A 71,454-nucleotide genomic window follows, 5' to 3' on the forward strand; every position below is an offset into this window, starting at 1 on the left:
GTCCTATGGACAGAGTCTCTCACCTCAGCTGTAGATCTCTGCAGTTCATCCAGAGTGATCATGGGCCTCTTGGCTGCATCTCTGATCAGTCTTCTCCTTGTATGAGCTGAAAGTTTAGAGGGACGGCCAGGTCTTGGTAGATTTGCAGTGGTCTGATACCCCTTCCATTTCAATATTATCGCTTGCACAGTGGTCCTTGGGATGTTTAAAGCTTGGGAAATCTTTTTGTATCCAAATCCGGCTTTAAACTTCTTCACAACAGTATCTCGGACCTGCCTGGTGTGTTCCTTGTTCTTCATGATGCTCTCTGCGCTTTCAGTTTTTGATTTGTTAAAAAAGTTTGAAATATCCAATAAATGTCGTTCCACTTCATGATTGTGTCCGACTTGTTGTTGATTCTTCACAAACAAAATAAAGTTTTATATCTTTATGTTTGAAGCCTGAAATGTGGCAAAAGGTCGCAAAGTTCAAGGGGGCCGAATACTTTCGCAAGGCACTGTACATATACATATGAGATGAGTAATGTAGGGTATGTAAACATTATATTAAGTAGCACTGTTTAAAGTGGCTAGTGATATATTTTACATCAATTTCCATCAATTCCCATTATTAAAGTGGCTGGAGTTGAGTCAGTGTGTTGGCAGCAGCCACTCAATGTTAGTGGTGGCTGTTTAACAGTCTGATGGCCTTGAGATAGAAGCTGTTTTTCAGTCTCTCGGTTCCAGCCTTGATGCACCTGTACTGACCTCGCCTTCTGGATGATAGCGGGGTGAACAGGCAGTGGCTCGGGTTGTTGTTGTCCTTTTTATTTCACCTTTATTTAACCAGGTAGGCTAGTTGAGAACAAGTTCTCATTTGCAACTGCGACCTGGCCAAGATAAAGCATAGCAGCGTGAACAGACAACACAGAGTTACACATGGAGTAATCAATTAACAAGCCAATAACACAGTAGAAAAATAAGAGAGTCTATATACATTGTGTCCAAAAGGCATGAGGAGGTAAGCGAATAATTACAATTTTGCAGATTAACACAGGAGTGATAAATGATCAGATGGTCATGTACAGGTAGAGATATTGGTGTGCAAAAGAGCAGAAAAGTAAATAAATATAAATAGTATGGGGATGAGGTAAGTAAAATTGGGTGGGCAATTTACCGATAGACTATGTACAGCTGCAGCGATCGGTTAGCTGCTCAGATAGCAGATGTTTGAAGTTGGTGAGGGAGATAAAAGTTTCCAACTTCAGCGATTTTTGCAATTCGTTCCAGTCACAGGCAGCAGAGAACTGGAACGAATGGCGGTCAAATGAGGTGTTGGCTTTAGGGATGATCAGTGAGATACACCTGCTGGAGCGCGTGCTACGTGACCAGTAAACTGAGATAAGGCGGAGCTTTACCTAGCATGGACTTGTAGATGACCTGGAGCCAGTGGGTCTGGCGACGAATATGTAGCGAGGGCCAGCCGACTAGAGCATACAGGTCGCAGTGGTGGGTGGTATAAGGTGCTTTAGTAACAAAACGTATGGCACTGTGATAAACTGCATCCAGTTTGCTGAGTAGAGTGTTGGAAGCTATTTTGTAGATGACATCGCCGAAGTCGAGGATCGGTAGGATAGTCAGTTTTACTATGGTAAGTTTGGCGGCGTGAGTGAAGGAGGCTTTGTTGTGGAATAGAAAGCCGACTCTAGATTTGATTGTAGATTGTAGATGTTTGATATGAGTCTGGAAGGAGAGTTTACAGTCTAGCCAGACACCTACAGTAGGTACTTATAGATGTCCACATATTCTAGGTCGGAACCATCTAGGGTGATGATGCTAGTCGGGCGTGCGGGTGCTGGCAGCGAACGGTTGAAAAGCATGCATTTGATTTTACTAGCGTTTAAGAGCAGTTAGAGGCCACGGAAGGAGTGTTGTATGGCATTGAAGCTCGTTTGGAGGTTAGATAGCACAGTGTCCAAGGACGGGCTGGAAGTATACAGAATGGTGTCGTCTGCGTAGAGGTGGATCAGGGAATTGCCCGCAGCAAGAGCAACATCATTGACATATACAGAAAAAAGAGTCGGCCCGAGAATTGAACCCTGTGGCACCCCCCATAGAGACTGCCAGAGGACCGGACATCATGCCCTCCGATTTGACACACTGAACTCTGTCTGCAAAGTAGTTGGTGAACCAGGCATGGCAGTCATCAGAAAAACCGAGGCTACTGAGTCTGCCAATAAGAATATGGTGATCGACAGAGTTGAAAGCCTTGGCAAGGTTGATCAAATCAAATCAAATCAAATGTATTTATATAGCCCTTCGTACATCAGCTGATATCTCAAAGTGCTGTACAGAAACCCAGCATAAAACCCCAAACAGCAAGCAATGCAGGTGTAGAAGCATGGTGGCTAGGAAAAACTCCCTAGAAAGGCCAAAACCTAGGAAGAAACCTAGAGAGGAACCAGGCTATGTGGGCTGGCCAGTCCTCTTCTGGCTGTGCCGGGTGGAGATTATAACAGAACATGGCCAAGATGTTCAAATGTTCATAAATGACCAGCATGGTCGAATAATAATAAGGCAGAACAGTTGAAACTGGAGCAGCAGCACGGTCAGGTGGACTGGGGACAGCAAGGAGTCATCATGTCAGGTAGTCCTGGGACATGATCCTAGGGCTCAGGTCCTCCGAGAGAGAGAAAGAAAGAGAGAAGGAGAGAATTAGAGAACGCACACTTAGATTCACACAGGACACCGAATAGGACAGGAGAAGTACTCCAGATATAACAAACTGACCCTAGCCCCCCCGACACATAAACTACTGCAGCATAAATACTGGAGGCTGAGACAGGAGGGGTCAGGAGACACTGTGGCCCCATCCGAGGACACCCCCGGACAGGGCCAAACAGGAAGGATATAACCCCACCCACTTTGCCAAAGCACAGCCCCCACACCACTAGAGGGATATCTTCAACCACCAACTTACCATCCTGAGACAAGGCTGAGTATAGCCCACAAAGACCTCCGCCAAGGCACAACCCAAGGGGGGGGGGGGCCCAGTAAGTCAGTGACTCAGCCCCCGTAATAGGGTTAGAGGCAGAGAATCCCAGTGGAAAGAGGGGAACCGGCCAGGCAGAGACAGCAAGGGCGGTTCGTTGCTACAGAGCCTTTCCGTTCACCTTCCCACTCCTGGGCCAGACTACACTCAATCATATGACCAATGAAGAGATGAGTCTTCAGTAAAGACTTAAAGGTTGAGACCGAGTTTGCGTCTCTGACATGGGTAGGCAGACCGTTCTATAAAAATTGAGCTCTATAGGAGAAAGCCCTGCCTCCAGCTGTTTGCTTAGAAATTCTAGGGACAATTAGGAGGCCTGCGTCTTGTGACCGTAGCGTACGTGTAGGTATGTACGGCAGGACCAAATCAGAGAGATAGGTAGGAGCAAGCCCATGTAATGCTTTGTAGGTTAGCAGTAAAACCTTGAAATCAGCCCTTGCTTTGACAGAAAGCCAGTGTAGAGAGGCTAGCACTGGAGTAATATGATAATTTTTTTTGGTTCTAGTCAGGATTCTAGCAGCCGTATTTAGCACTAACTGAAGTTTATTTAGTGCTTTATCCGGGTAGCCGGAAAGTAGAGCATTGCAGTAGTCTAACCTAGAAGTGACAAAAGCTTGGATTCATTTTTCTGCATCATTTTTGGACAGAAAGTTTCTGATTTTTGCAATGTTACGTAGATGGAAAAAAGCTGTCCTTGAAATGGTCTTGATATGTTCTTCAAAAGAGAGATCAGGGTCCAGAGTAACGCAGAGGTCCTTCACAGTTTTATTTGAGACAACTGTACAACCATTAAGATTAATTGTCAGATTCAACAGAAGATCTCTTTGTTTCTTGGGACCTAGAACAAGCATCTCTGTTTTGTCCGAGTTTAAAAGTAGAAAGTTTGCAGCCATCCACTTCCCTATGTCTGAAACACATGCTTCTAGCAAGGGCAATTTTGGGGCTTCACCATGTTTCATTGAAATGTACAGCTGTGTGTCATCCGCATAGCAGTGAAAGTTAACATTATGTTTTCGAATAACATCCCCAAGAGGTAAAATATATAGTGAAAACAATAGTGGTCCTAAAACGGAACATCGAAATGTACAGTTGATTTGTCAGAGCACAAACCATTCACAGAGACAAACTGATATGATGAAGATGGCTGCACAGTACTGTCTTTTATCGATAGCAGTTATGATATCGTTTAGTACCTTGAGCGTGGCTGAGGTGCACCCGTGACCGGCTTGGAAACCAGATTGCACAGCGGAGAAGGCACGGTGAGATTCGAGATGGTCAGTGACCTGTTTGTTGACTTGGCTTTCGAAGACCTCAGATAGGCAAGGCAGGATAGATATAGGTCTGTAACAGTTTGGGTCCAGGGTGTCTCCCCCTTTGAAGAGGGGGATGACTGCGGCAGCTTTCCAATCCTTGGGGATCTCAGACGATATGAAAGAGAGTTTGAACAGGCTGGTAGTAGGGGTTGCGACAATGGCGGCGGATAGTTTCAGAAATAGAGGGTCCAGATTGTCAAGCCCAGCTGATTTGTACGGGTCCAGGTTTTGAAGCTCTTTCAGAACATCTGCTATCTGGATTTGGTTAAAGGAGAACCTGGAGAGTCTTGGGCGAGTAGCTGCGGGGGGGGGGGGGGGGGGGGGGGGGGGGGGGTTGGGGGCGGAGCTGTTGGCCGAGGTTGGAGTAGCCAGGAGGAAGGCATGGCCAGCTGTTGAGAAATGCTTGTTGAAGTTTTCGATAATCATGGATTTATCGGTGGTGACCATGTTACCTAGCCTCAGTGCAGTGGGCAGCTGGGAGGAGATGCTCTTGTTCTCCATGGACTTCACAGTGTCCCAGAACATTTTGGAGTTAGAGCTACAGGATGCACATTTCTGCCTGAAGAAGCTGGCCTTTGCTTTCCTGACTGACTGCGTGTATTGGTTCCTGACTTCCCTGAACAGTTGCATATCGCGGGGACTATTCGATGCTATTGCAGTCCGCCACAGGATGTTTTTGTGCTGGTCGAGGGCAGTCAGGTCTGGGGTGAACCAAGGGCTGTATCTGTTCTTAGTTCTGCATTTTTTGAACAGAGCATGCTTATCTAAAATGGTGAGGAAGTTACTTTTAAAGAATGACCAGGCATCCTCAACTGACGGGATGAGGTCAATGTCCTTCCAGGATACCCGGGCCAGGTCGATTAGAAAGGCCTGCTCACAGAAGTGTTTTAGGGAGCGTTTGACAGTGATGAGGGGTGGTCGTTTGACTGCGGATCCGTAGCGGATACAGGCAATGAGGCAGTGATCGCTGAGATCCTGGTTGAAGACAGCGGAGGTGTAATTGGAGGGCCAGTGGTCAGGATGACGTCTACGAGGGTGCCCTTGTTTACAGATTTAGGGTTGTACCTGGTGGGTTCCTTGATGATTTGTGTGAGATTGAGGGCATCTAGCTTAGATTGTAGGACTGCTGGGGTGTTAAGCATATCCCAGTTTAGGTCACCTAACAAAACATACTCTGAAGCTAGATGGGGGGCAATCAATTCACAAATGGTGTCCAGGGCACAGCTGGGAGCTGAGGGGGGTCGGTAGCAGGCGGCAACAGTGAGAGTCTTATTTCTGGAGAGAGTAATTTTTAAAATTAGCAGTTCGAACTGTTTGGGTATGGACCTGGAAAGTATGACATTACTTTGCAGGCTCTCTCTGCAGTAGACTGCAACTCCTCCCCCTTTGGCAGTTCTATCTTGACGGAAAATGTTATAGTTGGGTATGGAAATCTCAGAATTTTTGTGGCCTTCCTGAGCCAGGATTCAGACACGGCAAGGACATCAGGGTTAGCAGAGTGTGCTAAAGCAGTGAGTAAAACAAACTTAGGGAGGAGGCTTCTGATGTTGACATGCATGAAACCAAGGCTTTTTCGATCACAGAAGTCAACAAATGAGGGTGCCTGGGGACATGCAGGGCCTGGGTTTACCTCCACATCACCCGCGGAACAGAGGAGGAGTAGTATGAGGGTGCGGCTAAAGGCTATCAAAACTGGTTGCCTAGAGCGTTGGGGACAAAGAATAAAAGGAGCAGATTTCTGGGCATGGTAGAATATATTCAGGGCATAATGCGCAGAAAGGGGTATGGTTGGGTGCGGGTACAGCGGAGGTAAGCCCAGGCACTGGGTGATGATAAGAGAGGTTGTATCTCTGGACATGCTGGTTGTAATGGGTGAGGTCACCGCATGTGTGGGAGGTGGGACAATGGAGGTATCAGGGGTATGAAGAGTGGAACTATGGGCTCCATTGTAAACTAAAACAATGATAACTAACCTGAACAACAGTATACAAGGCATATTGACATTTGAGAGAGACATACAGCGAGGCATAGAGTAATCACAGGTGTTGATTGGGAGAGCTAGCTAAACCAGTAGGTGAGACAACAACAGCTAATCAGCTAGCACAACAACAGCAGGTAAAATGGCGTTGACTAGGCAGAGAGGGTCGGATTAACTACACACAGAGCCTGAGTGCGGCTGGGGCCGACAGATAAATCATAAACAAACAGAATGGAGTACCGTGATTAATGGAGATTGATAGTAAATATGGGTCCAGTGAGTGGATGGCCTGGCTGGGGAAGCGGCGATTCAGACAGTGATAACAAGCTAACAGTTAGTAGGCCGGGGCTAAACAAGCTAGCAGTTAGCAGGCCGAATTAGCAAGCAAGCAGATAGCAAGGGCTAGAAAGTTAGCCTTTGGGGGACGTCGCGATGGGGGTTAAGTCTGTTTATGCCTCTTCATGCGGTGACATCGATAGACCGGTCGTGGGTCCGGATATTGTAGCCCAGGAGTATGCTTCGGTGGTAGCACAGGAGCTCTGGCCGGGCTAGCTTCAAGTTAAGTGGATGGAAACGCTAGCCAGGAGTAGTCATCCGGGGTTGAGTTTAGCTAGTTAGCTAGTTGTGAAGATCCAGATGAAAAAGTTCCGTTTGCGGTGGGAATCCGGGGATAAAAATAATAGGTCCGTTATGCTCTGGTTAGAGTCGCGTTGTTCGAACTGGCGAGAGCTTTCCGAGCTAAAGGTTAGCCAATGACCGCTAGCAATGGTTTGCTGACTGATAGCTGGTAGTTAGCTGGCTAGCTTCAGTTGAGGGGTTCCGGATCCGAAGTAAATATAAATACTTTAGAAAAAAAAGCAGATCCACGCTACATTGGGTGAGGCGGGTTGCAGGAGAGTATTTAGATGTTGAGGTTTATAAAAATGTTTTAAAAGATATGCGAAGAAAAATCTGAAAAAAACCCTGAATATATACAAGGGACACGACACGACACGACGTCTGACTGCTACGCCATCTTGGATCATCTTTATGGCCTTCCTGTGACATCGGGTGGTGTAGGTGTCCTGGAGGCCAGGTAGTTTGCCCTTGGTGATGCGTTGTGCAGACCTCACTACCCTCTGGAGAGCCTTACGGTTGTGGGCGGAGCAGTTCCCGTACCAGGCGGTGATACAGCCCGACAGGATGCTCTCGATTGTGCATCTGTAGAAGTTTGTGAGTGCTTTTGGTGACAAGCCAAATTTCTTCAGCCTCCTGAGGTTGAAGAGGCGCTGCTGTGCCTTCTCCACAACGCTGAGAGTGTGGGTGGACCAATTCAGTTTTTCCGTGATGTGTACGCCGAGGAACTTAAAACTTACTACCCTCTCCACTACTGTTCCATCGATGAGGATAGGGGGGTGCTCCCTCTGCTGTTTCCTGAAGTCCACAATCATCTCCTTTGTTTTGTTGACGTTGAGTGTGAGGTTATTTTCCTGACACCACACTCCGAGGGCCCTCACCTCCTCCCTGTAGGCCGTTTTGTCGTTGTTGGTAATCAAGTCTACCACTGTAGTGTCGTCCGCAAACTTGATGATTGAGTTGGAGGCGTGCATGGCCACGTAGTCGTGGGTGAACAGGGAGTACAGGAGAGGGCTCAGAACGCACCCTTGTGGGGCCCCAGTGTTGAGGATCAGCGGGGTGGAGATGTTGTTACCTACCCTCACCACCTGGGGGCGGCCCGTCAGGAAGTCCAGTACCCAGGTGCACAGGGCGGGGTCGAGACCCAGGGTCTCGAGCTTGATGACGAGTTTGGAGGGTACTATGGTGTTAAATGCTGAGCTGTATTTGATGAACAGCATTCTCACATAGGTATTCCTCTTGTCCAGATGGGTTAGTGCAGTGTGGTTGCGATTGCGTCGTCTGTGGACCTATTTGGGCGGTTAGCAAATTGGAGTGGGTTTAGGGTGTCAGGTAGGGTGGAGGTGATATGGTCCTTGACTAGTCTCTCAAAGCACTTCATGATGACGAAAGTGAGTGCTACGGGGCGGTAGTCGTTTAGCTCAGTTACCTTAGCTTTCTTGGGAACAGGGACAATGGTGGCCCTCTTGAAGCATGTGGGAACAGCAGACTGTAAGGATTGATTGAATATGTCCGTAAACCCACCAGCCAGCTGGTCTGCGCATGCTCTGAGGACGCGGCTGGGGATGCCGTCTGGGCCTGGAGCCTTGCGAGGGTTAACACGTTTAAATGTTTTACTCACGTCAGCTGCAGTGAAGGAGAGTCCGCAGGTTTCGTTGCGGGCCGTGTCTCTGGCACTGTATTGTCCTCAAAGCGGGCAAAAAAGCTATTTAGTCTGTCTGGGATCAAGACATCCTGGTCCGCGACGGGGCTCTTTTTCTTTTTGTAATCCGTGATTGACTGTAGACCCTGCCACATACCTCTTGTGTCTGAGTCGTTGAATTGCGACTCTACTTTGTCTCTATACTGATGCTTAGCTTGTTTGATTACTTTGCGGAGGGAATAGCTACACTGTCTGTATTCGGTCATGGTTCCGCTTCCTTCGCTTTCATTTTCACGTGAATGCTGCCATCAATCCACAGTTTCTGGTTTGGGAATGTTTTAACCGTTGCTATGGGTACGACATCGTCAATGCACTTTTTAATGAACTCGCTCACCGAATCAGCGTATTCGTCAATGTTGTTGTTGGAAGGAATGCGGAACATATCCCAATCCACGTGATCGAAGCAGTCTTGAAGCGTGGAATCAGATTGGTCGGACCAGCGTTGAACAGACCTGAGCGCGGGAGCTTCTTGTTTTAGTTTCTGTCTGTAGGCAGGGAGCAACAAAATGGAGTCGTGGTCAGCTTTTCCAAAAGGAGGGCCGGGGAGGGCCTTATATGCGTCGCGGAAGTTAGAATATCAAATCCAGGGTTTTACCAGCCCTGGTTGCGCAATCGATATGCTCATACAATTTAGGGAGTCTTGTTTTCAGATTAGCCTTGTTAAAATCCCCAGCTACAATGAATGCAGCCTCAGGATATGTGGTTTCCAGTTTGCATAGAGTCAAATAAAATTTGTTCAGGGCCATCGATGTGTCTGCTTGGGGGGGAATATATACGGCTGTGATTATAATCGAAGAGAATTCTCTTGGTAGATAATGCGGTTGACATTCGATTGTGAGGAATTCTAAGTCAGGTGAACAGAAGGACTTGAGTTCCTGTATGTTGTTATGATCACACCACATCTCGTTAATCATAAGGCATACACCCCCGCCCCTCTTCCAACCAGAAAGATGCTTGTTTCTGTCGGCGCGATGCGTGAAGAAACCAGCTGGCTGCCCCGACTCCGTTAGCGTCTCTCGAGTGAGCCATGTTTCCGTGACGCAAAGAACGTTACAGTATCTGATGTCTCTCTGGAATGCTACCCTTTCTCGGATTTCATCAACCTTGTTGTCAAGAGACTGGACATTGGCGAGTAGTATGCTAGGGAGTGGTGCACGATGTGCCCGTCTCTGGAGCATGACCAGAAGACCGCTTCATTTGCCTCTTTTACGACATCGTTGTTTTGGGTTGCCGGCTGGGATCTGATCTGTTGTCCTGGGTGGAAGGCAGAACACAGGATCCGCTTTGCGAAAGTCATATTCCTGGTCGTAATGATGGCGAGTTGACGTTGCTCTTATATTCAGTAGTTCCTCCCGCCTGTATGTAATGAAACCTAAGATTACCTGGGGTACCAATGTAAGAAATAACACGTAAAAAAAAAAAACATTATAGTTTCCTAGGAACGCGAAGCGAGGCGGCCATCTCTGTCGGCGCCGGAAGATCTAAAAACCGATCTAAAAAGCTGGGTGATATCAGACCAAGTGGCACAACTGGAGCAGAGTGAGAGGGGTCAAAGATAAGATGTAGCTTCAGGATGCTCTGGACATACGGTATATTGTAAGCTGGGTGGTTCCAGCCCAGAATGCTGATTGGCTGACCGACGTGGTATATCAGACCTTATACCATGAGTATGACAAAACATTTATGTTTACTGCTCAAATTACTTTGGTAATCAGTTTATAATAGCAATAAGGCCCGAGGGGGTGTGGTATATAGCCAATGCAAGGGCAGTTGTCTGGTACTCCGTATTGCGTTATGCTAAGAACAGCACTTAGATGTGGTGTATTGGCCATATACCACACCCCCTTGGGCCTTACTGATTAATTATACCCTGTAGTTCTCAGTATCAACTCTCTAATGCCTGACGTAATGAGACGTGGTGAGACAAGAAGTAGCATGCATAGTCACAGGGTGTGTCCCAATAATATCTCCTTCCTCCTGAAGTGTCCACTCGTTCACTTACTTACTTAGGCCTTTGTATTCTTTGAGGTAAACAGGCCATCAATGAATCGCCTCCATCCCTTTTGGTCTTGTGCTTTCTGTTCCAGGCGTTGCCATGTCAGACCCTTTGCCTTCATCACCTGCCCTGTGCTGTCTCCAGGTGGGTCTTCCTCTTTGTGTTTGCCATGTGGGTTCCATGTTAGGGCCTGCTTTGTGACTGATTTATTGTTTGTTCTGAGTGTGTGATCTGTATGTGTCGTTCACTACTTCCAACAAAATGCAAACACAGTGGATTGGAGTAAGTATGGAATAGAGTTGTGTTTCCATGTTTCTCATAACAGTAATTTTCTGTTAAGTCAGTGAAGGGAAGTGAACTAGTGCACGCTTTGGGAGGAAGGAGAGATAATTGGGATGTGGCCACAGTTTTGATACCTGAGAACTAGAGGCAGTTGTGTCACCTTGTAGCTAGATTCTCAGTCCAATGCAATGTGGCAGACTGACAACAAGACTGAATATCATTGACTGCATGATACTATATTTACAAATCAATAGAAGATAAAAATTAAACAATCATTTACCGAAGTTTTCCTGTATTTGAACAGTTGATAAGATTTTCGGGAAATGAGGTTGAAGTTTGCTCTTGCAGATACTTATGTGTTATTTGGCCCAGGTCCAACAAATGTGTTTGTACAGAGGGCAGGAATAGTCCCAGTTAAAATGTATTTCTAATTTCCACACTCAACATGTAATTCCTAATAAGTCCTTTACTTTGGTCACATGACCTCACCCTTTATAAACAAGTCCTTGGAACTACCCAACTCCACAGACTCTTGCAGGTCCAGATGAAGACAATGATGAAGAAGACGAAGAAGACGATGCTTCCTCTCCAGCTGATTGTGATCATTTGTCTGTCTTATGGACAGGCAGATGATTCCACCAACAAGCAATCCATCTCTGATTACAGCCGTGACCCTTTCATTACCCTTTTCTCTGGCCTGTCTGCCGAGGTGGGGAACCTGAGGAGGGAGGTTGAGGACTTGAGAAAGTCATGCAACTGTAAGTCTCTTGGATTTGTATATATTGTTTTCTTAATATAATAGTAACTAGATGCACCAGATATAAATGATATACATGCACAGAAAATGAACAATGACAGAACAATGGCCAATAATTCATTATCTGATATGACTGAATAAGTTGATTTGAATTTAAAGGGGAAGATAGATATTTAAAAAAATCATGTTAAATGGTTACTCAACTTGAAAGTTGTCTATCAATGGGCCAAGATAAACCTTGATACGGTTAGGTTAGGGATAGGGTTAGGTTTAGAATAAGGGCAAAGGTTAAGTTTAGAGTTAGGGTTAGGTTTAGAATAAGGGTAAAGGTAAAGTTTAGGGTTAGGGTTAGGTTTAGAATAAGGGTAAAGGTTAAGTTTAAGGTTAGGTTTAGAATAAGGGTAAAGGTTAGGGTTAGGGTAGGGGTTAAGGTTAGAGCTAGGGTTAGGGTTAGCAGATAGTTTGTTGAAATGCTACTGATAGTTCTGTTAAGCATGGACTATCCAAATAAAGTGTAACTCTTTAGCCACTGCTAGTTCAACATGTCTGTGGGTGATGGGCGCAAAAAAATGTCAATGTCAAATCTACTGAAATCAACTAATTTATTTGTTTTGTTATACTCAGCTGTAGATGTGGCCTTCTCAGCTGCCCTGCGACCTAGTATCCAGGACAATGAGGGCTACGGCAACACCGGGCCCTTCCAGGCAGACACCAACCTGGTCCACAGTCACATCATCACCAACGTTGGCAACGCGTTCAGCCCCCGGACAGGTCAGCCATTGAAATATTATTACGATTTACATAGACAACTCCCACTGCATCCAAATTTTTCCATATAATTCTTGCTTTGTCTGGCTGAAACATTCCCAGATAACATATTGGCTTTATAAGAACTACATATCAATGGGTAACAAATCATGTATAACTGTATTTCATGCTCTATAAGGATTCATAAAGATACACTACTAATAAAGCGGGACCTTTAGAGTAGGATAACTTGTCGTTATAAATAGTTTAATAATGCTTTATAAATCAGAAATTCTCATGAAGTTCCTTGTCGACACATACAGGAGCATTCACAGCACCAGTACATGGAGTCTACTACTTCACTTTCACCTCCTATGCCTGGAAAAAGGAGGCCAGCATCGGTGTGGCCCTTTACAAGAACCAAGAGCAGGTAGCTCTGGTCTATGAGTTTCAGGACAAGGGGGACAATGAAGACTTTGCGTCCAACGGGGCCACCCTGCAGCTGGCCAAAGGAGACATCGTTTACCTGGTCCTACCGTCTAGTTTCCAGGTGACCAGTAATGCTTTCAAAAACCTTAGCACCTTCAGTGGCTTCCTTCTCTTCCAGGTTGAAGGAGAAAACGTCTGAGAGACTGAGGGGGTCAGGGTGTAGGTTGGGAGGGTTCTCCACTTAACTTCCACACATTATAATCTCTTTTGCTGTCATTTACATGTGTGTGAGGCAATAAAAGCAATGTTAAAAACAGCAATCGTTTCTTTCGTGAATTAATGGTTTGCAGCAATTACTTTTGTATTTCTCCCTTTGATCATGTTATCAATTTAGATTAATTTAATTTAGATTAGATTAAACCGGGATATGGCAGCAGGTGATTTAAATATATTTGTAGTAAATCAGATTAAGATTAGGAACCCGGATCCACCTTAAGCCCTTGTGACACTAATGATCTCCAATACACTTGGAGATGTCTCTGTCCATATATCATGGACTATACTTTTATTAGTATTCTTGAAACAGTTACAACCAAATATTGCACATCAAACTATATTTTATAACAGCAACTTTACATTGTACAAAGAAAATAGAAAGTTGCTGTCATTGGGGTGAGACTCGTGGGTTCTTGCTGACGGAGGACAGGGCGGTATCAGCTTCAGAGCCCACTGGTTCTGAGGCCCAAGGGTTCAGACCACACAGCAAGAAAGGAACAGCACAGTCCCGGAACTGGAGAGAGACAGATACACAACACACTCATGGACGCAGAGATGGAAAAAGTACCGTATTGTCATACTTGAGTAAAAGTAAAAAGTACCGTATTGTCATACTTGAGTAAAAGTAAAAAGTACCGTATTGTCATACTTGAGTAAAAGTAAAAAGTACCGTATTGTCATACTTGAGTAAAAGTAAAAAGTACCGTATTGTCATACTTGAGTAAAAGTAAAAAGTACCGTATTGTCATACTTGAGTAAAAGTAAAAAGTACCGTATTGTCATACTTGAGTAAAAGTAAAAAGTACCGTATTGTCATACTTGAGTAAAAGTAAAAAGTACCGTATTGTCATACTTGAGTAAAAGTAAAAAGTACCTTAATAGAAAATGACTCAAGTAAAAGTGAAAGTCACCCAGTAAAAAACATATTTGGTTTTGAATATACTTAAGTATCAAAAGTAAAGTATAAATAATTTTAAAATCCTTATATTAAGCAAACCAGGCACCACTATTTACTTGTTTTTATAATTATTTTTACAAATGGAGCATGTGTGTTTAGTAAATCCACCAGATCAGAGGCAGTAGGGATGACCAGGGATGTTTTCTTAATAAATGCATTAATTGGACCATTTTCCTGTCCTGCTAAGCATTCAAAATGTAATGAGTACTTTTGGGTGTCATGGAAAATGTATGGAGTAAAAAGTACAAGTAAAAGTGAAGTAAAAGTAAAAGTAGTCAAAATGTTAAAAAAAATAGTCAAATAAAGTACAGATACCCCAAAAACCTACTTAAGTAGTACTTTAAAGTATTTCTACTTAAGTACTTTACACCACTGAATGTACCACACTAGCTATATAATACTCTCAGAAAACACAGTAACAACATGTACTACACTAGCTAGATAATACTCTCAAAAAACACATTAACAACATGGACTACACCAGCTAGATAACACTCTCAGAAAATACAGTAACAACATGGACTCCACCAGCTAGATAATACTCATTATTAAACAGTACATAACAAAATGCATATTCCATCTTTCAAATGATGATTCTATGATGTATCTCAGATTTTTTATAGAGTACACAATCATACCTATGCTCATGAATATGAAGACCACAGTGTTGTGTGTTTGTATGTACAGTTGAAGTCGGAAGTTTACATACACCTTAGCCAAATACATTTAAACTCAGTTTTTCAGTTTTGACATTTAATCCTAGTAAAAATTCTCTGTCTTAAGTCAGTTAGTGTTACGCTCGTTGATGGAAGGATCGGACCAAGGTGCAGCGTGGTAGGCGTACATTTTAATTTATTAAATGAACACCGAAAAAACAACAAATATGAATAGGGCTAAACAGCACAGTACCAAAACAAGATCCCACAAACAACAGGTGGAAAAAGGCTGCCTAAGTATGATCCCCAATCAGAGACAACGATAGACAGCTGCCTCTGATTGGGAACTATACCCGGCCAACAAAGAAATAGAACAAGATATACTGGACTGTGGAGGCGCACTGGAGGTCTGGAGCATAGAGGTGGCACAAATCGTCCTGGACAAAAGACCACCTTCGCACGGCATGTGCGGGGAGCTGGCACAGGACGCACTGGGCTGTGAAGGCGCACCGGACATACAGCGCGTAGAGCCGGCGCAGGATATCCTGGACCAAGGAGGTGCACTGGAGACCAGGCACGCTGAGCCGGCACCACCCGTCCTGGACAGATGCCCACTTTCACACGGCAAGTGCGGGGAGCTGGCACAGCACGCACTGGGCTGTGGATGAGCACTGGAGACACAGTGCATATCACCGCAAAACATGGTGCCTGACCGGTCACACGCTCCCCACGGTGAGTACGGGGAGTTGGCTCTGGTTTAAACCCTGGCTCCGCCAACCACCCCACTCAAATACTTTGACTTTGTTGTCCTTAAGCCATTTTGCCATAACTTTGGAAGTATGCTTGGGGTCATTGTTCATTTGGGAGACCCATTTGCAACCAAGCTTTAACTTCCTGACAGATGTCTTGAGATGTTATATATCCACATCACTTTGTGAAATGCACCAGTCCCTCCTTCAGCAATGCACCCCCGCAACATGATGCTGCCACCCCGGTGTCTCACGGTTGGGATGGTATTCTTCGACTTGCAAGCCTCCCCCTTATTCCTCCAAACATAATAACATGGTAATTGTGGCCAAACAGTTCTATTTTTGTTTAATCAGACCAAGGACATTTCTCCAAAAAGTACGATCTTTGTCCTCATGTGCAGTTGCAAACCGTAGTCTGGCATTTTTTAAGGAGGTTTTGGAGCAGTGGCTTCCTCCTTGCTGAGCGGCCTTTCAGGTTCTGTCGATATAGGACTCATTTAACTGTGGATATAGATACTTTTGTACCTGTTTCCTCCAGCATCTTCACAAGGTCTTTTGCTGTTGTTCTGGGATTGATTTGCACTTTTCGCACCAAAGTACGTTCATCTCTAGGAGACAGAACGCATCTCCTTCCTGAGCGGTATGATGGCTGCATGTGCACATGGTGTTTATACTTGCATACTATTGTTTGTATAGATGAACGTGGTACCTTCAGGCGTTTTGAAATTGCTCCCAAGGATGAACCAGAATTGTGGAGGTCTACATTTTTTTTTCCGGGGTCTTGGCTGATATCTTTTGATTTTCCCATGATGTCAAGCAAAGAGGCACTGAGTTTGAAGGTAGACATTGAAATACATCCACAGGTACACCTTCAATTGACTCAGATGATGTCAATTAGCCTATCAGAAGCTTCTAAAGCCATGACATAATTTTCTGGATTTTTCCAAGCTATTTAAAGGCACAGTCAACTTAGTGTATGTAAACTTCTGACACACTGGAATTGTGATACAGTGAATTATAAGTGAAATAATCTGTCTGTAAACAATTGCTGGATAAATTACTTGTGTCATGCACAAAGTAGATGTCCTAACCGACTTGCTAAACTATAGTTTGTTAACAAGATATTTGTGGAGTGGTTGAAAAACGAGTTTTAATTACTCCAACCTAAGTGTATGTAAACTTCCGACTTCAACTGTATGTGTGTCTGTGCTTGTTATACACAACTCTCAGCCTAGCGGTTACGAGTGTTGGGCCTATAACCAAGAGGTTGCTGGTTCAAATCCCAGAGCCGGTAAGGTGGGCAAAACATTTTTTTTTTTGCCCTTGAACAAGCCAATGAAACAACAACTGCTCCCTGGGCGCTGACATGGATGTCCATAGGCAGCCTCCCTGATTCAGAGGGGTTGGTTTAAATACGAAAGACACTTTTCGGTTGAATCCATTCAGTTGTGCAACTGACTAGGTCTCCTCTTTCCTTGTGTACTGTATGTGTTGTCCCTCACCTGTCTGTTCATGAACACGTATATGATGGGGTTGTAGACAGTGCTACTCTTGGCCAGGTACATGGGAACCGTGGCAATGAGAGGGTTGATGTGGAGGCTGGGGTCAAGGATCACAGAGAGGGCGAAGGCCGCGTAGGGCAACCAGCTGAGCAGGAAGGCCATCACCATGACTACCACCATACGCACAACCTGTATCTCCACGCGGGTGGTGCTGTTGCCCTCCAACACCTTCAGCTTGGACACCTGGGACAAACACACACATGAGTACACACACACACACACACACACACACACACACACACACACACACACACACACACACACACACACACACACACACACACACACACACACACACACACACAAACACACACACACACACACACACACGTATAAACACACACACACACACCACCTGGTGCAGTGTGAAGAGGATGCGAGCGTAGGAGACCATGATGATGGAGAAAGGAATGGCAAAGCAGAGCAGGAAGTAAAGGATGATGTAAGACATGTTTCCTGGTTCCCTGCTGTACCAGTTTGGGGAGCAGGAGGTCCTAACCCCCTCCAGTTCAAAGCTGCCCCAGCCAAACAGAGGTGGGGTGTTCCATAAAAACGACCACACCCAGGACAGGACCACCCCTCCGACTGCGTGCCTATGTTACAGTACGAATACATTACAGTTAACTTCATTACACATGTATCCTTACTTCTACACAACTGCTATCTTTCCCTCTGTACATGCACAGTTACGAGAGTTAAATGGAATACTTGACCTGGTCTGGAACATGACCGCCCCCATTGGTCGACACACCACCACATAACGGTCCACAGCTATCACGGCCACTGAACACAGACCTGCAATACCTGGGAAGGACAACATCAAACATGTACACTACATGTACATGCAATAACCCAGCAAACACATCTATTCAACTGACATCAATAGGCCTAGTAGATTTGACAAATCTAACTCTCTCTGCATAGTCAGACACATCCATTTACTACCCCTAAGCTGTTGTATTGAATTTAATTGAATTTATTTGGGTGAAAACATATACAACTAGATGCACAATGTATTCCCAGAGGATAGGATTTAAAAGTATTTATTAAAACACTTGTTTCCAAAGTGGTCCTCGATGGTAACTCACCAAAGAAAGCCACAGCGAAACCCTCCAGCACGCAGCCTAGCCGCCCCATGCTGAAGTAGCCCATAGCGTTGGTGACCATCGTGGGCAGTCCCCCGAACAGAGCACAGCCCAGGTCAGCCACTGCCAGGTTGACTAGGGCGTAGTTCAAAGGCTGGCGCAGCTTTCGGTGTCTCATCGTCACCATGATGACCAGGACGTTCATACAGACTCCGGACACCGAGAACACACCAATGATCACCGCCAGGATGGTGAAGCCCGTCCTGGAGAGCAGCGCTTCACTGACCGAGCCCGGGGAGGAGGAGATGTTTCCATGGAGATTGGGGAGAAGCTGTTGGTGGTCCATTCTGTTCTTTTTGGGGCAGTGGAGTTGAGTGGTGAGCACTACCCACCTGGCCAGACACCTGTGTTATGATATATAAGAAACACACTGGAAGGGCGTAGAGTCAGCTTTTAGTCCGATGGTATTCCTAATCTATAAAAGCACAAAAGCAGTCCAGTATCTGATCTATAATAGATAAAGCAGTCCAGTATCTGATCTATAATAGATAAAGCAGTCCAGTATCTGATCTATAATAGATAAAGCAGTCCAATAGCAGATCTATAATAGATAAAGCAGTCCAGTATCTGATCTATAATAGATAAAGCAGTCCAGTATCTGATCTATAATAGATAAAGCAGTCCAATAGCAGATCTATAATAGATAAAGCAGTCCAATAGCAGATCTATAATAGATAAAGCAGTCCAGTATCTGATCTATAATAGATAAAACAGTCTAGTATCTGATCTATAATATATAAAGCAGTCCAATAGCAGATCTATAATAGATAAAGCAGTCCAGTATCTGATCTATAATAGATAAAGCAGTCCAATAGCTGATCTATAATAGATACAACAGTCCAGTATCTGATCTATAATAGATAAAGCAGTCCAATAGCAGATCTATAATAGATAAAGCAGTCCAGTATCTGATCTATAATAGATACAACAGTCCAATAGCAGATCTATAATAGATAAAACAGTCTAGTATCTGATCTATAATAGATAAAGCAGTCCAATAGCAGATCTATAATAGATAAAGCAGTCCAGTATCTGATCTATAATAGATAAAGCAGTCCAGTATCTGATCTATAATAGATAAAGCAGTCCAGTAGCTGATCTATAATAGATAAAGCAGTCCAATAGCAGATCTATAATAGATAAAGCAGTCCAGTATCTGATCTATAATAGATACAACAGTCCAATAGCAGATCTATAATAGATAAAACAGTCTAGTATCTGATCTATAATAGATAAAGCAGTCCAATAGCAGATCTATAATAGATAAAGCAGTCCAGTATCTGATCTATAATAGATAAAGCAGTCCAGTAGCTGATCTATAATAGATAAAGCAGTCCAATAGCAGATCTATAATAGATAAAGCAGTCCAGTAGCAGATCTATAATAGATAAAGCAGTCCAATAGCAGATCTATAATAGATAAAGCAGTCCAGTAGCTGATCTATAATAGATAAAGCAGTCCAATAGCAGATCTATAATAGATAAAGCAGTCCAATAGCAGATCTATAATAGATACAACAGTCCAATAGCAGATCTATAATAGATAAAGCAGTCCAATAGCAGATCTATAATAGATAAAGCAGTCCAATAGCAGATCTATAATAGATAAAGCAGTCCAATAGCAGATCTATAATAGATACAACAGTCCAATAGCAGATCTATAATAGATAAAACAGTCCAGTATCTGATCTATAATAGATAAAGCAGTCCAATAGCAGATCTATAATAGATAAAGCAGTCCAGTATCTGATCTATAATAGATAAAACAGTCTAGTATCTGATCTATAATAGATAAAGCAGTCCAATAGCAGATCTATAATAGATAAAGCAGTCCAGTATCTGATCTATAATATATAAAACAGTCCAGTAGCTGATCTATAATAGATAAAGCAGTCCAGTAGCAGATCAATAATAGATCCAGCAGTCTAATCGAGGCCCTATAGCTGTGTAGTGTAGTAGCCTGGTAATGGCTCTACAGATTCAGAGACTCAGAATCTGGACCACTCTGTCCTTATAAAGCTACTCAGTAGAGAGAGGCTGTAGATTATAAGAGATAAAACCAACTAAATCCCTAGATCCGGATTGAGGGGTCAATAATTCAAGGGGGCTCAATTCCTGAGGGATCTTTGATTGCACTTTCCTTGATAGCTTTGCTGCATGATCCACTGCTAACTAGAGGAGTTGGAGAGGGTCTGCTGTTCCCAGGGACCACCTGTCAGTCAAACTGGCTTTGTGTAACACACTGTCCTTATGTGACATAAGAGGAACTTTAGATAACAATGGGACGTTGGGATTGACTAGATATCCTGGGGTAATCTACAGTCCTTTCTACTGACTGAACAATGTTATGTCATGGGTGAGTGAGGTTTTATCAAGGGCTTTATGATGTCACAGTAACTGAAACAATGATAGATTATAGACTTTTCCTAATGTTAACCTGTGGTTCCCAGAAAGAGGCAAAAGGGTTGTAGGAATTGAGTCTGTCTGTCTGTCTGTCTGTCTGTCTGTCTGTCTGTCTGTCTGTCTGTCTGTCTGTCTGTCTGTCTGTCTGTCTGTCTGTCTGTCTGTCTGTCTGTCTGTCTGTCTGTCTGTCTGTCTGTCTGCCTGCCTGCCTGCCTGCCTGTCTGTCTGTTGTCGTGGAAATTTCCTCTATTTACCAAATCATGAGAGCAAACCACAACACAAGTCAGAGTTAGTTATCAAAGTCCATCTTTAATTATATGAGCTCTATCACAACCCTGTGACTCTCAGATCAATTCACTGTCTATCAATGAATTCTCTGAGAGCCCCCTCTACATTGCAACTGAGATCCTTTAATAGCAAAGATCCACCCCCCCCCCCCCCCCCCCCCCCCCCCCCCCCCCCTAGACGGCATGACAAACCACAGGTCTTAGGAACTTACACAAAGAAAATACTTTACTTCAGAGAGGAGTATCCCCTAGCCAGACAGAGTTGGCTATAAATTATCGTTCAGTTTGGTCTCCTAAACAAAGCTCTTATTTCGTCCTTGGTACAAAATGGTACCAAGACATTACCCCCACCCTATGATATATATCAAATTGTCATTTAGATACAACCAATTCTAAATACAACCAATCCTGGACAAACTCACGGAGAGGAGAGTGAGGCTATAGGTCAACAAAAGAGGGAGCATAGAATGATTCCAGACACTGCCATCCTCCTCTCCCAGATGGGAAAAGTAGGGAGTGACCGGCACACAGACACAGTGGAGCAAAAGATATGTTTACACATGATGACACCTTGACCTCTCACCTTGACCTCTCCCCTCTCTGCGGCCCAAACTTAGTCCTGACAGAGAACAGATAACTGCCAATGGCCACCACTATAGTACAACAAAATACATTCTTATGAGAAATAACTCATAAGCATATGATGAATATAAAACATCTTACCTATGTTACCAACCAATTATGATTATTCCCCAACACTGTCTGTCTGTCTGTCTGTCTGTCTGTCTGTCTGTCTGTCTGTCTGTCTGTCTGTCTGTCTGTCTGTCTGTCTGTCTGTCTGTGTACAGCTGACCTTTAACCCCATAATCCTAACACAGATGGAAGCAGCTCCAGGTAATTCAAACATGTTTATTGGTTGAAAATGTGTTGCACTCTACAGACATACATTAACGGTGTCATTGTCTACAAGCTAGCTAACAGAGGCATGGTCCAAGGCCACAACACTATACGCCAAATGCCATTCAAGCAGCCCAAGTTTATTGGGATACATACTGCAGGGGTTAAAACAACCAGACAAAATGTGAATGTGGTAAAAAATAAAACCAACAAAGAACAGATTACATATTCATTCTATATTAGTAACAGGTGAGTCAGACAATGATAATCTCCATCACAGTGTGTCCTCCCTCTGTGAGAATCTTAATGAAGGACATCAAGGGGTGTTACTGACTCATTTACATCCTGTTAGTCCCTGATTCAGACAGAGACAGTATCCACTGATCCAGACACCTTCCCTGGTAGCACTCTCAGAGGGTGGAGAAAACAGAGATTCCTGATATATGGAAAGACTCTCTCAGTGAAAGTGTGTGTGAATGTGTGTAGATGTGTGTTATTGACAGGGTCAGAGAATGACAGCTTTCCTCCTTCCCAGTCTAGCTGCACTCTGATCCTCTGGGGATTCTGTCTCACTATGAGGGGAGCGAGTGGCTTATTTGGTGCATGTGTGTTATAATCACCACCACCAAACAACACACCCCAGGATCTATGCCAATAACCATTGTATCCCTTCCTCTGGACAGACTCTGTGATCACACCCAGGTCCCAGCCTTTATTCTTCCTAACATCAATGTCCCAGCTGTGTGTTCCTGAGTTAAAACCCTTAGAGCCCAGGACCATTCTATGGCTATCAAACCTCTCTGGGTTGTCAGGAAGCTGCTGTTTCTCATCACTGTATCTCACACTGGTCAGATCATCAGACAGGATGAGATCTGGGTGGGCAGTGTTGAGTTCCAGAGTAACTGGAGCTGGAGAGAGAGAACACATACACACTGGATTAATTCAAATGTAGGGGGAATATATTACTGCATATGATATATAATGCTATGTGTTGTATGTTTTGTGTTACATACACCACCGTTCAGAAGATCGGGGTCATTTAGAAATGTCCTTGTTTTTGTAAAGAAACGCACATTTCGTTTACCATTAAAATAAAATATATTGATCAGAAATACAGTGTAGACATTGTTAATGTTGTAAATGACTATTGTAGCAAGAAACAGCTGATGGAAGATCTACATAGGCGTACAGAGACCCATTGTCAGCAACCATCACTCCTGTGTTCCAATGGTTTATCATTTTTAAAGGCTAATTGATCATTTGAAAACCCTTTTGCAATTATATTAGCACAGCTGAAAACTGTTGTGCTAATTAAAGGAAAGCCGTATCTCAGACTGGCCAATAAAAAGAAAAGAGTAAGATGGGCAAAAGAACACAGACACTGGACAGAGGAAATCTGCCTTGAAGGCCAGCATCCCGGAGTTGCCTCTTCACTGTTGATGTTGTTTCTCAAACTAGACACTCTAATGTACTTGTCCTCTTGCTCAGTTGTGCACCGAGGTCTCCCACTCCTCTTTCTATTCTGGTTAGAGACAGTTGGCGCCAGAAGAAATGGCAGCAGTTTTACGGGGGTCCAATCAATTGTGCTATTATGTGGGTTTTTTTGCGTTATTTGTAACTTATTTTGTACGTAATGTTTCTGCCACCATATTTTACAGCAAAAAGGAGCTTCTGGATATCAGGACAGCGATCACTCACCTCGGATCAGACTAAGATTTTTTCTACAACAAAGACGACGCACAAGATATTCTCCAAACACCCCACAGGACCGACATCCCGGTTATTTGCAAGAGTAAGCGACGCAGGTACATAAGACAAAGAGCCGGATGCCTGGTCAGGCCCTGGCGAAGGCGACTGGGAAAGCTGCCGTTACCGTCAATACTACTCGCCAACGTGCAATCATTGGACAATAAATTAGACGAAGTACGATCACGAATATCCTACCAACGGGACATCAAAAACTGTAATATCCTATGTTTCATGGAATCGTGGCTGAATGGCGACATGGGTATTCAGCTAGCGGGATATACGCTGCACCGGCAAGATAGAACAGCACACTCTGGTAAGCCGGGGTGGGGGTGAGAATATTTGTAAACAACAGCTGGTGCACAAAATCTAAGGAAGTCTCTAGATTTTGCTCGCCTGAAGTAGAGTATATTGTGATAAATTGCAGGCCACACTACTTGCCTAGAGAGTTTTCAGCTATACTTTTCGTGGCTGTTTATTTACCACCACAGCCAGATGCTGGCACTAAGACCACACTCAGTCAGCTGTATAAGGAAATAAGCAAACAGGAAACCACTCACCCAGAGGTGGCGCTCCTAGTGGCCGAAGACCTTAACCTCTCTCGGGTAGGGGGCAGTATTTTCACGTCCGGATGAAAAGCGTGCCCAAAGTAAACTGCCTGTTACTCAGGCCCAAGCTAGGATATGCATATAATTGGTAGATTTGGATAAAAAACACTCTAAAGTTTCTAAAACTGTTAAAATTAGGTCTGTGAGTATAACAGAATTGATATGGAAGAAGAAACCCCGAGGACAAACCATCCCAAAAAAACAATATTTCAGTCTACCACTGTTTTCAATGGCTGTCACTTTTATTAGAAGGCGAAATCCTCCCAGATTGCAGTTCCTAGGGCTTCCACTAGATGTCAGTCTTTAGAAAGAGTTTCATGCTGGTTTTTGGAAAAATTAGCCAGAAATTGAAGTTTTTCTAGGTGGCTCCCATTTTGGCTGTAGTGTTTCCAAGCGCATGGAAGAGAGCGTGTTCTTTTGTATTTTTCTACGGTAAAGACAATAACGATTCTCCGTCTTAAATTTGAACGTTTATTTACGTATTAGGGTATCTAAGGTTTGATTATAAATGTTGTTTAACTTGTTTGGAAAAGTTTATTAGTAACGTTTGGGATTCATTTTGTATGCATTTTGATGGAGGGAAACTGGGTGGATTATTGACTGAAGCGCGCCAGCTAAACTGAGTTTTTATGGATATAAAGAAGGACATTATCGAACAAAAGGACTATTTGTGATGTATCTGGGACCTTTTGGAGTGCCAACAGAAGAACATCAAAGGTAAGGCATTTATTAAATCGCTATTTCTGACTTTCTGCCTGGTTGAAATATGTTTTTCATGCTTTTGTATGCGGGGCGCTGTCCTCAGATAATCGCATGGTGTGCTTTCGCCGTAAAGCCTTTTTGAAGTCTGACACAGCGGCTGGATTAACAAGAAGTTAAGCTCTATTTTGATGTATTACACTTGTGATTTTATGAAAGTTAAATATTTATAATTCTGTAGTTTGAATTTCGGACACATTTCACTGGATAAGTGAAATAAGAAGTTAATGCAGGGAAACTTAAATCAGTTCTACCAAATCTCCATCAACATGTTAAATGTGCAACCAGAGGGAAAACATTTCTAGATCACCTGTACTCCACACACAGAGACGCGTACAAAGCTCTCCCTCCATTTGATAAATCCGACCCCAACTCTGTCCTCCTGATTCCTGCTTACAAGCTAAAATTAAAGCAGGAAGCACCAGTGACTCGGTCTATAAAAAAGTGGTCAGATGAAGCAGATGCTAAACTACAGGACTGTTTTGCTATCACAGACTGGAACATGTTCCGTGATTCTTCCGATGGCATTGAGAAGTACACCACATCAGTCACTGGCTTTATCAATAAGTGCATCAAGGATGTCGTCCCCACAGTGACAATACGTACATACCCCAACCAGAAGCCATGAATTACAGGCAACATTCGCACTGAGCTAAAGGGCAGAGCTGCCGCTTTCAAGGTGCGGGACTCTAATCCGGACACTTACAAGAAATCCAGCTATGCCCTGCGACAAACCATCAAACAGGCAAAGCGTCAATACAGGGCTAAGATTGAATCATACTACACCGGCTCCGATGCTCGTCTCATGTGGCCGTGCTTGCAAACTATTACAGACTACAAAGGGAAGCACAGCTGCCAGCTGCCCAGTGACACGAGCCTACCAGAATAGCTAAATCACTTCGAGGCAAGCAACACTGAGGCATGCATGAGAGCATCAGCTGTTCCGGACGACTGTGTGATCACGCTCTCCGTAGCCGATGTGAGTAAGACCTTTATAAACAGGTCAACATACACAAGGCTGCGGGGCCAGATGGATTACCAGGACGTGTGATCCGGCCATGTGCTGACCAACTGACAAGTGTCTTCACTGACATTTTCAACATGTCCCTGATTGAGCCTGTAATACCAACATGTTTCAAGCAGACCACCATAGTCCCTGTGCCCAAGAACACTAAGGCAACCTGCCTAAATCACTACAGACCTGTAGCACTCACGTCCGTAGCCATGAAGTGCTTTGAAAGGTTGGTAATGGCTCACATCAACACCATCATCCCAGAAACCCTAGACTCACTCCAATTTGCATACCGCCCAAACAGATCCACAGATGATGCAATCTCTATTGCACTCCACACTGCCCTTTTCCACCTGGACAAAAGGAACACTTATGTGAGAATGCTATTCATTGACTACAGCTCAGCGTTCAACACCATAGTACCCTCAAAGCTCACCACTAAGGATCCTGGGACAAAACACCTCCCTCTGCACCTTGATCCTGGACTTCCTGACGGGCCGCCCCCAGGTGGTAAGGGTAGGTAGTAACACATCTGCCACGCTGATCCTCAACACTGGAGCTCCTCAGGGGTGCATGCTCAGCCTGTACTCCCTGTTCACCCTCGACTGCATGGCTAGGCACGACTCCAACACCATCATTAAGTTTGCAGATGACACAACAGTGGTAGGCCTGATCACAGACAACGACAAGACAGCCTATAGGGAGGAGGTCAGAGACCTGGCCGGGTGGTACCAGAATAACAACCTATCCCTCAACGTAGCCAAGACTAAGGAGATGATTGTGGACTACAGGAAAAGGAGGACCGAGCATGCCCCCATTCAGGTTGAGAGCTTCAAGTTCCTCTGTGTCCACATCAACAACAAACTAGAATGGTCCAAACACACCAAGACAGTCGTGAAGAGGGCACAACAAAGCCTATCCCCCTCAGGAAACTAAAAAGATTTGGCATAGGTCCTGAGATCCTCAAAAGGTTCTACAGCTGCACCATCAAGAGCATCCTGACTGGTTGCATCACTGCCTGGTATGGCAATTGCTCGGCCGCAAGGCACTACAGAGGGTAGTGCGTATGGCCCAGTACATCACTGGGGCTAAGCTGCCTGCCATCCAGGACTTCTACACTAGGCGGTGTCAGAGGAAGGCCCTAAAAATTGTCAAAGACCCCAGCCACCCCAGTCATTGACTATTCTCTCTACTACCGCATGGCAAGCGGTACCGGAGTGCCAAGTCTAGGACAAAAAGGCTTCTCAACAGTTTCTACCCCCAAGCCATAAGACTCCTGAACAGGTAATCAAATGGCTACCCAGACTATTTGCATTGTGTGCCTCCCCCCAACCCCCGCCAACCCCTCTTTTACGCTACTGCTACTCTCTGTTCATCATATATGCATAGTCACTTTAACCATATCTACATGTACATACTACCTCAATCAGCCTGACTAACCGGTGTCTGTATGTAGCCTCGCTACTTTTATAGTCTCGCTACTGTAGATAGCATGTCTTTTTACTGTTGTTTTATTTCTTTACTTACCTATTGTTCACCTAACACCTTTTTTGCTCTATTGGTTAGAGCCTGTAAGTAAGCACTGTAAGGTATGCACTTGTTGTATTCGGTGCCCCTGACAAAAACTTTGATTTGATTTGAGTAGTACACACTATTGTACGAGATCTTCAGTTTCTTGGCAATTTCTCGCATGGCATAGCCTTAATTTCTCAGAACAAGAATAGACTTACGAGTTTCAGAATGAAGTTCTTTGTTTCTGGCCATTTTGAGCCTTTAATCGAACCCACAAATGCTGATGCTCCAGATACTCAACTAGTCTAAAGAAGGACAACTTTATTGCTTCTTTAGCGCAATAGTGTTCAGCTGTGCTAACATGTTTGCAAAATGGTTTTCTAATGATCAATTAGCCTTTTAAAATTATAAACTTGGAATAGCTAACACAACGTGCCATTGGAACACAGGAGTGATGGTTGCTGATAATGGGCCTCAGTACGACTATGTAGATATTCCATTAAAAGTCTGCCGTTTCCAGCTACAATAGTATTTTACAACATTAACAATGTCTACACTGTATTTCTGATCAATTTGATGTTATTTTAATGGGCAAAATATTTTGCTTATCTTTCAAAAACAAGTACATTTCTAAGTGACCCCAAACTTTTGAATGGTAGTGTAAGTGCACATGATAAACATTTCGCTAGAGTCGCAATAACATCCGCTAACCATGTGTATGTGACCAATAACATTTGATTTGATTACTTATTGGAAGATCCTCTGTAAACGTACAAAATAAATGTACAGTATGTAAGTAATTCTAAATATCATTCACTGTCTATTTTTTCAGTATTGGAGAGTAATAGTGGTGGTCCAATATACAGTGTGTACAAAACATTAATAACACCTTCCTAATATTTTCTGCAATCAGAACAGGCTCAATTCGTCAGGAAAGGACTGAAGCATTCCACAGGGATACTAGCCCATCCAATCCAATCCTGACTCCAATACTTCAAACAGTTCTTTCAAGATGGCTGGATGTCCTTTGGGTGGTGGCTCATACTTGATACTCACAGGAAACGGTTGAGCATGAAATCCCCATCCGTGTTGCAGCAGATCAAAAACCGGTGTGCCTGGCACCAACTACCACACCAAGTTCAAAGGCAATTCAATGTTTTGTCTTGCCTATTCACCCTCTGAATGGCACAAAAAACGTTTCAACTGTCTCAAGGATTTAAAATCTTTCTTAAACTTGTCTCCTCCCCTTTACCTACACTGATTGAAGTGGATTTACCAACTGACATCAATAACGAATCATGGCTTCACCAAGTCAGTCTAAATCATTGAAAGAGCTGGTGTTCTTAATGTTTTGTCCACTCAGTGTTTAATACCCATTATATCTCAAATACCTACTCACTGTAGTGAACTACTCCCTGCATCTTCTCCCAGACTCTGAACTGCAGGTTTCCCAGGTGCTTTGCCACATCGATCAGCGCTCCTGAAACCCTCTCTGGATCTGGCAGTGTACACTGGGCTCTGGAAGAACATTCAGGAGTCAGTGTTGCTGTGGGGTTTGATACAGAACCACAGAGAAGAGAGAGACAAAATAAAGTCCCATTACCTTTTCACTGTATCCTTGTAGTTCTGTTGGGAAACAAAATAACACGTTAATAGATGCATTGATCTTAGAAAATCAATTACTACAATATTTATTTAATAATTGATACGGCAGTTGATTTATCAGAGGTAGATTAGTCCTTACCTGCAGGAATGAGATGTCCTCAGCTCCCAGCTCTTCTTCTATGGTTCTGATTGTGTCTGAAAGTGATGATATCTCTCTGCTCATCTTCTCAATCTTCTTCTTCATCATCTGACTCTTCTGCTCCTCTTCCTCCTTCAGTTCAGCTATCCTGGCTCTCTCTTCATGATATAGAAACTGATGAAACTTCTTAAACTCCATCTTAATCAGCCTCTCTGTGTGCTGGGCCTGGTTCTGGAGACAGTAGAAAGGAATGTCAAAGAAATCATCAATATCCATAATTCCACAGGGTTATTCTAAATCTTCACAGTATCATTGTATCTCAGCTTCACTCTGTATTCTTACCATGATGTGGTTGGCTGTTTGATCACAGCTCAGTTTAACTTCTCTGAAGACCTTCATCTTCTCCTGTAAGGGCTCCAGTGCAGTCTTGAGTTCCTCCTGGAATGAAACAGCATTATAAAGAGGTGCTGTGTGTAAAAGGAGTGGATTGGCACACAGATCTTAATTCACAATGACTGTATGCACATACAAAAACACAATTAGGTGGGAGCTTATATTCTAACATATACAAGTGTGTATTAATACACATGTGAATTGGAAGGGTGGTTTCTGTATATCCCAACTCCACCTGAGACACCCTTGGAGAGGATGGTTAAGGTCTGCTATTATCAACAGCGACCCGTGGGTCGCTACCTGCTACCCACATACTGTAAGTCAAATCAAATCCAACTTTCTTTGCACCAAATACAACAAGTGTAGACTTAGCATGAAATGCTAACTTAACTGACAAGCCCTTAACCAACAGTGCCGTTCAAGAAGAGTTAAGAAAATATTTACCAAGTAGACTAAAATAAAAAGTAATAATAAAAGTAACACAATAAGGATAACAATAACAAGGCTATATACAGGTGGTACTGGTACAGAGTCAATGTGGAGGCTATATACAGGGGGTACTGGTACAGAGTCAATGTGGAGACTATATACAGGTAGTACTGGTACAGAGTCAATGTGGAGGCTATATACAGGTGGTACTGGTACAGAGTCAATGTGGAGGCTATATACAGGTAGTACTGGTACAGAGTCAATGTGGAGGCTATATACAGGTGGTACTGGTACAGAGTCAATGTGGAGGCTATATACAGGTAGTACTGGTACAGAGTCAATGTGGAGGCTATATACAGGTAGTACTGGTACAGAGTCAATGTGGAGGCTATATACAGGTGGTACTGGTACAGAGTCAATGTGGAGGCTATATACAGGTAGTACTGGTACAGAGTCAATGTGGAGGCTATATACAGGTAGTACTGCTACAGAGTCAATGTGGAGGCTATATACAGGGGGTACTGGTACAGAGTCAATGTGGAGGCTATATACAGGTAGTACTGGTACAGAGTCAATGTGGAGGCTATATACAGGGGGTACTGGTACAGAGTCAATGTGGAGGCTATATACAGGTGGTACTGGTACAGAGTCAATGTGGAGGCTATATACAGGGGGTACTGGTACAGAGTCAATGTGGAGGCTATATACAGGTAGTACTGGTACAGAGTCAATGTGGAGGCTATATACAGGGGGTACCGGTACAGAGTCAATGTGGAGGCTATATACAGGGGGTACTGGTACAGAGTCAATGTGGAGGCTATATACAGGGGGTACCGGTACAGAGTCAATGTGGAGGCTATATACAGGGGGTACCGGTACAGAGTCAATGTGGAGGCTATATACAGGGGGTACCAGTACAGAGTCAATGTGGAGGCTATATACAGGGGGTACCGGTACAGAGTCAGTGTGGAGGCTATATACAGGGGGCACTGGTACCGAGTCAATGTGGAGGCTATATACAGGGGGCACCAGTACAGAGTCAATGTGGAGGCTATATACAGGGGGTACCGGTACAGAGTCAGTGTGGAGGCTATATACAGGGGGCACTGGTACCGAGTCAATGTGGAGGCTATATACAGGGGGCACTGGTACCGAGTCAATGTGGAGGCTATATACAGGGGGCACCGGTACAGAGTCAATGTGGAGGCTATATACAGGGGGTACCGGTACAGAGTCAGTGTGGAGGCTATATACAGGGGGCACTGGTACCGAGTCAATGTGGAGGCTATATACAGGGGGTACCGGTACAGAGTCAGTGTGGAGGCTATATACAGGGGGCACTGGTACCGAGTCAATGTGGAGGCTATATACAGGGGGCACCGGTACAGAGTCAATGTGGAGGCTATTTACAGGGGGCACCGGTACAGAGTCAATGTGGAGGCTATATACAGGGGGCACTGGTACCGAGTCAATGTGGAGGCTATATACAGGGGGCACCGGTACAGAGTCAATGTGGAGGCTATATACAGGGGGCACTGGTACCGAGTCAATGTGGAGGCTATATACAGGGGGCACCGGTACAGAGTCAATGTGGAGGCTATATACAGGGGGCACTGGTACCGAGTCAATGTGGAGGCTATATACAGGGGGCACCGGTACAGAGTCAATGTGGAGGCTATATACAGGGGGCACTGGTACCGAGTCAATGTTGAGTCTATATACAGGGGGCACTGGTACCGAGTCAATGTGGAGGCTATTTACAGGGGGTACCGGTACAGAGTCAATGTGGAGGCTATATACAGGGGGCACCGGTACAGAGTCAATGTGGAGGCTATATACAGGGGGCACCGGTACAGAGTCAATGTGGAGGCTATATACAGGGGGCACCGGTACAGAGTCAATGTGGAGGCTATATACAGGGGGCACCGGTACAGAGTCAATGTGGAGGCTATATACAGGGGGCACCGGTACAGAGTCAATGTGGAGGCTATATACAGGGGGCACCGGTACAGAGTCAATGTGGAGGCTATATACAGGGGGCACCGGTACAGAGTCAATGTGGAGGCTATATACAGGGGGCACCGGTACAGAGTCAATGTGGAGGCTATATACAGGGGGCACCGGTACAGAGTCAATGTGGAGGCTATATACAGGGGGCACCGGTACAGAGTCAATGTGGAAGCTATATACAGGGGGCACCGGTACAGAGTCAATGTGGAAGCTATATACAGGGGGCACCGGTACAGAGTCAATGTGGAGGCTATATACAGGGGGCACCGGTACAGAGTCAATGTGGAGGCTATATACAGGGGGCACTGGTACCGAGTCAATGTGGAGGCTATTTACAGGGGGTACCGGTACAGAGTCAATGTGGAGGCTATTTACAGGGGGTACCGGTACAGAGTCAATGTGGAGGCTATTTACAGGGGGTACCGGTACAGAGTCAATGTGGAGGCTATTTACAGGGGGTACCGGTACGAAGTCAGTGTGGAAGCTATATACAGGGGGCACCGGTACGAAGTCAGTGTGGAAGCTATATACAGGGGGCACTGGTACCGAGTCAATGTGGAGGCTATTTACAGGGGGTACCGGTACGAAGTCAGTGTGGAAGCTATATACAGGGGGCACCGGTACGAAGTCAGTGTGGAAGCTATATACAGGGGGCACCGGTACCGAGTCAATGTGGAGGCTATATACAGGGGGCACCGGTACGAAGTCAGTGTGGAAGCTATATACAGGGGGCACCGGTACCGAGTCAATGTGGAGGCTATTTACAGGGGGTACCGGTACGAAGTCAGTGTGGAAGCTATATACAGGGGGCACCGGTACGAAGTCAGTGTGGAAGCTATATACAGGTGGCACCGGTACAGAGTCAATGTGGAGGCTATTTACAGGGGGTACCGGTACGAAGTCAGTGTGGAAGCTATATACAGGGGGCACCGGTACGAAGTCAGTGTGGAAGCTATATACAGGGGGCACCGGTACCGAGTCAATGTGGAGGCTATATACAGGGGGCACCGGTACGAAGTCAGTGTGGAAGCTATATACAGGGGGCACCGGTACAGAGTCAATGTGGAGGCTATATACAGGGGGCACCGGTACAGAGTCAATGTGGAGGCTATTTACAGGGGGTACCGGTACGAAGTCAGTGTGGAAGCTATATACAGGGGGCACCGGTACGAAGTCAGTGTGGAAGCTATATACAGGGGGCACCGGTACCGAGTCAATGTGGAGGCTATATACAGGGGGCACCGGTACGAAGTCAGTGTGGAAGCTATATACAGGGGGCACCGGTACCGAGTCAGTGTGGAAGCTATATACAGGGGGCACCGGTACGAAGTCAGTGTGGAAGCTATATACAGGGGGCACCGGTACCGAGTCAGTGTGGAAGCTATATACAGGGGGCACCGGTACCGAGTCAGTGTGGAAGCTATATACAGGGAGCACCGGTACCGAGTCAATGTGGAAGCTATATACAGGGGGCACCGGTACCGAGTCAATGTGGAAGCTATATACAGGGGGCACCGGTACGGAGTCAATGTGGAAGCTATATACAGGGAGCACCGGTACCAACTGTGTTAATTGTAGTGATTAATACATCTCCTACCTTATGATCCAGTACAGCTTCATCTATTGGGCAGCAGTCATGGCTTTTATGCTTTTTGGAAGTTTGGCACACAAAACAGATGGGCTGTTTATCCTCCAGACAGAACAGCTTGAGTTTCTCACTGTGCAGACTGCAGAGCACCTCAGGCCCTGCTGAAGCTCTCTGACTTCTATCGTGTAAGTAGGCCTCACACAGGTTCTTTAAAACCAGGTTACAGGGGGGGAATTCCATTGATGATTTCTTTCTGCAGACTGGACATTCCCAAGATGTCTTCTGTTTCCAGTATTCCTCCAGACAGGCTTTACAGAAGCTGTGGCTACACAACAGGACCACAGGATCCTTGAAGATGTCACAGCATACTGGACAGGAGAAATCAACCTCGGAGAGAGAAGCTTTAGAGGCCATTTCTCACTGCTTATCTCTGTTATGAAGGTTTACTTTCACTTCTGACTTCTGAACTCTTTTGACTAAGGTTCACTTTTGAAAACTCATCTGAACTTAGAAATCTCTGTTTTCCTGACGGTGTTCCTTAGTCTTCAATTGTTGTTTTGATTCTTGGTTGTTTACAAAGAATTCTAAATAGCTGAATGTTACAGCGCTGTTCTGTTGTGAGCTTTTCTCCTTCCTGTTAAGCAGGAGTAGGGTGGAGCTCTCTGCTGAGTTGTCTTTATATCAGTTTGAGTCTGTGCAGGACACTTCCGCTAGATGTCAGTGTTTGGTTAAATATAACTGGATTTTATTGCTTCAAAAGGCCAGGTTCATGAAATTTACCAAATAAACTGATCTAAGGTTTCTCCTCATCTGACTTGACTGTTAGCTGAATTCTGACTATCTATGTCTCTGGTCAATTCAGCACCATAGACAGCAACTGTATGGAAATGCAAAGCAGTCAACTTCAGCAGCTGAAACTCCTACATTGGACTGGAGTTTACATTCAGTCTGCCAAGAGCAAGATGGTGACTCCACACAACAAACCAACTCCCCAAACAAGAGCCTGGAGTTGTGTTTGTGAATGTGTGCTTGTGTATGTACGTGTGTGTGCATGTATGTGTACACAGTATTTGTGTGCAGCTGATCTTAATATAACCCCATGATCCAAACACAGATGGAAGACCCTCAATAATTCATCATGTTTATTGGGTGAAAATGTGTTACTTTCCATAGACATACAACATATGTGTTGGTGTAACAGGCTAGTTATCTGAGTCACGGTCCAAGAACACAACACTGTACAGCAAATGTTTTTCAGGGAGCCCAAGTTGACTGGGATACCTGCCAGTGTTAACATAACCAGTGACAACATCTACATGTGGTAAAAAGAAAACCCAACAACCAACAGGTGACATTTATATTCTATAACAGTGATGACTACCACTGTTTGACCAATCTCTGTTAACACACAACTAAAATGTTGGGAAACTTGGTCAGATGTTAGAGATTACTGTCTGACAGGTGAGAGTGTTAGATAAATAGTATTAATATTGATTATTGTATAGTAACAGTGATTATTGTAATATTAATAATGGTTATTGGAATATTAATAATGGTTATTGTAATATTAATAGTGATTATTGTAATATTAATAGTGGTTATTGTAATATGAATAATGGTTATTGTAATATTAGTAGTGATTATTGTAATATGAATAGTGATTATTGTAATATGAATAATGGTTATTCTAATATTAATAGTGATTATCGTAATATTAATAGTGATTATAGTAATATGAATAATGATTATTGTAATATTAACAGTGATTATTGTGATAGAGTATTATAATAGTGACGATTTTCTGACAGGTGCAAGTGTTTCAGCAGGAGTGTTCTTAATGGAGGAAGATCCAGACAGACTCTGGGGTCACACCCAGGCACCAGAATGTATTCTCCCCAACATCAATGTCCCAGCTGTGTGCTCCTGAGTTAATGGACGAAGGTCCCCTCTACTACATCACAGTGTGTCCTCCCTCTGTGAGAATCTTAATGAAGGACATCAGTGAGTGTTACTGACTCATTTACATCCTGTTAGTCCCTGATTCAGACAGACAGTATCCACCGATACAGACACCTTCCCTGGTAAAACCCTGTGAGGGAGGGGACAAAAGCCAGTGCAGATGAATGGAAGGACTCTCTCAGTGAAAGTGTGTGTGAATGTGTGTAGATGTGTGTTATTGACAGGGTCAGAGAATGACAGCTTTCTTCCTTCCCAGTCTAGCTGCACTCTGATCCTCTGGGGATTCTGTCTCACTGTGAGGGGAGTGAATGGCTTATTTGGATCATGTGTTATATAATCACCACTATAAAACAACACACCCCAGGATCCATCCCAATATCCACTGTCTCCCTTCCTCTGGACAGACTCTGTGATCACACCCAGGTACCAGTACATATTCTCCCCAACATCAATGTCCCAGCTGTGTGTTCCTGAGTTAAAACCCTCAAAACCCAGGACAGTTTCTTCCTCATCAAACCTCTCTGGGTTGTCAGGAAGCTGCTGTTCCTCATCACTGTATCTCACACTGGTCAGATCATCAGACAGGATGAGATGTGGGTGGGAAGTGTTGGGGTCCAGAGTCACTGGAGCTGGACAGAGAGAACACAAACACACTACGTTAATTAAAATGAAGGGGGAATACATTACTGTATATGATATATAATGCTATGTGTTGTATGTTTTGTGCTATATTGTAACGTTCGTCGTTGGGAGAAAGAGAGGAGGACCAAGGTGTAGCGTGGTAAGTATTCATTATGCCTTTTACGAATACTCCCCCAAAAAATAAACACGATAAACGAAACAGTGCTGAACGGTGAACTAAAACACAGAACAGAAAATAAGCACCCACAACTCAAACGTGAAACCAGGCTGCCTAAGTATGGTTCTCAATCGTGGACAACGATTGACAGCTGCCTCTGATTGAGAACCATACCAGGCCAAACACAGAAATCCCAAATCATACAAAAAAGAACATAGACAACCCACCCAACTCACGCCCTTACCATTCTTAAACAAAGACATAACAAAAGAACTAAGGTCAGAACGTGACATATATACTGTTGAAGGTGGAAGTTAACAAACACTTAGGTTGGAGTCATTAAAACTTGTTTTTCAACCACTCCACAAATGTATTCTTAACAAACTATAGTTTTGGCAAGTCGGTTAGGACATCTACTTTGTGCATGACACAAGTAATTTTTCCAACAATAGTTTACAGACAGATTATTTCACTTATAATTCACTGTATCACAATTCCAGTGGGTCAGAAGTTTACATACACTAAGTTGACTGTGCCTTTAAACAGCTTGGAACATTCCAGAAAATGTCATGGCTTTATAATCTTCTGCTCGGCTAATTGACATCATTTGAGTCAATTGGAGGTGTACCTGTGGATGTATTTCAAGGCCTACCTTCAAAATCAGTGCCTCTTTGCTGGAAATCATGGGGAAATCAAAAGAAATCAGCCAAGACCTCAGAAAAAAATTTGTAGACCTCCACAAGTCTGGTTCATCCTTGGGAGCAATTGCCAAACGCCTGAAGGTACCACGTTCATCTGAACAAACAATAGTACACAAGTATAAACACCATGGGACCACGCAGCCGTCATACCTCTCAGGAAGGAGACAAGTTCTGTCTCCTAGAGATGAAAGTACTTTGGTGTGAATAGTGCAAATCAATCCCAGAACAACAGCAAAGGACCATGTGAAGATGCTGGAGGAAACAGGCACAAAAGTATCTATATCCAGAGTAAAACAAGTCCTATATCAAATCAAAGTTTATTTGTCACGTGCACCGAATACAACAGGTGTTGTAGACCTTACAGTGAAATGCTTACTTACAGGCTCTAACCAATAGTGCGGAGATAAAAATAAGTGTATATATGTGTTTGTGTGCGTGTGTGCGTGTGTGTGTGTGTGTGTGTGTGTGTGTGTGTGTGTGTGTGTGTGTGTGTGTGTGTGTGTGTGTGTGTGTGTGTGTGTGTGTGAGTGTGTGTGTGTGTGTGTGTGTGTGTAGGTAAGTAAAGAATTAAAACAACAGTAAAAAGACATTTGAAAATAAGAGTAGCAAGGGTATATACAGACACCGGTTAGTCAGGCTTATTGAGGTGGTATGTACATGTGGGTATGGTTAAAGTGACTATGCATATATGATGAACAGAGAGTAGCAGTAACGTAAAAAGAGGGGTTGGCGGGTGGTGGGACACAATGCAGACATAACCTGAAAGGTCGCTCAGCTAGGAAGAAGCCACTGCTCCAAAACCACCATAAAAAAGCCAGACTACGGTTTGCAACTGCACATGGGGACAAAGATCGTACTTTTTGGAGAAATGTCCTCCGGTCTGATGAAACAAGACCAGAATTGTTTGGCCATAATGACCATCGTTAAGTTTGGAGGAAAAATAGGGAGGCTTGCAAGCCGAAGAACACCATCCCAACTGTAAAGCACGGGGGTGGCAGCATCATGTTGTGGGGGTGCTTTGCTGCAGGAGGGACTGGTGCACTTCACAAAATAGATGGCATCATGAGGTAGGAAAATTATGTAGATATATTGAAGCAACATCTCAAGACATCAGTCAGGAAGTTAAAGCTTGGTCGCAAACGGGTCTTCCAAATGGACAATGACCCCAAGCATACTTCCAAAGTTGTGGCAAAATGGCTTAAGGACAACAAAGTCAAGGTATTGGAGTGGCCATCACAAAGCTCTGACCTCAATCCCATAGAAAAATTGTGGGCAGAACTAAAAAAAGTGTGTGCAAGAAAGGAGGCCTATACAAACTGGCTATTCCACCTCGCCGCACTGGCCTGGCTACGGGGAGCATTCCTTCTGACAGTTACACCAGCTCTGTCAGGAGGAATGGGCCAAAATTCACCCACCTTATTGTGGGAAGCTTGTGGAAGGCTACCCGAAACATTTGACCCAAGTTAAACAATTTAAAGGCAATGTTACCATATATCAATTGAGTGCATGTAAACTTCTGACCCACTGGGAATGTGATGAAAGAAATAAAAGCTGAAAGAATTAATTATCTCTACTATTATTCTGACATTTCACATTCTTAATATAAAGTGGTGACCCTAACTGACCTAAGACAGGGAATTTTTACTAGGTTTAAATGTCAGGAATTGTGAAAAACTGAGTATAAATGCATTTGGCTAAGGTGTATATAAACTTCTGACTTCAACTGTATGTGCACATTACTTATTGGAAGATCCTCTGAAAACGTACAAAGTTTTTTTTATGTAGGTTGTGCTGCCATCCTGCTAGAAGGTAACAGATTATTTTATGATTTCAATGGATTTAAATGGATACAACGGTTTAAATGGATTTTCATTGTGTTCCATTGTGTTTTTCGCCCCCTAGTGGAGCTTTCTGGTACTTAGACTGTAAGGAAAACAGGAAGAGACATGCAGAAGGAAACAGGAGGAGACGCCGAGAAGCAGCTAAAAAACGCAACGGTGCAGGTCTTTCAGTGCAGATCTCTCGTCACGCTTCAGCCTCGTAAAATATTTGTTTGTAAGTTCGATTCAAGCATAATGCTAGTGATTATAATCTTGTTATTGATAGAATTTCTTACATATCAATGTTGGTTGCATTTACTCACAAATTGCCTTGCCTTTCATGTATGCCGTCAGCTGTATTACTTTGCACGTGCGTCATGCAAACGGTAAAATATACAAGTGTGTAGTTTTGTTACTGTTTCTAGTGTAATATGCATTGTTATTCTACAGAGATGGTTGTATATTATTAGAGTAATGAAAGGAGTTAGCCAATTACCATATGAGTAACAATTAGCTATATGCTTTGGTATCATGCCAGAGTCATGGTACTGTAACAACCCGGGGTTTATAATCGCGGAAATCGACTCTGCGTTTGAACATGCTTTTGCGGCACGGTCGATAGCGCGCTGGACTTCGGGCTAGAAGGTCGAGGGTTCGAGGTCTGTTTCATTACAGTACCTTAGCACGTGCTTTGTATTTATGCAACTTCAAATGTATAATGTACAGCTACAGTATGTCGGTGTAAATTGAATACTAAATATATTAATTTCTGTATTTTGCAGTTTCACAACATAAACATTTTCAATATATTCATTCAAGAAAAGTCAGGCTATGGCAGTTTTATTGAATACTTAGTTGTTAGCTGTCTAGTTTTGCATGGGAACGCAACTCAAGGGCAGAAAATAGGTAATTCTAAATATCATTCACTCTATTTTTTTCAGTATTGGAGAGTTACAGTATTGGTCCAATATACACTGTGTACAAAACATTTAAGAACACATTCCTAATATTCAGTTTGCTGGCGCATGTTGAATCCATTGCTTCCCATAGTGGATCATTGTAGATATTTACCGGAAAATGTTGAGCGTGAAAAGCCCAGCAGTGTTGCAGTTCTTGACACAAACCAGTGTCCCTGGCACCAACTACCATACCCGTTCAAAGGCACTTACATATTTCGTCTTGCCTATTCCCCCTGTGAATGGCACACAGACACAATCCATTTCTCAACTGTCTCAAGGACTAAAAATACTTCTTAAACCTGTCTCCTCCCCTTCATCTACACTGATTGAAGTAGATTTAACAAGTGACATCAATAAGGGATCATAGCTTTATCTTTGAAAGAGCTGGTGTTCTTAATGTTTTGTCCACTCAGTGTTTAATACCCATTATATCTCAAAGACCTACTCACTGTAGTGAACTACTCCCTGCATCTTCTCCCAGACTCTGAACTGCAGGTTTCCCAGGTGCTTTGCCACATCGATCAGCGCTCCTGAAACCCTCTCTGGATCTGGCAGTGTACACTGGGCTCTGGAAGAACATTCAGGAGTCAGTGTTGCTGTGGGGTTTGATACAGAACCACAGAGAAGAGAGAGACATAATAGTCCCATTACCTTTTCACTGTATCCTTGTAGTTCTGTAGGGAAACAAAATAACATGTTAATAGATGTATTGATCTTAGAAAATCAATTACTACAATATTTATTTCATAATTGATACGGCAGTTGATTTATCAGAGGTAGATTAGTCCTTACCTGCAGGAATGAGATGTCCTCAGCTCCCAGCTCTTCTTCTATGGTTCTGATTGTGTCTGAAAGTGATGATATCTCTCTGCTCATCTTCTCAATCTTCTTCTTCATCATCTGACTCTTCTGCTCCTCTTCCTCCTTCAGTTCAGCTATCCTGGCTCTCTCTTCCTCATGTAGAAACTGATGAAGCTTCTCAAACCCCATCTTAATCAGCCTCTCTGTGTGCTGGGCCTGGCTCTGGAGACAGTAGAGAGGAATGTCAAAAATGTAAATAATTGATTATCCATAATTCCACAGGGTTATGATGAATCTTCACAGTATCATTGTATTTGAGCTTCACTCTGTATTCTTACTTTGATGTGGTTGGCTGTTTTATGACAGATCAGTTTAACTTCTCCAAAGACCTTAAATTTCTCCTGTAAGGGCTCCAGTGAAGTCTTGAGTTCTTCCTGATATGAACCAACATTATTAAGATAAAGGAGTGGATTGGCACACAGATCTTTATTTACGTGACTATATGTACATGCTGTAGGTCAAGTAGCGTTAAATACATCTCCTACCTTATGATCCAGTACAGCTTCATCTATTGGGCAGCAGTCATGGCTTTTATGCTTTTTTGAAGTTTGACACACAAAACAGATGGGCTGTTTATCCTCCAGACAGAAGAGCTTGAGTTTCTCACTGTGTTGACTGCAGAGCACCTCAGACCCTGCTGAAGCTCTCTGACTTCTATCGTGTAAGTAGGCCTCACACAGGTTCTTTAAAACCAGGTTACAGGGGGGGAATTCCATTGATGAGTTCTTTCTGCAGACTGGACATTCCCGAGATGCCTTCTGTTTCCAGTATTCCTCCAGACAGGCTTTACAGAAGCTGTGGCTACACAACAGGACCACAGGATCCTTGAAGATGTCACAGCATACTGGACAGGAGAAATCATCCTCGGAGAGAGAAGCTTTAGAGGCCATGGCTCACTGCTTATCTCTCTGTTATGGCTTTTGAATTGAAGGTTTAGTTTCACTTTTGACAACTCTTTTGATGAATGTTTACTCTTGAAAAGTTAACTGAACTCAGAAATCTGTTTTACCTGCCGTTATTCCTTAGTCTTGAATCGTTGTTTTGATTGTTTACAAATATTATTGGTCATCCTATATGTCATATCAGTTTAGCTGAATGCTGAATAGCTGAATGTTACAGCGCTGTTCTGTTGTGAGCTTTACTCCTTCCTGCTATACAAGTAAGTCAGGGGTGGGGCTCTGCTGAGTTGTCATTTATATTAGCTTGAGTCTGTGCAGGACACTTCCACTAGATGTCAGTGTTTGGTTAAATATAACCTGATTTTTATGGTCCAATGTAGCCGTTTTTGTCTCAATTTCAAATAATTTCTGTGTAATTTAAAAACATATAAAATAGCTTCTTAGCAAAGAGCAATTTCTCATGTATTCGTTTTGCTTGGACCGCCTGGGAGTGGTCTGAGTGGGAAAGGAAAACATGAAAACTAGCTGTTATTGGAAGAGAGGATTTGGTCTTATTGTCACCAGGCAGGCCAAAACTCCATCCCACCAGGCCAAAACTCCATCCCACCAGGCCAAAACTCCATCCCACCAGACCAAAACTCCATCCCACCAGGCCAAAACTCCATCCCACCAGGCCAAAACTCCATCCCACCAGGCCAAAACTCCATCCCACCAGGCCAAAACTCCATCCCACCAGGCCAAAACTCCATTCCCCCAAAACAGACTGAAGTTTCAGGCGGTCTTTTCAATCAGCTCTTACTCTAAAATGGCATTATCATAATTTTCATAATTTCACAGTGTTATTCCAACCACATAGTGTGGAAACATATACAATGCAGGAAATCATATTTTTGACCGCACTGGGCCTTTAATGCAGCAAAACGCTAAGTGTATATTTTGGTCAATTCAGCACCATGGACAGCAACTGTATGAAGTGAAAAGCAGTTGAAACTCCGACATTGGACGAGCTCTTACATTCAGTCTGCCTAGAGCAAGATGTTGACTTTTGTTGACAATGTACTAACTCTTTGAATAATGTGGATAAAACAGGTATACTTTATACTGACATTTCTGACCTCTTTCCAATATTCCACTTCTCGCTGGCAGCTGGAATTGAAAAGGTGGGAATGGAGAATATCTAACAAACATAATTCTGAGCGGTTAGAGATGTCCCTGGACAATATTTCATGGGAAAATGTTTATAATCATCCCAATGAGGAGTCTGCTTACAGACTTTTCTCAAATCCTTCAATTCTGTACTAATCCTTAAATCTCCAGTTTAAAAAAACAAGCTGTATAAAAATGTGCTCACCAATTCTACCCCCCTGTATTCTGCTTATTATAAAAAGTTCAAATACAAATTTACCCATCTACTCAGGATAAAAATCATTTTACTAGCAAATTCCTCAAACAATATAAAGGAAACTTGGCTTCTACAGCTATCCCATCTCGATGTAATGTTGAGAATAAGACCTATAATGATCCTGATGTTATCTCATTTGAATTGAACTTTTTTCGTGAATGTGGGTTCCCCTCTGTCAACGAAAATCTGAGAAATGTATGCAAATCCCTTGGATAACGTGACGGGACATTTCCCTTTTGTGCTTCAGTTTGATCCACCTGATGGCGGCAGGCCATCATTGTAATTAAGAATTTGTTCCTAACTGACTTGCGTAGTTAAAAACTTCTTCAGGATCTGTGTGTCCCCCACGAGACAGTTGAGCTAACTTAGGCTAATGCGTTTATCATGAGGTTGTAAGTATAACAAGAAATCTTCCCAGGACATAAACATATCTGATATTGGCAGAAAGTTAAACTTTTGTTAATCTAACTGTACTGTCCAAGTTACAGTAGCTATTACAGTGAAATAATACCATGCTATTGTTTGAGGAGAGCGCACAGCTATGAACTTGAAAAGTTATTAATAAACCAATTAGGCACGTTTAGGCAGTCTTGATACCACACTTTTAACAGAAATGAAATGGTTCATTGGATCAGTCTAAAACTTTACACATACACTGCTGCCATCTGGTGGCCAAAATCTAAATTGTGCCTGGGCTGGAATAATACATTACAGCCGTTCTCTTGCATTTCAAAGATGATGGTACAAAAAAATAAAATGTTGCTTTTTTTCTTTGCATTTTCTTTTACCAGATCGAATGTGTTATATTCTCCTACATTCATTTCACATTTCCACAAACTTCAAAGAGTTTCCTTTCAAATGGTATCAATAATATGCATATCCTTGCTTCAATGCCTGAGCTACAGGCAGTGAGATTTGTGTTTGTCATTTTAAGCAAAACATAAAAAAGGGGCGGCTCCTTAATTAAATTAAGGTTAAATACATTTTAAAAAATGTAATGGAGGTGATGGAGGTCTTTGGTAACTTTAAGCTATCATCGGCTGGTAATGATGAGGGGCCTTTTTGGAGAATCCGTGTCTTCCTTGATGATTGAGCCTCTAAAATGCTGTATAAATTCACCAAATCAATGCAAACTGGTATTGTTCCTAAAGATTTTAAAATGTTCAAAGATGTCCCCATCTCTAAATCTCAGGATACAAGATATTTTACACATTATCACCCAATATCTGTACTATCATGCTGTTCTGAAATACTAGAGAAACTGGTGTATCGAAATTATTTTTTTTACATTTAAACCACTTTATTTTATATGAGCACCAATATGTTTTTAGTAAAAACTACTCCACAGATTTGACTCTTTTACAACTTGTAGGTAAACAGTAATGAATATGCTCTTGGCATCTTTCTACATTTATCATAAGCTTTTGACACGGTTGATCATGAAATATTATTGATTTAATTGCATTATTATGATTTTAATGGATTTATAATTATGTTTAGGATAGAGAACAGTTGTTCGGTTGTTTATCTACCAGGGCCAAGATGTCTTGTGATGTTCCACAGGGATCGATCCTGGGATCGTTGTTATTTCTAATCTATATCAATGACCTTGCTGCTGTGTCTTCTACCATACTTCCTAGAATTTGTGTTGATGATACAAATTTGATTTTACCACATCTGAATGGTTCCAGATTTACAAATAATCTTTAAATGTTAAACAATTCAACTACATTGTATTCACACAAAATACACAAAAAGAGCCAGAATCTCAATTGGTGGGAATTAAATGGACCAGGTTTAATCAATTCAAAAAACATTTTTTATTTGATATTCTGTAGCTAAAGGTATTAATTATAAAAATATTTTAAAAAATGCCCTATTAATATTCTATTCAAAAATCAAATTATTATGTAGGCTAACTCAGGTTTTTTTTAAATGTAGTCAAGACAAGTTATGTTCCAAAGATATCTTAAATCAGAATAACGGCACAATCATTATTAAAATTAAGGTTGGGTTTTTTTCGGGCTTTTATAGTATATAGGCAAATGTGTATGCAAAGCTCCAGTATGTAAACTCAGCAACAAAAAAAAAATAACCATTTTTCAGGACCCTGTCTTTCAAAAGATAAATTGTAAAACTCAAAATAAGTTCACAGATCTTCATTGTAATGGGTTTAAACACTGTTTCCCATGCTTGTTCAATGAGCCATAAACAATGAATGAACATGCACATGTGGAACGGTTGTTAAGACACTAACAGCTTACAGACGGTAGGCAATTAAGTGCACAGTTATGAAAACACCTAAGACAGCGCTACAGTTAGACAGGACGGGCAGCTGATCGTCCTCGCAGTGGCAGACCACGTGTAACAACACCAGCACAGGATCAGTACATCCAAACATCACACCTGTAGGACAGGTACAGGATAGCAACAACAACTGCCCAAGTTAAAACAGGGACGCACAATCCCTGCAGCAGTACTCAGACTGTCTGCAATAGGCTGAGAGAGGCTGGACTGAGGGCTTGTAGGCCTGTTGTAAGGCAGGTCCTCACCAGACATCACCGGCAACAACGTCGCCTATGGGCACAAACCCACCGTCGCTGGACCAGACAGGACTGGCAAAAAGTGCTCTTCACTGACAGGTCGCGGTTTTGTCTGACCAGGGGTGATGGTTGTATTTGCGTTTATCGTCGAGGGAATGAACGTTACACCAAGGCCGGTACTCTGGAGCGGGATCGATTTGGAGGTGGAGGGTTCGTCATTTATTTTATTACCTTTATTGAACTAGGCAAGTCAGTTAAGAACAAATTATTATTTTCAATGACGGCCTAGGAACTGCCTGTTCAGGGGCAGAACGATAGATTTGTACCTTGTCAGCTTGGGGATTTGAACTTGCAACCTTCCGTTCACTAGTCCAACGCTCTAACCACTAGGCTACCCTGCCGCCTGCTGTCATGGTCTGGGGCGGTGTGTCACAGCATCATCAGACTGAGCTTATTGTCATTGCAGGCAATCTCAATGCTGTGCGTTACAGGGAAGACATCCTCCTCCCTCATGTGGTACCCTTCCTGCAGGCTCATCCTGACATGACAATGCCATGTCTGTGGAACTTGTTCAGTTTATGTCTCAGTTGTTGAATCTTATGTTCATACAAATATTTACACATGTTCAAGTTTAAATGGATCTTTGGAATTAATCATCACCTAAAAAAGCGCTGTCCATTTAGTTGTGTAAGGCTTTGAAACAACATCCACAATGTCCATGTTTTACACTCAGTTTCAACTTGTTGTTCTTTCTTCAAATTGATCAATCACTGTGAGGAGAGTTTTAAAAGCACATGCTGTTTTTATGATGTGTTTGATGTGAGTTTTGATAGCACTTGCATTGATGTCAGAGTGGTTAGAGGGACAATAGAGCCCTGAGTACCAGACCATTAGCAACCTGATGATCGTTAACGGGTTGAGTACTACTAACACATGTCCAGAGTGCAGTCAGGGATTACCACGACTCAACAATCACATAGAATTTTTTACTGTCGTTATGACTGTGTGTAATGCGGTCACTGCAACAGCTTTAGTCGAGAGCGGTGCATTTGCCATACCAAGCGACGATACAGCCAGTCAAGATGCTCTCGGTGGTGCAGCTGTAGAACTTTTTGATAATCCGAGGGCCCATGCCAAATCTTTTCAGCCTCTTGAGGGGAAGAGTCGCTGCCGTGCCCTTCACGACTGTGCGGATGTGTGTGGACCATATTAAGTCTTTAGTGATGTGGACGCCAAGGAACTTGAAGCTCTCGACCATCTCCACAACAGTCCCATTGACGCTGATGGACGGGTGCTCTCCCCTCTTTCTACTATTGGCCACAATCAGCTCCTTGTTCTTACTGATGTTGAGGGAGAGGTTGTTGTCCTGGCACCGCATTGCTAAGTCTATGACCTTCTCCCTGTAGGCTGACTCATCACTGTATGTGATCAGGTCTTCCACCGCCACGTTGTCAGCAAACTTGGTGATGGTGTTGGAGTCGTACGTGGCCATGCAGTTGTGGGTGAACAGGGAGTACAGGAAGGGAGTACACACTACTGATGGGCATTCGTGTGGAGGGTGGAGCTGTGTTGTTGCCTACCATCACCACCTGGGGCCGGCCAGTCAGGAAGTCTAGGATCCAGTTGCAGAGGGAGGTGTTCAGTCACAGGGTCCCCAGCTTGGTGATGAGGTTGGAGGGCACTATGACGTTGAATGCTGAGCTGTAGTCTATGAACAACATTCTCACATAGTTATCTCCCCTCCTGCCTAGGTGGGAGAGGGCAGTGTGGAGTGCAATTGAGATTACAGCATCTGTGGATCTGTTGGGGTAGAATGCGAATTGTAGTAGGTCTAGGATGTATGGGGTGATGGTGTTGATGTGTGTTATGACCATCCTTTCAAAGCACTTCATAATTACAGATGTGAATGCTATAGGGCGATAGTCATTTAGGCAGGTAACTTTGGAGGTCTTGGGAACAGGGACAATGCTGGTCAGTTTAAAACATGTTTGGATGACAGATTGGGACAAGTTCAGACTGAAAAGGTCTGTGAAGACACTTTCCAGCTGCATTGCTCTGGCTTTGAGAACACGCCCTGGTATTCCGTCTGGCCCGGCGACCTTTTGAGTGTTAACCTGTTTAAACGTTTTGCTCACATCGGCCACTGAGGCAAGATCACACAGTCTTCTGGAAAAACCAGGGCTTTCACGCAAGGTACAGTTTCCCTTTGTAATCTAAGACCTGCCACATACGATGAGCATCGGAGCCGGTGTACTAGGATTGTACCTTCCTCCAAAATTGTCCTTTTGCATATTTGATGTCTCGTCGGAGGTCGTAGCGTGCTTTCTTGTATGTGTCAATGCCTGTGTCTTGTTACTTATAAGCCCTAGCTGTAGCCTTTAGCCCAGCGAGGATATTGCCTGTAATCCATGGTTTTTGGTTTGGATACGTTCTTATAGTCACTGTGGGGACAACATTGTCTAAGTACTTGTGACTGTTGTGGTAAACTCAATGTTATCAGATTAGTCTCGGGAACATATCAGTCTGTGCTAGTAAAACAGTCTTGAAGCCTTGTGTCTATTTCATTCGGCCACTTCGTATTGAGTGCATCACTGGTATTTCCTATTTGAGCTTTTGTTAGTAAACAGGAAGCAGGGGAATAGACTCATGGTCCGATTTGCCAAAGGGAGGATGAGGGAGGGCCTTGTATGCGTTTCTGTGGGTAGAATTAAAGTAGTCTAGAGTGACTCAGGACACGTGTTGGTATTAGTGAGGTAGGATGGTTTTAAGTCTCCCCGTGTTAAAGTCTCCATCCTCTATAAACGCTGCCTCTGGGTGAGTGGTTTCTTGTTTGTTTATGACCCCAAACCATTCATTGAGAGCCATAGTGGTGTTGGCTTGTGGAGGGATGTAGACAGCCTGATAATTACAGATGAGAAGTTTCTTGGTAGATAAAAGGCTCTGCAGCTTAGAATGAGGTATTCTATATCAGGTGAGCAAAAAGCTAGATATTTTACTTCACACATGAAGCAGCACACCAGTTGTTATTTATGAAAAACACACTCCGCCTCTTTTCGACTTCCCGGAAGTCCGATCCTGCCGCTGCTCTGAGTACTATGTGCATAGCATCATCATCCAGCCACGTTTCAGTGAGACATAATATTGCAGATTTTCAAGTCTCTGATAGGAGACTCTCGAACAAAGCTTATCCATCTCATTCTCCAGTGACTAGACATTTTCCAATAGAACAGAGGGGAGCACCATTCGCTTTTCTCTTTGCTTCAATTTCACCAGGACCCCACCTTGTCTCCCCCGTCCACACCTGCAGTGTTTTGGTAGCCCATGGAACAAAGGAATAGGGTCCGGTATGAACAGTGGAACAGCTTAGTCAGAGTTGAAGTCGTATTTGAAGGCTAAATCGAGGTTAACACAATGCCCCATAATGACAAAGCAAAAACAGTTTTTTAGAAATGTTGGCAATTTTTTTTAAATAAAATGAAATACCTCATTTACATAAGTATTCAGACCCTTTGCTATGAGACTCATAATTGACCTCAGTGCATCCTGTTTCCATTGATCATCCTTGAGATGTTTCTTCAACTTGATTGAAGTCCACCTGTGGTAAATTCAATTGATTAGACATGATTTGGAAAGGCACACACCTGTCTATATAAGGTCCAAACGTTGACAGTGCATGTCAGAGCAAAAACCAAGTCATGAGGTCGAAGGAATTGTCCTTAGAGTTCCGAGACAGGATTGTGTCGAGGCACAGATCTGGGGAAGGGTACAAAAAAAAATCAGCAGCATTAAAGTTCCCCAAGAACACAGTGGCCTCCATCATTCTGAAATAAAAGGAGTTTGGAACCACCACTCTTCCTAGAGCTGGCTGCCAGGCCAAACTGAGCAATCGGGTTCCAGAGTGGCGCAGCTGTCTAAAGCACTGCATCTCAGTGCTAGAGGCGTCACTACAAACCCTGGTTCGATTCCAGGCTGTATCACAACCGGCTGTGAGTGAGAGTCCCATAAGGCGGCACACAATTGGCCCAGCGTCGTCCGGGTTTGGCTGGGGTAGGCCGTCATTGTAAATGATAATTTGTTCTTAACTGACTTGCCTAGTTAAATAAAGGTAAAATACAAAATATAAGATTGGGGGAGAAGGGCCTTGGTCTGGGAGGTTACTCTGACAGAGCTCCAGATTTCCTATGTGGAGATGGGAAAACCTTCCAGAAGGACAACCATCTCTTCAGCACTCCACCAATCAGGCCTTTATGCTAGAGTGGCCAGACAGAAGCCACTCCTCAGAAGAAGGCACATGACAGCCTGCTTGGAGTTTGTCAAAAGGCACCTAAAGGACTCTCCGACCATGAGAAACAAAATTCTCTGGTCTGATGAAACCAAGATTGAACTCTTTGTCTTGAATGCCAAGCGTCACATCTGGAGGAAACCTGGCACCATCCCTACGTTGAAACATGGTTGTGGCAGCATCATGCTGTGGGGATGTTTTTCAGGGCAAGGACTGGGAGACTAGTCAGGCTCGAAGGAAAGATGAACTGAGCAAAGTACAGAGAGGTCCTTGATGAAAACCTGCAACAGAGCGCTCAGGACCTCAGACTGGGGTGAAGGTTCACCTTCCAACAGGACAACGACCCTAAGCACACAGCCAAGACAACGCAGGAGTGGCTTCAGGACAAGTCTCTGGATGTCTTTGAGTGGCCCAGCCAGAGCCCGGACTTGAACCCAATCAAACATCTCTGGAGAGACCTGAAAATAGCTGTGCAGTGACACTCCCCATCCAAACTGACAGAGCTTCGGAGGATCTGCAGGGAAGGGGAGAACCTCCCCGAATACAGGTGTGCTGAGCTTGTAGCGTCATACCCAAGAAAACTCGAGGCTGTAACTGCTGCCAAAGGTGCTTCAACTGAGTAAAGGGTCTGAATGGTTATGTAAATGTGACATATATATATTTTTTTACATTTGCTAAATTTTCGAAATAAAATGTTTTTTACTTTGTCATTATGGGGAATTGTGCGTAGAATGATGAGGAGGGAAAAACAATGTAATCAATTTTAGAATGAGGCTGTAATGTAACACAATGTTAAAATAGTAAAGGGGTTTGAATACTTTCCAAATGCACTGTATGTGTGCAGCTGATCTTAATTTAACCCCATGATCCAAACACAGATGGAAGTCCCTCAATAATTCATCATGTTTATTGGGTGAAAATGTGTTACTTTCCATAGGCATATGTTACATGTGTTGGTGTAACAGGCTAGTTATCTGAGTCACGGTCCAAGAACACAACACTGTACAGCAAATGTTTTTCAGGGAGCCCAAGTTGACTGGGATACCTGCCAGTGTTAACATAACCAGTGAAAACATCTACATGTGGTAAAAAGAAAACCCAACAACCAACAGGTGACATTTATATTCTATAACAGTGATGACTACCACTGTTTGACCAATCTCTGTTAACACACAACTAAAATGTTGGGAAACTTGGTCAGATGTTAGAGATTACTGTCTGACAGGTGAAAGTGTTAGATAAATAGTATTAATATGGATTATTGTATAGTAACAGTGATTATTGTAATATTAATAGTGATTATTGTAATAGTGGTTATTGTAATATTAGTAGCAGTTATTGTAATATTATTAGTGGTTATTGTAATAGAGTATTATAATAGTGATGATTATCAGACAGGTGAAAGTGTGACAACAGGAGTGTTCTTAATGGACGAAGGTCCCCTCTACTACATCACAGTGTGTCCTCCCTCTGTGAGAATCTTAATGATGGACATCAGTGAGTGTTACTGAATCATTTACATCCTGTTAGTCCCTGATTCAGACAGAGACAGTATCCACTGATACAGTCACTTTACCTGGTAAAACCCTCAGAGGTGTAAAAGTACAGAATAATGGAAAGACTCTCTCAGTGAAAGTGTGTGTGAATGTGTGTAGATGTGTGTTATTGACAGGGTCAGAGAATGATAGCTTTCTTCCTTCCCAGTCTAGCTGCACTCTGATCCTCTGGGGCTTCTGTCTCACTGTGAGGGGAGTGAATGGCTTATTTGGATCATGTGTTTTATAATCACCACTATAAAACAACATACCCCAGAACGCATCCCAATATCCACTGTCTCCCTTCCTCTGGACAGACTCTGTGATCACACCCAGGTACCAGAATGTATTCTCCCCAACAACAATGTCCCAGCTGTGTGTTCCTGAGTTAAAACCCTCAGAGCCCAGGACTACTCCAACCTCATCAAACCTCTCTGGGTTGTCAGGAAGCTGCTGTTTATTGTTACTGTATCTCACACTGGTCAGATCATCAGACAGGGTGAGTTGTGGTTTGGCAGTGTTGGGGTCCAGAGTCACTGGAGCTGGACAGATAGAACACAAACACACTAGATCAATTCAAATGAAGGGGGAATACATTACTGTATATGATATATAATGCTGTGTTGTACTTTTTGTGTTCTATATGTGAACATTACTTATTGGGAAATCCTCTTAAAACTTCACATCTTCACAAATGTACCATCTGCTTTTTGATAAATACACTGAAACGGATTTGATGTTGTAAAGAAAATGGATGTTATTTATTTTAAAGACACTCTTCAGCTAGTCTTGTACTTTTCCTGTTAAAAAACAATGTCTCATGAAAAATACAGTAATGTTACCAGACTTAAAGGGGAAGAAATATTGTTTTTTAGACACAACTGCAAACTTCAAGGAGTTGACCATTCAATGAGTTGGTCTGGTGGGTGCACTGTGATATCATCGGCCTCCCCCTTGCTTGAGGAACAATAGAGGAGTATTAGAGGACATAATAGGAAAGCCCCTCCCCCCACCAACACTTGTTCCATGTCATGAGGATACCTGGACCACCTATTGAGATGAGCCTTTGTTCAGTAAATCAGGTGATAAATGAGGCGAAAAGGAGACTGGAGTGCCACTTTTAAATATAATTCACTGTCTCTTTTTCTGTATTGGAGAGTCATAGTGATCCAACATTGATGAATACACTGATTCGGTGAGCGAGTTTATTAGCAAGTGCATCGGCGATGTCGTACCCACAGCAACTATTAAAACATTCCCAAACCAGAAACGGTGGATTGATGGCAGCATTCGAGCGAAACTGAAAGAGCAAACTACTGCTTTTAACCAGGGCAAGGTGACCGGAAACATGACGGAATACAAACAGTGTAGCTATTCCCTCCGCAAGGCAATCAAACAAGCTATGCGTCAGTATAGAGACAAAGTAGAGTCACAATTCAATGGCTCAGACACAAGAGGTATGTAGCAGGGTCTACAGTCAATCACGGACTATAAAAGGTAAACCAGCCCCGTCGCGGACCAGGATGTCTTGCTCCCAGACAGACTAAACAACTTCTTTGCTCGCTTTGAGGACAATACAGTGCCACTTACACGGCCCGCAACCAAAACCTGCAGACTCTCCTTCACTGCAGCTGATGTGAGTAAAACATTTAAACGTGTTAACCCTTGCAAGGCTGCAGGCCCAGACGGCATCCACAGCCGCGTCCAAGGAGCATGCGCAGGCCAGCTGGCTGGTGTATTTACGGACATATTCAATCTCTCTGTCACGTTAGTCGTACGGAGGTGACCAAGGCGCAGCGTGAATTGAATACATGTTATATTTTAATGAAGACGGACACTAAACAAACTACAAAACAACAAAACCAACGTGACGCTATGCTACAAATGTGCAGACACAGGCAACTAGACATAGATAATAACCAACAAAATACCCAAAGAGGATGACTGCCTAAATATGGTTGCCAATCAGAGACAACGATAAACACCTGCCTCTAATTGAGAACCAATCTAGGCAACTATAGACCTACATAAACACCTAGATGGTAAACAACCCCATAAATCTACAAAACCCCTAGACAGTACAAAACCCCTAGATGAGACAAAAACACACATACCACCCTAGTCACACCCCGACCTAACCAAAATATATAAAGAAAACAAAGAATACTCAGGTCAGGGCGTGACACACTCCCTATCCCAGTCTGCTGTTCCCACGTGCTTCAAGAGGGCCACCATTGTTCCTGTTCCCAAGAAAGCTAAGGTAACTGAGCTAAACAACTACCGCCGCGTAGCACTCACTTCCGTCATCATGAAGTGCTTCGAGAGACTAGTCAAGGACCATATCACCTCCACCCTACCCGACACCCTAGACCCACTCCAATTTGCTTACCGCCCCAATAGGTCCACAGACGAGGCAATCGCAACCACACTGCGCACTCCCCTAACCCATCTGGACAATAAGAATACCTATGTGAGAATGCTGTTCATCGACTACAGCTCAACATTTAACACCATAGTACCCTACAAACTCGTCATCAAGCTCGAGACCCTGGGTTTCGACCCCGCCCTGTGCAACTGGGTACTGGACTTCCTGACGGGCCGCCCCCAGGTGGTGAGGGTAGGTAACAACATCTTCACCCCGCTGATCCTCAACACTGGGGCCCCACAAGGGTGCATTCTGAGCCCTCTCCTGTACTCCCTGTTCACTCACGACTGCGTGGCCATGCACGCCTCCAACTCAATCATCAAGTTTGTAGACGACTCTACAGTGGTAGGCTTGATTACCAACAACAATGAGACGGCCTACAGGGAGGAGGTGAGGGCCCTCGGAGTGTGGTGCCAGGAAAATAACCTCACACTCAACGTCAACAAAACAAAGGAGATGATCGTGGACTTCCGGAAACAGCAGAGGGAGCAGCCCTCTATCCACATCGATGGGACAGTAGTGGAGAGGGTAGTAATTTTTAAATTCCTCTGCGTCCACATGACGGACAAACTGAATTGGTCCACCCACACAGACAGCGTGGTGAAGAAGGCGCGGCAGCGCCTCTTCAACCTCAGGAGGCTGAAGAAATTCAGCTTGTCACCAAAAGCACTCAAACACTTTTACAGATGCACAATCGAGAGCGTCCTGTCGGGCTGTATCACCGCCTGGTACGGCACCTGCTCCACCCATAACCGTAAGGCTCTCCAGAGGGTAGTGAGGTCTGCACAACGCATCACCAGGAGCAAACTACCTGCCCTCCAGGACACCTACACCACCCGATGTCACAGGAAGGCCATAAAGATCATCTAGGACAACAACCACCCGAGCCACTGCCTGTTCACCCCGCTATCATCCAGAAGGCGAGGTCAGTACAGGGGCATCAAAGCAGGGACCGAGAGACTGAAAAACAACTTCTATCTCAAGGCCACCAGACTGTTAACATTGAGTGGCTGCTGCCAACATACTGACTCAACTCCAGCCACTTTAATATTGGAAAAATGTATGTAATAAATGTATCACTAGCCACTTTAAACAATGCCCCTTAATATAATGTTTACATACCCTATATTACTCATCTCATATGTATATACTGTACTCGATACCATATACTGCATTTTGCCTATGCCGTTCTGTACCATCACTCATTCATATACTGTATCTTTATATACATATTCTTCATCCCTTTACACTTGTGTGTATAAGGTAGTTGTTGTGAAATTGTTAGGTTAGATTACTCGTTGGTTATTACTGCATTGTCGGAATTAGAAGCACAAGCATTTCGCTACACTCGCATTAACATGTGCTAACCATGTGTATGTGACAAATAACATTTGATTTGATGTCACGGTCTACAGTATATAATACCTTGTTATACCCCTTAAATACTTACTGTAGTGAACTATTTCCTGCATCTTCTCCCAGACTCTGAACTGCAGGTTTCCCAGGTGCTTTGCCACATCGATCAGCGCTCCTGAAACCCTCTCTGGATCTGGCAGTGTACACTGGGCTCTGGAAGAACATTCAGGAGTCAGTGTTGCTGTGGGGTTTGATACAGAACCACAGAGAAGAGAGAGACAAAATAAAGTCCCATTACCTTTTCACTGTATCCTTGTAGTTCTGTAGGGAAACAAAATAACACATATAAAGATGCATTGAGCATAGCAAATCAATCTAAAACATATCAATTGATTACTACAATATTTATTTCATAATTGATACGGCTATTGATTTATCAGAGGTCGATTAGACCTTACCTGCAGGAATGAGATGTCCTCAGCTCCCAGCTCTTCTTCTATGGTTCTGATTGTGTCTGAGAGTGATGATATCTCTCTGCTCATCTTCTCAATCTTCTTCTTCATCATCTGACTCTTCTGCTCCTCTTCCTCCTTCAGTTCAGCTATCCTGGCTCTCTCTTTATGATATAGAAACTGATGAAACTTCTTAAACCCCATCTTAATCAGCCCCTCTGTGTGCTGGGCCTGGCTCTGGAGACAGTAGAGAGGAATGTCAAAGAAATCATCAATATCAATATTCCACAGGGTTATTCTAAATCTTCACAGTATCATTGTATCTCAGCTTCACTCTGTATTCTTACCTTGATGTGGTTGGCTGTTTGATCACAGCTCAGTTTAACTTCTCTAAAGACCTCCAGCTTCTCCTGTAAGGGCTCCAGTGAAGTCTTGAGTTCTTCCTGATATGAACCAACATTATTAAGATAAAGGAGTGGATTGGCACACAGATCTTTATTTACGTGACTATATGTACATGCCGTAGGTCAAGTAGCGTTAAATACATCTCCTACCTTATGATCCAGTACAGCTTCATCTATTGGGCAGCAGTCATGGTTTTTATGCTTTTTTGAAGTTTGACACACAAAACAGATGGGCTGTTTATCCTCCAGACAGAAGAGCTTGAGTTTCTCACTGTGTTGACTGCAGAGCACCTCAGACCCTGCTGAAGCTCTCTGACTTCTATCGTGTAAGTAGGCCTCACACAGGTTCTTTAAAACCAGGTTACAGGGGGGGAATTCCATTGATGAGTTCTTTCTGCAGACTGGACATTCCCGAGATGCCTTCTGTTTCCAGTATTCCTCCAGACAGGCTTTACAGAAGCTGTGGCTACACAACAGGACCACAGGATCCTTGAAGATGTCACAGCATACTGGACAGGAGAAATCATCCTCGGAGAGAGAAGCTTTAGAGGCCATGACTCACTGCTTATCTCTCTGTTATGGCTTTTGAATTGAAGGTTTAGTTTCACTTTTGACAACTCTTTTGATGAATGTTTACTCTTGAAAAGTCAACTGAACCTAGAAATCTATGTTTGGATGCCGGAGTTCCTTAGTCTTCAATTGTTGTTTTGATTCTTGGTTGTTTACAAAGATTATTGGTCCTTCTATATGTTATATCAGTTTAGCTGAATGCTGAATAGCTGAATGTTACAGCGCTGTTCTGTTGTGAGCTTTGCTCCTTCCTGCTAAACAGGTCAGTCAGCGGTGGGGCTCTGCTGAGTTGTCATTTATATTAGCTTGAGTCTGTGCAGGACACTTCCACTAGATGTCAGTGTTTGGTTAAATATAACTGGATTTTTAATGTTCATTGTAGCTGTTTTTGTCTCACTATCAAATCATTTCTGTGTAATTTAAAAAAGGAACATAAATAGCTTCTTAGCAAAAAGCAATTTCTCATGCAATAATTTTCCGAGGACTGTCGGAGTGGTCTGAGTGTGAAGGGGAAAAATTAAAACTAGCTGTTATTGGAAGATAGGATTGGAAGTCTATTTCCTATTGGTGTTATTGTCACCAGGCAGGCCAAAACTCCATCCCACCAGGCCAAAACTCCATCCCACCAGGCCAAAACTCCATCCCACCAGACCAAAACTCCATCCCACCAGACCAAAACTCCATCCCACCAGACCAAAACTCCATCCCACCAGACCAAAACTCCATCCCACCAGACCAAAACTCCATCCCACCAGGCCAAAACTCCATCCCACCAGGCCAAAACTCCATCCCACCAGGCCAAAACTCCATCCCACCAGGCCAAAACTCCATCCCACCAAAACAGGCTGAAATTTCAGGCGGTCTTTTCAAGCAGCTCTTCCACTAAAAGGGCATTGTCATTATTTTCATAATTTCACAGTGTTATTCCAACCACATAGTGTGGAAACATATATAAACACATGAAATCATGTTTTTGACTGCAGTGGGCCTTTAATGCTGCAAGAAGCTAAGTGTATGAAATGTTTTATTTAAATTCTATCTGTGTCTCAGCACCATGGCTAGAAACTGCACAGAAGTACAAAGCAGTCAACTTCAGCAGCTGAGTTTACATTCAGTTTGCCAAGAGCAAGATGGTGACTCCGCCCCCAAAAAATGATAATATTGATAATAGTTTTACTAATTCTTTGAATAATGTGGATAAAAAGGTATACTTTATACTGACATTTATGACCACTTTCCAATATTCCACTTCTCGCTGGCAGCTGGAAATGAAAAGGTGTGAATGGAGAATATTTAACAAACGTAATTCTGAGCGGTTTAAGATGTTCATCGATAATATTTAATGGGAAAATGTTTATAATCATCCCAATGTGGAGTCTCCTTACAGACTTTTCTCAAATCATTATATTCTGTATTAATTCCTACACCCTAAGTTTAAAAAACAAGTTGTATGAGAAGTTTCTCACCAATCCTGAATTCTGCCTATTATAAAAAGTATAAGAACAAATTTTCCCATCTACTTCGGATATCCCCAAAAATATATTTTACCAGCAAATTACTCAAACTATAAAAAGTAAACTTGGAAAAGAATCAATCAACTGTTGTTGAATAATGAAAGGGTTCTACAGCTATCCCATCTCAATTTAATGTTGGGAATAAGACCTACAATGATCTTGATGTTATCTCATTTGAATTTCAGAACTTTTTTTGTGAATGTGGGTTTCTCTGTCAAAGAAAATCTGAGAATTGTATGTAAATCCCTTGGACAACATGAAGGGACATTTCCCTTCTCTGCTAGTAATAGGGCTTAAGGGTCTTCCTTGATGGTTGAGTCTCAAACATGCTGTATATCTTCACCAATGCAAACTGGTATCAATGCAAACTGGTATTGTTCCTAAAGATTTTAAAATGTTCAAAGATGTCCCCATCTCTAAATCTCGGGATACAAGATATTTTACACATTATCACCCAATATCTGTACTATCATGCTGTTCTAAAATACTAGAGAAACTGGTGTATCGAAATTATTTTTTTTACATTTAAACCACTTTATTTTATATGAGCACCAATATGTTTTTTGTAAAAACTACTCCACAGATTTGACTCTTTTACAACTTGTAGGTAAAATCTTTATTGCCCTGAACAGTAATGAATATGCTCTTGGCATCTTTCTACATTTATCAAAAGCTTTTGACACGGTTGATCATGAAATATTACTTATTAAATTGCATTATTATGGTTTCCATGATTGTACATAGAAATATCTTTTTTTAGACATTTAAATGGCTTTATAATTATGTTTATGATAGAAACAATGTCTATATGCAAATTATTGTTTATCTACCAGGGCCAAGATATCTTGTGGTGTTCCACAGGGTTCGATCCTGGGACCGTTGTTATTTCTAATCTATATTAATGACCTTGCTGCTGTGTCTTCTACCATACTTCCAATTATTTTTGCTGATGATACCAACTTGATTTTATCACACAAGAATTTTGATTCACTAATCAATTAAGCTAACTCAGGCATGGCCAAATCTGAATGGTTCCATATAAACAAATAATCTTTAAATGTAAAATCCAACTTAATTGCATTCACTTGTAGGAATTATAAATAAATACAGTGCCTTGCGAAAGTATTTGGCCCCCTTGAACTTTGCGACCTTTTGCCACATTTCAGGCTTCAAACATAAAGATATAAAACTGTATTTTTTTGTGAAGAATCAACAACAAGTGGGACACAATCATGAAGTGGAACGACATTTATTGGATATTTCAAACTTTTTTAACAAATCAAAAACTGAAAAATTGGGCGTGCAAAATTATTCAGCCCCCTTAAGTTAATACTTTGTAGCGCCACCTTTTGCTGCGATTACAGCTGTCCAAGTCGCTTGGGGTATGTCTCTATCAGTTTTGCACATCGAGAGACTGAAATGTTTTCCCATTCCTCCTTGCAAAACAGCTCGAGCTCAGTGAGGTTGGATGGAGAGCATTTGTGAACAGCAGTTTTCAGTTCTTTCCACAGATTCTCGATTGGATTCAGATCTGAACATTGACTTGGCCATTCTAACACCTGGATATGTTTATTTTTGAACCATTCCATTGTAGATTTTGCTTTATGTTTTGGATCATTGTCTTGTTGGAAGACAAATCTCCGTCCCAGTCTCAGGTCTTTTGCAGACTCCATCAGGTTTTCTTCCAGAATGGTCCTGTATTTGGCTCCATCCATCTTCCCATCAATTTTAACCATCTTCCCTGTCCCTGCTGAAGAAAAGCAGGCCCAAACCATGATGCTGCCACCACCATGTTTGACAGTGGGGATGGTGTGTTCAGCTGTGTTGCTTTTACGCCAAACATAACGTTTTGCATTGTTGCCAAAAAGTTCCATTTTGGTTTCATCTGACCAGAGCACCTTCTTCCACATGTTTGGTGTGTATCCCAGGTGGCTTGTGGCAAACTTTAAACAACACTTTTATGGATATCTTTAAGAAATGGCTTTCTTCTTGCCACTCTTCCATAAAGGCCAGATTTGTGCAATATACAACTGATTGTTGTCCTATGGACAGAGTCTCCCACCTCAGCTGTAGATCTCTGCAGTTCATCCAGAGTGATCATGGGCCTCTTGGCTGCATCTCTGATCAGTCTTCTCCTTGTATGAGCTGAAAGTTAAGAGGGATGGCCAGGTCTTGGTAGATTTGCAGTGGTCTGATACTCCTTCCATTTCAATATTATCGCTTGCACAGTGCTCCTTGGGATGCTTGGGAAATCTTTTTGTATCCAAATCCGGCTTTCTTCACAACAGTATCTCGGACCTGCCTGGTGTGTTCCTTGTTCTTCATGATGCTCTCTGCGCTTTTAACGGACCTCTGAGACTATCACAGTGCAGGTGCATTTATACGGAGACTTGATTACACACAGGTGGATTGTATTTATCATCATTAGTCATTTAGGTCAACATTGGATCATTCAGAGATCCTCACTGAACTTCTGGAGAGAGTTTGCTGCACTGAAAGTAAAGGGGCTGAATAATTTTGCACGCCCAATTTTTCAGTTTTTGATTTGTTAAAAAAGTTTGAAATATCCAATAAATGTCGTTCTACTTCATGATTATGTCCCACTTGTTGTTGATTCTTCACAAAAAAATACAATTTTATATCTTTATGTTTGAAGCCTGAAATGTGGCAAAAGGTCGCAAAGTTAAAGGGGGCCGAATACTTTCGCAAGGCACTGTACATTTTGATTTGTTTCAAACAGTTTTGGTGTTATTTCATGGTTTTGATTTCGTCACTATAATTCTACATTGTAGAAAATAGTAAAAATAAAGTAAAACCCTTGAATGAGTTGGTGTGTTGAAACTTTTGACTGGTACTGTATGTAGTGATGTAATAATGCTATATGCACATACTGTAGGTCAAGTAGCGTTAAATACATCTCCTACCTTATGATCCAGTACAGCTTCATCTATTGGGCAGCAGTCATGGTTTTTATGCTTTTTTGAAGTTTGACACACAAAACAGATGGGCTGTTTATCCTCCAGACAGAAGAGCTTGAGTTTCTCACTGTGTTGACTGCAGAGCACCTCAGGCCCTGCTGAAGCTCTCTGGCTTCTATCCTGTAAGTAGGCCTCACACAGGTTCTTTAAAACCAGGTTACAGGGGGGGAATTCCATTGATGATTTCTTTCTGCAGACTGGACATTCCCAAGATGTCTTCTGTTTCCAGTATTCCTCCAGACAGGCTTTACAGAAGATGTGGCTACACAACAGGACCACAGGATCCTTGAAGATGTCACAGCATACTGGACAGGAGAAATCATCCTCGGAGAGAGAAGCTTTAGAGGCCATTTCTCGCAGCTTATTTCTCTGTTATGGCTTTGGAAGTCTTTTGATGAAGGTTTACTTTAAAAAAGTCTAAATCTATATTTTGGATGATGTTAAGGGAATTTTTATCAATGATTACTAATTATGTATACATTTCAATCAGGACTGACTAATCAGAATACTGTTATGTTACTGTATATGTACTAATCCGAATACTATTATCTTACTGTATATGTACTAATCAGAATACTATTATGTTGCTGTATATGTACTAATCAGAATACTATTATGTTGCTGTATATGTATGAGTTTTCTTTCTTGATCCCAGTGCTGAATATAATGTGTGTAAATGTGGTCAAGAGTTAGAACAATGACTGTCTGTTCCTTGGTAGAAATGAATGAACAATATCTTCAGACTGGCTAGAATGCTTATCTACACAAGAAGACATTGGCTCATAAATTATATTAAATTGGTAGGGAGGCGATGTGGGAAGGCTTGAGATACTGCCTTTGTACCAGGGTGGGAGAAGAGACGGGTTGGTACTGGAACTAATGACGTCATTTTCAGTTTATAACCTGTGGTAACCTGTATCGTGTTCAGTACTCTCGTGAATAAACTCTGCTGATTAACTTTAAGACTGGGCTCTGTCCATTATTATAGAATAAGGGTCTTACAAATCCTTATGAATTGACAGAGTATTTAATTGTAATTGGGTGTTAAAACATAGAGCAATTTAATTCCTTTAGCAGATGACGGTGTTCCTTAGCCGTTAATTGTTGTTTTGATTCTTGTTTGTTTACAAAGTTTTTTGGTCATCCTATTAGACAGTTCACTGAATAATTAATTGCTGCATGTTACAGTGCTGTTCTGTTGTGAGCTTTTCTCCTTCCTGTTAAGCAGGAGTAGGGTGGAGCTCTGCTGAGTTGTCTTTATATCAGTTTGAGTCTGTGCAGGACACTTCCACTAGATGTCAGTGTTTACTTAAATATAACTGGATTTTATTGCTTCAAAATGCCAGGTGTATGAAAATGACCAAATAAACTGATCTAACATTTCTCCTCATCTGACTTGACTGTTAGCTGAATTCTGACTATCTATGTCTCTGGTTAATTCAGCACCATGGACAGCAACTGTATGGAAGTGCCAAGCAGTCAACTTCAGCAGCTGAAACTCCTACATTGGATTCACTTTTACATTCAGTCTGCCAAGAGCAAGATGGTGACTCCACACAACAAACCAACTCCCCGACCAAGGGCCAGGTATTCTGCTACAGAACATGTGAAAGTAAGTCAGAGACATTCACGAGTATAAACTTTCCTCTGTAACACTATCCTCCAGCTTTTCCCCCCTCCCTCACCCATCCCTCCGTCAGTCAGGCAGGAGGATAGGAGCCGTGTTTGGTGGTGTTAATCTGTCTCTCCTCAGAACTCCGGAGTGAGGATCCTCAGAGTGCTCAAAGCTGGGATTCGGACTTTGTGGCCGCAGCCTGCGAGGAGACAGATAGGCCTGCCTGTTTTATATGTAAAGCTGCCAGCCATAAAGCACAGGCCCGCCGGGTATTTCACACAATTCTTTTGTCCCAGCCAAACTGTGGTGGGGTCCCAGCGTCTAAGAGGCTTTGCATTCTGGGAGCAAAGGAGAGGGACGGACGCTGAGGATTGTGGGTAAATTTGGACGGGCATCAGGCAGGCATTTGGCAGTCTTACCTTTCTCCCACAGCGTTTGCTCTGATGTTGCTCATCCATATATTTATATATTCTTAATTCCATTCCTTTACTTAGATTTGTGTGTATTAATCAAATTAAAATCAAGTCAGATTTTATTGGTCACATACACATGATTAGCAGATGTTAATGTGAGTGTAGCGAAATGCTTGTGCTTCAAGTTCCGACAATGCAGTAATATCTAACAAGTAATCTAACAAATTCACAACAACTACTTTATACACACAAATGTAAAGGGATGAATAGGAATATGTACAGATAAATATATGGATGAGCGATGGCCGTACGGCATAGGCAAGATGCCGTGGATGGTTTAGAATACAGAATATACATATGAGATGAGTAATGTAGGATATGTAAACATTATTAAAGTGGCATTATTTAAAGTGACTAGTGATACATTTATTAAGTCAATTTATTAAAGTAGCCAGAGATTTGAGTCTGTATGTTGGCAGCAGCCTCTCTATGTTAGTGATGGCTGTTTAGCAGTCTGATGACCTTGAGATAGAAGCTGTTTTTCAGTCTCTCAGTCCCAGCCTTGATGCCCCTGTACTGACCTCGCCTTCTAGATGATAGTGGGGTGTACACGCAGTGGCTCGGGTGGTTGTTGTCCTTGATTATCTTTTTCTCCTTCCTGTGACATCGGGTATTGGAGGGGAGGTGTTTGCCCCCGGTGATTCGTGGTGCAGTCCGCACTACCCTCTGGAGAGCCTTGCATTTGAGGGCGGTGCAGTAGCCGTACCAGGCGGTGATACAGCCTGACAGGACGCTCTCGATTGTGCATCTGTAAAAGTTTGTGAGGTATTATTGTTAGGTTTGTTGTGAAATGTTTTGAAATTACTTACAGTTGAAGTCGGTAGTTTACATACACTTAGGTTGGAGTCATTAAAACCCGTTTTTCAACCAATCCACACTATACTATAGTTTTGACAAGTCGGTTAGGACATCTCCTTTGTGCATGACAAGTCATTTTTCCAACAATTGTTTACAGACAGATTATTTAACTTACATTTCACTTTATCACAATTCCAGTGGGTCAGAAGTTTACATACACTAAGTTGACTGTGCCTTGAACCAACTTGGAAAATTCCAGAAAATTATGTCATGGCTTTAGAAGCTTCTGATAAGCTAATTGACATCATTTGAGTCAATTGGAGGTGTACCTGTGGATGTATTTCAAGGCCTAGCTTCAAACTCAGTGCCACTTTGCTGGAAATCATGGGGAAATCAAAAGAAATCAGCCAAGACCTCAGAAAAAAAATTGTAGACCTCCACAAGTCTGGTTCATCCTTGGGAGCAATTGCCAAACGCCTGAAGGTACCACGTTCATCTATACAAACAATAGTACTCAAATATAAACACCATGGGACCACGCAGCCGTCATACCTCTCAGGAAGGAGACAAGTTCTGTCTCCTAGAGATGAAAGTACTTTGTTGCGAAAAGTGCAAATCAATCCCAGAACAACAGCAAAGGACCTTGTGAAGATGCTGGAGGAAACGGGTACAAAAGTATCTATATCCACAGTTAAACGAGTCCTATATCGACATAACCTGAAAGGACACTCAGCAAGGAAGAAGCCACTGCTCCAAAACCTCCATAAAAAAGCCAGACTATGGTTGGCAACTGCACATGGGGACAAAGATTGTACTTTTTGGAGAAATTACCTCTGGTCTGATGAAAAAAAAAATAGAACTGTTTGGCCATAATGACCATCATTATGTTTGGAGGAAAAAGGGGGAGGCTTGCAAGCCGAGGAACACCATCCGTGACGCACGGGGGTGGCAGCATCATGTTGTGGGGGTGCTTTGCTGCAGGAGGGACTGGTGCACATCACAAAATAGATGGCATCATGAGGTAGGAAAATTATATGGATATATTGATGCAACATCTCAAGACATCAGTCAGGAAGTTAAAGCTTGGTCGCAAATGGGTCTTCCAAATGGACAATGACCCCAAGCATACTTCCAAAGTTGTGGCAAAATGGCTTAAGGACAACAAAGTCAAGGCAATGGAGTGGCCATCACAAAGCCCTGACCTCAATCCTATAGAACATTTGTGGGCAGAACTGAAAAAGCGTGTGCAAGCAAGGAGGCCTATCCAAACCTGACTCAGTTACACCAGCTGTCAGGAGGAATGGGCCAAAATTCACCTAAGTTATTGTGGGAAGCTTGTGGAAGGCTACCCGAAACGTTTGACCCAAGTTAAGCAATTTCAAGGCAATGCTAACAAGTACTACTTGAGTGTATGCACACTTCTGACCCACTGGGAATGTGATGAAAGAATATAAGCTGAAGTAAATCATTCTCCGATTATTCTGATATTTCACATTCTTAAATTAAAGTGGTGATCCTAATTGACCTAAGACAGGGAATTTTTACTAGGATTAAATGTCAGGAATTGTGAAAAACGGAGTTTAAATGTATTTGGCAGTGTATATAAAATTCCGACTTCAACTGTATATTGCTGCACTGTCGGAACTAGAAGCACAGGCATTTCACAACGCCCACAATAACATCTGCTAAACACGTGTATGTGACCAACAAAATTAAATGAAATTTGATATGATTTAACCTTTTAGGCCTCAGCGTCCTGCTAGTGCGACAACTTCCGGTGAAACTGGAGGGCGCGCAATTCAAATAAATAATCATAGAAATTATGGATATTAAACATTTAGGTACACAGGTCTTTTTTCGGTTGAAAGCTTAAATTCTTGTTAATCTATTTGCACTGTCCAATTTACAGTCGCTATTACAGCAAAATCATGCCATGCGATTGTTTGAGGACGGCGCCCCACATCAAAATATTTTTACACCGGGACAGGTTTCATAAATTTATAAATAGCAATGAAATATTCACTTACTTTTTGAAAATCTTCCTCTGATTTGTAATCCAAAGGGTCCCAGCTATAACATATAATGTCGTTTTGTTAGATAAAATCCTTCTTTATATCCCAAAAAGTCAGTTTAGTTGGCACCATCGATTTGAGTAATCCACTCGTACAACATGCAGAGAAAGGAATCCGAAAGTCTACCCCTAAACTTTCTTTCAACAGGTCAAAATCAGTTTCTTACGTAATATTTCTTAAGGAAAGAAGTATGTTCAATAGGAAACAGATTTTAGCAGGTGAGCCCTGTCTTCATGGTGCATGCAAACACACATTTCTTATTTGTTTTTGAAGTTACAAGCCTGAAACCTTGAACATAGACTGTTGACACCCTGTGGAAGCAATAGGAATTGCATCCAGGGAGCTAATTTTCAATATGACCGTGGTCTCTCCAAAAGAAGGATGGTCTCTCCAAAAGAAAAAAGTCTGGTTGGTTTTTCTTTGGATTTTCTCCTACCATCTATATTATGTTATTCTCCTACATTGTTTTAACATTTTCACAAACTTCAACGTGTTTCCTTTCCAATGGTACCAATTATGTTCATATTCTGGCTTCAGGGCCTGAGCAACAGGCAGTTTACTTTGGGTACGTCATTCAGGCGGAAATTGAGAAAAAGGGGCTAAGCCCTGCTTCTTGCTGCTGCGTCCTGCACTTTATTGATAGAAAGGCAGAGGAGAGGACTGTTCTCTCTCTCCATCCCTCTTTCATTCTCTCTATCCCCCTTTATAAGAAGGTCTGGGTTACTTAGTGAGCAGGGATATGGCCGGTAGGAGACAATGTGCGGGGTTATCACCCATTGTCAATTATTGCTTTGTGCAGGTTAAAGAGCCTGCGTTGGGTTTGATAAATCAGTGGTTAATTAAACATTGCAGCCTGGGCCAATCACGTTGTGGGTGGCAGGTAGCCGAGCGGTTAGCGCTTTGGGCCAGTAACTGAATGGTCACTAGTTTGAATCCCTGAGCCAACAAGGTGAAAAAAAAATCTGTTGCTGTGCCTTCTGCAAGGCACTTCAACACTAATTGCTCCAGAGTTGCCAGTGTGACCGCACTCTCTGAGGGTGTCTCAGTGGCTGCTGGGATATGAAAAAACACATTTCCAATTCATACATATAATACACACTTGTACATGTGTTAAATAGGACAAATGTAGAGAACAACAAAATGATTAGTCAATCAGCCAGAAGCCTCTTTTCCCATACCAGTCATCTTATTACCTTCTTGAGGATTTAGTTGATGGCCTTGTTTTCATCTCTTGGTCAATGTTTTGCAGTTGAACAGTTTAATGAAACAAGCAGTGAACAACTCTATGATTCACATACTCTCTAAGGATGGTGATTGTGAATGTTTTCAAAGAGATACAGTACCATCCCCAACCCTATCTTCACAATTTACCCAAGGTAGCTGTTGTCAACACAAGATGTTCCAACACACCTGCACAAAGTCCTATGTTTTTATTCCATCCAGGCCTCAGTAAACTGTTAGAGATGGAGTCAGAGATATCTCTGCCGTGTTTTGTCACCCAGGAGATACACGGCCGCCTCGCGTCACCACACTGATGCGCCGAATGCAGAATGCAACGGCAAAGACGGGATATCTCGTTTCACTCAGCCTTCTTTTAATTTCCTGTTACACGGAGCATTGGTTTGGCTCTCCGGGCTAACAGTTCCCCTTTGAAGAATGATTTGAAAATATACATTTTAATAAGGAGCACCGAGGCACAGTCAATGAGAGAGCAGCAGGAGCTAAAAGGAGATTGCATATCTGAAATTAGCTGATGGAGGGAAGGTGGGAGAATGAAAGAAAGAAGCAAAAAGAATGGATTGATTTGTAACAGCAAGGTGGTTTTTGTTTAATTGAAGTGGCCGGAAAAAAATAAAGAGGAATGTGATGCTTTGGGCAAAACAATTCAGTGTGTCCTCTGAATATAGAGCAGTCCAGGTTCTGTTTTAATCTTCTCACTATAATGCAACTCTCAGAAAACCTTGCTGTTTGATGCTTGTTATTTTTTTTCCCACATAATGAATCAGAGACAGACATGTTGCTGCCTCAGTAATTTCACAGAGTATGTTTTAAGAAGAAAAAGTTACACATATGCTTGGAATGAGTTCTCTTATGATAATAAGATCAGCACCGGGGTTCTCATGGTTTCTAACATGAACCAAGGCATAAATTAATGTGTGTGTGTGTGTGTGTGTGTGTGTGTGTGTGTGTGTGTGTGTGTGTGTGTGAGTCTGTCTGCTCAAGGATTACTTACTATTCAAACATGAGAACTCAGCCTGTCTCTTGAAGTTACTGTGTATAATCTTAACATGGTTTACCAGCGCCAGTCTCTCTTCCTTAATCGCTGTGGAAGGAAGAATAAGCTTGGGAAGAGAGGAAAGGAAAAAAAATGTTTTTTCGTTCTGAAGATTGCCAGGAAAATGTAAAACGGCAACAGCATTGGGTAGGCTTACACGGAAACTTCCAGGACCATTTTCTGTCCAACTAAACCCAGTAGCCTCTTCTATAGCATTACCAGGCAGGATCCCTCTTTCTCTCTAATCTATCTTTCTCCCCCCCATCCCTCTATCTACATCCCTCTTTCTCTCTTTCTCTCATCCCTGTCTCTCATCCATCTTCCTCCCCTTTCTGTCCTCAGTACCATACTATATGCTTCAATTACAGTTCCACTGTAGTGTTTTAAGACAGAGGACTCTTACTCTATTGAGTTGGTGTGGAGCAGTAAAAGAGTTGAGTATTTACAAAATGTCCACATGGCAAAATGTTATAAAAATAGTTGACAAAAATATATACCGTTATCTTGAAAAACAATAAACTTACTCAATAGTATTACATTTGATTAATTTACCAGAGGCTCTTATTCAGAGTGAGTTACAGTTAGTGTATTCATCCTAGCTAGGTTAGATAACCACATATCACAGTCATAGTTCCACAGTCTTTGTCATGTTCCGGTCTGCTTAAGGGGCTGGCTCTCTCACAGGTACCAGTGGAGGCTGGTGGTGGGAGCTGTAAGAGGACAGGCTCATTGTAATAGCTGGAATTGAATACATGGAACAGTATAAAACACATCAAACATGGAAACTACATGTTTGACTGCGTTCCAAACGTCCATTCCAGCCATAATAATGAGCCCATCCTCCTAAAGCTCCTCCCACCAGCTTCCACTGACAGGCACCAATGTGATAGCAGCTGGGTCTGGTCTGCTTAGTTCATTGACTGTATATGAACCGAAAAAATGTGGGAGTGGGATGTCTCGCTTCCTCTTCCATCTCTGATAGTACCAACATTTTCCCCCAATAAAGTAGCTAGTGCCCTGCAACAACAGAGCTGAATATAATCTGGTAGTGCCCTAACAACAACATAGTGAACCTCTCCTATCTGAATATAATCTGGTAGTGCCCTAACAACATAGCTGAATATAATCTGGTAGTGCCCTAACAATAACATAGTGAACCTCTCCTATCTGAATATAATCTTGTAGTGCCCTAACAACATAGCTGAATATAATCTGGTAGTGCCCTAACAACAACATAGTGAACCTCTCCTATCTGAATATAATCTGGTAGTGCCCTAACAACAACATAGTGAACCTCTCCTATCTGAATATAATCTGGTAGTGATCTGCAACAACATAGTGAACCTCTCCTATCTGAATATAATCTGGTAGTGCCCTAACAACATAGCTGAATATAACCTGGTAGTGCCCTGCAACAACATAGCTGAATATAACCTGGTAGTGATCTGCAACAACATAGTGAACCTCTCCTAGCTGAATATAATCTGGTAGTGCCCTAACAACATATCTGAATATAACCTGGTAGTGATCTGCAACAACATAGTGAACCTCTCCTAGCTGAATATAACCTGGTAGTGCCCTAACAACAACATAGTGAACCTCTCCTATCTGAATATAATCTGGTAGTGCCCTAACAACAACATAGCTGAATATAATCTGGTAGTGCCCTAACAACAACATAGCTGAATATAATCTGGTAGTGCCCTAACAACAACATAGCTGAATATAATCTGGTAGTGCCCTAACAACAACATAGCTGAATATAACCTGGTAGTGATCTGCAACAACAGAGCTGAATATAACCTGGTAGTGATCTGCAACAACAGAGTTGAATATAACCTGGTAGTGCCCTAACAACAACATTGCTGAATATAATCTGGTAGTGCCCTAACAACAACAGAGCTGAATATAACCTGGTAGTGATCTGCAACAACAGAGCTGAATACAACCTGGTAGTGCCCTGCAACAACATAGCTGAATATAACCTGGTAGTGATCTGCAACAACAGAGCTGAATACAACCTGGTAGTGATCTGCAACAACAGAGCTGAATATAATCTGGTAGTGCCCTGCAACAACATAGTGAACCTCTCCTAGCTGAATATAATCTGGTAGTGCCCTAACAACAACATAGCTGAATATAATCTGGTAGTGCCCTAACAACAACATAGCTGAATATAACCTGGTAGTGCCCTGCAACAACATAGCTGAATATAACCTGGTAGTGATCTGCAGCAACATAGCTGAATATAATCTGGTAGTGCCCTAACAACAACATAGCTGAATATAACCTGGTAGTGCCCTGCAACAACATAGCTGAATACAACCTGGTAGTGATCTGCAACAACATAGCTGAATATAACCTGGTAGTGATCTGCAACAACATAGCTGAATATAACCTGGTAGTGCCCTGCAACAACATAGCTGAATATAACCTGGTAGTGCCCTGCAACAACATAGTGAACCTCTCCTATCTGAATATAACCTGGTAGTGCCCTGCAACAACAGAGCTGAATATAACCTGGTAGTGCCCTAACAACAACATAGTGAACCTCTCCTATCTGAATATAATCTGGTAGTGCCCTAACAACAACATAGCTGAATATAACCTGGTAGTGCCCTAACAACAACAGAGCTGAATATAATCTGGTAGTGCCCTAACAACAACATAGCTGAATATAATCTGGTAGTGCCCTAACAACAACATAGTGAACCTCTCCTATCTGAATGTAATCTGGTAGTGCCCTAACAACAACATAGTGAACCTCTCTTATCTGAATATAAGCTGGTAGTGCCCTAACAACAACATAGCTGAATATAATTTGGTAGTGCCCTAACAACAACATAGCTGAATATAACCTGGTAGTGCCCTAACAACAACATAGCTGAATATAACCTGGTAGTGATCTGCAACAACATAGCTGAATATAACCTGGTAGTGATCTGCAACAACATAGTGAACCTCTCCTAGCTGAATATAATCTGGTAGTGCCCTAGCAACAACAGAGCTGAATATAACCTGGTAGTGCCCTAACAACAACATAGTGAACCTCTCCTATCTGAATATAATCTGGTAGTGCCCTAACAACAACATAGTGAACCTCTCTTATCTGAATATAATCTGGTAGTGCCCTAACAACAACATAGCTGAATATAATCTGGTAGTGCCCTAACAACAACA

General features: G+C 42.8%; 5 protein-coding genes and 1 long non-coding RNA gene across 8 annotated transcripts in view; 2 read left to right on the forward strand and 4 right to left on the reverse strand.

The window, feature by feature from the left end:
* The window catches only part of LOC100136613 (complement C1q-like protein 3), a 14,739-nt gene extending 1,574 nt beyond the window's left edge, over positions 1-13,165 (forward strand). The window contains exons 2-5 of the mRNA XM_021566951.2: positions 10,726-10,778; positions 11,445-11,674; positions 12,298-12,444; positions 12,744-13,165. Of these exons, the coding sequence (XP_021422626.2) occupies positions 10,726-10,778; positions 11,445-11,674; positions 12,298-12,444; positions 12,744-13,048 (735 nt within the window). The 3' untranslated portion in view covers positions 13,049-13,165. The remainder of the gene's footprint in view (positions 1-10,725; positions 10,779-11,444; positions 11,675-12,297; positions 12,445-12,743) is intronic.
* Positions 13,166-13,384: 219 nt separating this feature from the next.
* Positions 13,385-18,551, reverse strand: parapinopsina (parapinopsin a). The gene is given in 5 exon segments (NM_001124225.1): positions 13,385-13,639; positions 16,991-17,233; positions 17,406-17,643; positions 17,764-17,854; positions 18,139-18,551. Coding segments are annotated over 5 exon segments (1,041 nt in total). The 5' UTR covers positions 18,482-18,551; the 3' UTR covers positions 13,385-13,513.
* A 3,222-nt stretch (positions 18,552-21,773) lies between these two features.
* Positions 21,774-34,502, reverse strand: LOC110492546 (zinc-binding protein A33). Its single transcript, XM_036947558.1, has 6 exons — positions 33,592-34,502; positions 29,505-29,600; positions 29,163-29,393; positions 29,022-29,044; positions 28,818-28,936; positions 21,774-22,689 (listed from the first exon to the last, which is right to left on the reverse strand). Exons 1-6 carry the CDS (start codon positions 33,994-33,996, stop codon positions 22,142-22,144), a joined length of 1,422 nt encoding a protein of 473 aa, XP_036803453.1. The 5' UTR covers positions 33,997-34,502; the 3' UTR covers positions 21,774-22,141.
* Positions 34,503-34,707: 205 nt separating this feature from the next.
* Positions 34,708-41,604, reverse strand: LOC110492543 (tripartite motif-containing protein 35). Of its 2 annotated transcripts, none has more exons than XM_021566947.2 (6): positions 41,167-41,604; positions 40,960-41,055; positions 40,613-40,843; positions 40,472-40,494; positions 40,270-40,388; positions 34,708-36,170 (listed from the first exon to the last, which is right to left on the reverse strand). In XM_021566947.2, the coding sequence occupies exons 1-6, from the start codon at positions 41,569-41,571 to the stop codon at positions 35,599-35,601; spliced, it is 1,446 nt and encodes a 481-aa protein (XP_021422622.2). In that variant the 5' UTR covers positions 41,572-41,604; the 3' UTR covers positions 34,708-35,598. The 2 variants fall into 2 exon arrangements, with proteins under 2 accessions (XP_021422622.2, XP_036803452.1); XM_036947557.1 differs by lacking the exon at positions 34,708-36,170 and adding an exon at positions 39,754-40,053.
* Positions 38,752-41,816, forward strand: LOC110492553. Of its 2 annotated transcripts, XR_005036582.1 has the most exons (4): positions 38,754-39,096; positions 40,302-40,406; positions 40,751-41,342; positions 41,417-41,816. It is a non-coding gene; the product is annotated as an uncharacterized LOC110492553 (long non-coding RNA). The 2 variants fall into 2 exon arrangements; XR_005036581.1 differs by having other exon boundaries at positions 38,752-39,096; positions 40,302-41,342.
* Positions 41,817-50,601: 8,785 nt separating this feature from the next.
* LOC110492544 (zinc-binding protein A33) lies at positions 50,602-56,565 on the reverse strand. The gene is made up of 6 exons (XM_021566948.2): positions 56,130-56,565; positions 55,923-56,018; positions 55,582-55,812; positions 55,422-55,444; positions 55,218-55,336; positions 50,602-51,884 (listed from the first exon to the last, which is right to left on the reverse strand). The coding sequence occupies exons 1-6, from the start codon at positions 56,532-56,534 to the stop codon at positions 51,346-51,348; spliced, it is 1,413 nt and encodes a 470-aa protein (XP_021422623.2). The 5' UTR covers positions 56,535-56,565; the 3' UTR covers positions 50,602-51,345.
* Positions 56,566-71,454: the final 14,889 nt, after the last annotated feature.

Source organism: Oncorhynchus mykiss, chromosome 16, assembly GCF_013265735.2.
Source record: "Oncorhynchus mykiss isolate Arlee chromosome 16, USDA_OmykA_1.1, whole genome shotgun sequence".
NCBI lineage: Eukaryota > Metazoa > Chordata > Actinopteri > Salmoniformes > Salmonidae > Oncorhynchus > Oncorhynchus mykiss.

What these genes read in the sequence shown, in the direction of transcription:
- LOC110492546 (XM_036947558.1), bottom strand. Translation starts at nt 33,996, where the DNA reads ATGGCCTCTAAAGCTTCTCTCTCCGAGGTTGATTTCTCCTGTCCAGTA. An exon ending in AGGACATCTCATTCCTGCAG is followed by an intron (nt 29,045 to 29,162) that starts GTAAGGACTAAT and finishes GTTTCCCAACAG; the next exon opens with AACTACAAGGATACAGTGAA. An exon ending in TACAAGGATACAGTGAAAAG is followed by an intron (nt 28,937 to 29,021) that starts GTAATGGGACTT and finishes ATGTTCTTCCAG; the next exon opens with AGCCCAGTGTACACTGCCAG.
- LOC110492543 (XM_021566947.2), bottom strand. Translation starts at nt 41,571, where the DNA reads ATGGCCTCTAAAGCTTCTCTCTCCGAGGATGATTTCTCCTGTCCAGTA. An exon ending in AAGCTGTACTGGATCATAAG is followed by an intron (nt 41,056 to 41,166) that starts GTAGGAGATGTA and finishes GGTTCATATCAG; the next exon opens with GAAGAACTCAAGACTTCACT. An exon ending in TACAAGGATACAGTGAAAAG is followed by an intron (nt 40,389 to 40,471) that starts GTAATGGGACTA and finishes ATGTTCTTCCAG; the next exon opens with AGCCCAGTGTACACTGCCAG.
- LOC110492544 (XM_021566948.2), bottom strand. Translation starts at nt 56,534, where the DNA reads ATGGCCTCTAAAGCTTCTCTCTCCGAGGATGATTTCTCCTGTCCAGTA. An exon ending in AAACAGCCAACCACATCAAG is followed by an intron (nt 55,813 to 55,922) that starts GTAAGAATACAG and finishes TACTGTCTCCAG; the next exon opens with AGCCAGGCCCAGCACACAGA. An exon ending in AGGACATCTCATTCCTGCAG is followed by an intron (nt 55,445 to 55,581) that starts GTAAGGTCTAAT and finishes GTTTCCCTACAG; the next exon opens with AACTACAAGGATACAGTGAA.